At 46.4% G+C, this 69,433-nt stretch overlaps 25 non-coding genes and 3 pseudogenes across 25 annotated transcripts; 17 read left to right on the forward strand and 11 right to left on the reverse strand.

Moving 5' to 3' along the window:
* Positions 1-10,258: 10,258 nt before the first annotated feature.
* LOC135034456 (U1 spliceosomal RNA) lies at positions 10,259-10,422 on the forward strand. Its single transcript, XR_010229669.1, has one exon. It is a non-coding gene; the product is annotated as a U1 spliceosomal RNA (small nuclear RNA).
* Positions 10,423-10,564: 142 nt separating this feature from the next.
* Positions 10,565-10,727, forward strand: LOC135034462 (U1 spliceosomal RNA). The gene has a single exon (XR_010229674.1). It is a non-coding gene; the product is annotated as a U1 spliceosomal RNA (small nuclear RNA).
* A 670-nt stretch (positions 10,728-11,397) lies between these two features.
* LOC135034446 (U1 spliceosomal RNA) lies at positions 11,398-11,561 on the forward strand. Its single transcript, XR_010229659.1, has one exon. It is a non-coding gene; the product is annotated as a U1 spliceosomal RNA (small nuclear RNA).
* Positions 11,562-11,713: 152 nt separating this feature from the next.
* On the forward strand, positions 11,714-11,876 carry LOC135034465 (U1 spliceosomal RNA). The gene has a single exon (XR_010229677.1). It is a non-coding gene; the product is annotated as a U1 spliceosomal RNA (small nuclear RNA).
* A 671-nt stretch (positions 11,877-12,547) lies between these two features.
* Positions 12,548-12,711, forward strand: LOC135034449 (U1 spliceosomal RNA). Its single transcript, XR_010229662.1, has one exon. It is a non-coding gene; the product is annotated as a U1 spliceosomal RNA (small nuclear RNA).
* A 152-nt stretch (positions 12,712-12,863) lies between these two features.
* LOC135034470 (U1 spliceosomal RNA) lies at positions 12,864-13,026 on the forward strand. Its single transcript, XR_010229679.1, has one exon. It is a non-coding gene; the product is annotated as a U1 spliceosomal RNA (small nuclear RNA).
* Positions 13,027-15,646: 2,620 nt separating this feature from the next.
* Positions 15,647-15,810, forward strand: LOC135034441 (U1 spliceosomal RNA). Its single transcript, XR_010229654.1, has one exon. It is a non-coding gene; the product is annotated as a U1 spliceosomal RNA (small nuclear RNA).
* A 152-nt stretch (positions 15,811-15,962) lies between these two features.
* LOC135034469 (U1 spliceosomal RNA) lies at positions 15,963-16,125 on the forward strand. Its single transcript, XR_010229678.1, has one exon. It is a non-coding gene; the product is annotated as a U1 spliceosomal RNA (small nuclear RNA).
* A 661-nt stretch (positions 16,126-16,786) lies between these two features.
* On the forward strand, positions 16,787-16,950 carry LOC135034447 (U1 spliceosomal RNA). Its single transcript, XR_010229660.1, has one exon. It is a non-coding gene; the product is annotated as a U1 spliceosomal RNA (small nuclear RNA).
* A 152-nt stretch (positions 16,951-17,102) lies between these two features.
* Positions 17,103-17,265, forward strand: LOC135034464 (U1 spliceosomal RNA). The gene has a single exon (XR_010229676.1). It is a non-coding gene; the product is annotated as a U1 spliceosomal RNA (small nuclear RNA).
* Positions 17,266-17,936: 671 nt separating this feature from the next.
* On the forward strand, positions 17,937-18,100 carry LOC135034450 (U1 spliceosomal RNA). Its single transcript, XR_010229663.1, has one exon. It is a non-coding gene; the product is annotated as a U1 spliceosomal RNA (small nuclear RNA).
* A 152-nt stretch (positions 18,101-18,252) lies between these two features.
* Positions 18,253-18,415, forward strand: LOC135034471 (U1 spliceosomal RNA). The gene has a single exon (XR_010229680.1). It is a non-coding gene; the product is annotated as a U1 spliceosomal RNA (small nuclear RNA).
* A 670-nt stretch (positions 18,416-19,085) lies between these two features.
* Positions 19,086-19,249, forward strand: LOC135034454 (U1 spliceosomal RNA). Its single transcript, XR_010229667.1, has one exon. It is a non-coding gene; the product is annotated as a U1 spliceosomal RNA (small nuclear RNA).
* Positions 19,250-19,401: 152 nt separating this feature from the next.
* On the forward strand, positions 19,402-19,543 carry LOC135034467 (U1 spliceosomal RNA; annotated as a pseudogene).
* A 695-nt stretch (positions 19,544-20,238) lies between these two features.
* On the forward strand, positions 20,239-20,402 carry LOC135034452 (U1 spliceosomal RNA). Its single transcript, XR_010229665.1, has one exon. It is a non-coding gene; the product is annotated as a U1 spliceosomal RNA (small nuclear RNA).
* Positions 20,403-20,554: 152 nt separating this feature from the next.
* On the forward strand, positions 20,555-20,717 carry LOC135034459 (U1 spliceosomal RNA). Its single transcript, XR_010229671.1, has one exon. It is a non-coding gene; the product is annotated as a U1 spliceosomal RNA (small nuclear RNA).
* A 670-nt stretch (positions 20,718-21,387) lies between these two features.
* On the forward strand, positions 21,388-21,551 carry LOC135034444 (U1 spliceosomal RNA). The gene has a single exon (XR_010229657.1). It is a non-coding gene; the product is annotated as a U1 spliceosomal RNA (small nuclear RNA).
* Positions 21,552-23,626: 2,075 nt separating this feature from the next.
* Positions 23,627-23,789, reverse strand: LOC135034460 (U1 spliceosomal RNA). The gene has a single exon (XR_010229672.1). It is a non-coding gene; the product is annotated as a U1 spliceosomal RNA (small nuclear RNA).
* A 152-nt stretch (positions 23,790-23,941) lies between these two features.
* LOC135034451 (U1 spliceosomal RNA) lies at positions 23,942-24,105 on the reverse strand. Its single transcript, XR_010229664.1, has one exon. It is a non-coding gene; the product is annotated as a U1 spliceosomal RNA (small nuclear RNA).
* Positions 24,106-24,800: 695 nt separating this feature from the next.
* LOC135034468 (U1 spliceosomal RNA) lies at positions 24,801-24,942 on the reverse strand (annotated as a pseudogene).
* A 152-nt stretch (positions 24,943-25,094) lies between these two features.
* On the reverse strand, positions 25,095-25,258 carry LOC135034445 (U1 spliceosomal RNA). The gene has a single exon (XR_010229658.1). It is a non-coding gene; the product is annotated as a U1 spliceosomal RNA (small nuclear RNA).
* Positions 25,259-25,929: 671 nt separating this feature from the next.
* On the reverse strand, positions 25,930-26,092 carry LOC135034461 (U1 spliceosomal RNA). Its single transcript, XR_010229673.1, has one exon. It is a non-coding gene; the product is annotated as a U1 spliceosomal RNA (small nuclear RNA).
* A 152-nt stretch (positions 26,093-26,244) lies between these two features.
* On the reverse strand, positions 26,245-26,465 carry LOC135034458 (U1 spliceosomal RNA; annotated as a pseudogene).
* Positions 26,466-26,617: 152 nt separating this feature from the next.
* Positions 26,618-26,781, reverse strand: LOC135034443 (U1 spliceosomal RNA). The gene has a single exon (XR_010229656.1). It is a non-coding gene; the product is annotated as a U1 spliceosomal RNA (small nuclear RNA).
* A 661-nt stretch (positions 26,782-27,442) lies between these two features.
* On the reverse strand, positions 27,443-27,605 carry LOC135034463 (U1 spliceosomal RNA). Its single transcript, XR_010229675.1, has one exon. It is a non-coding gene; the product is annotated as a U1 spliceosomal RNA (small nuclear RNA).
* A 152-nt stretch (positions 27,606-27,757) lies between these two features.
* Positions 27,758-27,921, reverse strand: LOC135034442 (U1 spliceosomal RNA). Its single transcript, XR_010229655.1, has one exon. It is a non-coding gene; the product is annotated as a U1 spliceosomal RNA (small nuclear RNA).
* Positions 27,922-30,545: 2,624 nt separating this feature from the next.
* LOC135034455 (U1 spliceosomal RNA) lies at positions 30,546-30,709 on the reverse strand. The gene has a single exon (XR_010229668.1). It is a non-coding gene; the product is annotated as a U1 spliceosomal RNA (small nuclear RNA).
* Positions 30,710-48,035: 17,326 nt separating this feature from the next.
* Positions 48,036-48,202, reverse strand: LOC135034448 (U1 spliceosomal RNA). Its single transcript, XR_010229661.1, has one exon. It is a non-coding gene; the product is annotated as a U1 spliceosomal RNA (small nuclear RNA).
* Between the last annotated feature and the right edge of the window lie 21,231 nt (positions 48,203-69,433).

Raw genomic sequence — 69,433 nt, forward strand, 5'->3', positions numbered from 1 at the left:
CCCAGGGTCAATAAAATAGTATCCTTGTCTAGGCTATCCATCCCCTCAGATAAGGCATTTGTCCATGCCGCTACAGCACTACACACCCAGGTCGACGCAATTGCCGGTCTGAGTAAGGTACCTGAATGTGTATAAATGGACTTCAGGGTAATCTCCTGTTTGCGGTCAGCACACTCTTTGAGGGTAGCCGTATCCTGGGACGGGAGGGCTACCTTCTTGGATAAGCGTGTTAATGCTTTGTCCACCCTAGGGGAGGATTCCAATCGTAACCTATCCGTTGATGGGAAAGGATACGCCATAAGAATCCTTTTGGAAATCTGCAGTCTTTTATCTGGAGATTTCCAAGCTTTTTTACATAACTCGTTCAGCTCGTGTGAGGGGGGAAAGGTTACCTCAGGCTTCTTTCCCTTGTACATATGTACCCTCTTGTCAGCGACAGGGGGTTACTCTGTGATGTGCAAAACATCTTTTATTGCCATAATCATAAATCGAATGGATTTTGCCAATTTTGGCTGTAACTTTGCATCATCGTAATCGACACTGGAGTCAGAATCCGTGTCGGTATCTGTGTCAACAAACTGGGATAGTGGGCGCTTATGAGACCCTGACAGTCCCTGCAACATAGGATCAGGCATGGGTTGAGACCCTGACTGTCCCAAAGCTTCTGCCTTGTCTAATCTTTTGTGCAATGAGTTTACACTAGCATTTAAAACATTCCACATATCCATCCAATCAGCTGTCGGCAGAGAAACCACATTCATTTGCTCCCGCTCCTCTCTAATATAGCCTTCTTCCTCAGACATGTCGACACACGTGTACCGACACACCACACACACAGGGAATGCTTTTTCTGAAGACAGTTTCCCCACAAGGCCCTTTGGAGAGACAGAGAGGGAGTATGCCAGCACACACCCCAGCGCTATATAACCCAGGAATAAAACAGTAACTTAATGTTTGCCCAGTAGTGCTGCTGTATGTAATTTGCGAATTATGTGCCCCCCCCCCTCTTTTCAACCCTCTTGTCTAACGTGGTATAAGCAGGGTAGAGTCCGGGGAGCTTCCTCTCAGCGGTGCTGTGGAGAAAAAAAGGCGCTGGTGAGTGCTAAGGGAGAAGCCCCGCCCCCTCGGAGGCGGGCTTCTGTCCCGCTTAAACTGTAAAATTGGTGGGGGCTCATACATTTATACAGTGCCCAGCTGTATATATGTTATATTTTTGCGAAAGAGGTTTATATTGCTGCCCAGGGCGCCCCCCCTGCGCCCTGCACCCTTACAGTGACCGGAGTATGTGAGGTGTATGGGAGCAAAGGCACACAGTGCTGTGCGTTACCTCAGTGAAGATCATGAAGTCTTCTGCAGCCTCTGAAGTCTTCTTTTCTTCTCATACTCACCCGGCTTCTATCTTCCGGCTCTGCGAGGGGGACGGCGGCGCGGCTCTGGGACGGATGGCGAGGGTGAGATCCTGCGTACCAATCCCTCTGGAGCTAATGGTGTCCAGTAGCCTAAGAAGCAGGACCTTGCAACTCAGAGAGTAGGGCTGCTTCTCTCCCCTCAGTCCCTCGATGAGGGAGTCTGTTGCCAGCAGTGCTCCCTGAAAATTAAAAACCTAACAAAATACTTTCTGTCAGAAAGCTCAGGAGAGCTCCTGAAAAGCACCCAGTCTCCACTGGGCACAGTATCAAACTGAGGTCTGGAGGAGGGGCATAGAGGGAGGAGCCAGTGCACACCCAGAACTAAAGTCTTTCTTAAAGTGCCCATGTCTCCTGCGGAGCCCGTCTATCCCCATGGTCCTTACGGAGTCCCCAGCATCCTCTAGGACGTTAGAGAAAATAGGATTTTAATATCTACTGGTAAATCCTTTTCTCTTATTCCGTAGAGGATGCTGGGCACCCGTCCCAGTGCGTACTGTGTCTGCAGTTATTAAATGGCCCTTAACTCCAGAACATTTATGTGGAGACAACTTTCCTGACTTGACCATCTTCCTTGGATGTTTTCCCCCTGTGTGACTGCTCCCCAGCCTCGGAGGGTTGCATCCGTGGTCCCTAGGATCCCGTCCTGGATCCCAAACCATCGCCCCTCTAGGTGGTGAGAACTGTGCAGCCACCAATGGAGTGAGATTCTGGTCTTGGAAGACAGGATTATCCTCCGGTGCATGTGTAGGTGGGATCCGGACCACTTGTCCAACAGGTCCCACTGGAACACTCTGGCATGGAGCCTGCCAAACTGAATGGCCTCGTAGGCCGCAACCATCTTCCCCAGCAACCGAATGCATTGATGGATTAACACTCTTGCTGGTTTCAGAATTTGTTTGACCAGACTCTGGATCTCCAGAGCCATTCCACTAGAAGAAAACCTCTTCTGTGTCCAGTATCACTCCCAAAAACAACAACCGCGTCATTAGGACCAACTGCGATTTTGGCAAGTTTAGGAGCCAACCATGTTGTTAAAGAACTGTCAGGGAGAGTAGATGTTTTGCACCAACTGGTACCGGGATCGCGTCCTTTATCAGGAGATCATCCAAGTACGGGATAATTGTGACTCCTTGCTTGCGAAGGAGAACCATCATTTCCGCCATCACCCTGGTGAAAATCCTCGGAGCCGTGGACAGACCAAACGGCAACGTCTGAAATTGGTAATGACAATCCTGAATTGCAAACCTCAGGTAGCTTGATGCAGTGGCTAAATGGGAACATGTAAGTAGGCATCCTTTATGTCTACCAAAACCATGAAATCTCCTTTATCCCCCGGACTGGAGATCACTACCCTGAGAGATTCCATCTTGAAATTGAATTTCTTTAGGTAGAAATTAAGGGATTTCAGATTTAAGATTGGTCTGACTGAGCTGTCCGGCTTCGGGACCACGAAGAGGCTTGAATAAAAACCTTCTCCCTGCTGACTAAGGCTGATTTGAACAATTGGTGAGGGGGAACTTCTTGAAACCCCAGTTTGTACCCTTGGGACACTATTTGTAAAACCCACGAGTCCAGGTCCGAATGAATCCAGAACTGACTGAAGAGTTTTAGACGTGCCCCCCAGTGGCGGAACTAGCGAGCAGTGGGCCCATGTGCGACAAAATGGCTTGGGCCCCCCCCCCCATCCCATCCCATCCAAGTCCACCCCCTCACCCCTGGAGAGGATCTGGTGAGGGGGGCCTGCTCAGGGAAGTGGATACCTAGCAACAGTGCCGCAACTAGACATTTTAGCAGTGTGTGCAAGAAACGGCATTGGAGCCCCACCCCTGCATGCAAAACAGGGGCAGTGCGCGCCGTAGGCGCGCGCAAAAAAACATAGTGGCGTGGCTTCGTGGTTAAGGGGTGTGGCCACAAAATAATACCAATTCATAAAACGGTGCACAGTAGTCTCCATTATTCAAATTACGCCGCACAGTAGCACCACTACACCAGGTAGAGACCCTTTTACACCTTACGGCGGACAGATTCCTCTTTTTACACATTACAGCAGACAGCGTCCTCTTTTTACACATTACAGCAGACAGCGTCCCCTTTTTACACATTACGGCAGACAGCATCCCCCTTTTTTACACAACGGCAGACAGCGTGCCCTTGTTACACATAGCGGCAGACAGCGTACATTTTTTTCACATAACGGCAGACAGCCTGCCCTTGTTAAACATAGCGGCAGACAGCGTACACTTTTTACACATAACGGCAGACAGCCTGCCCTTGTTAAACATAGCGGCAGACAGCGTACACTTTTTTCACATAACAGCAGTCAGCCTGCCCTTGTTATACATAATGGCAGACATCGTACACTTTTTACACATTACAGCAGACAGCTTGCCCTTGTTACACATTACAGCAGACAGCTTGCCCTTGTTACACATTATGGCAGACAGCGTGCCCTTGTTACACATTACAGCAGACAGCATCCCCCTTGTTACACATTACGGCAGGCAGATTCCCCCTTGTTACACATTGCGGCAAGCAGATTCCCCCTTTTTACACATTGCGGCAAGCAGCTTCCCCCTTTTTACACATTGCGGCAGGCAGATTCCCCCTTTTTACACATTGCGGCAGGCAGTCCCCCTTTTTACACATAGCTGCAGGCAGATTCCCCCTTTTTACACATAGCGGCAGGCAGATTCCCCCTTTTTACACATTGCGGCAGGCAGTCCCCCTTTTTACACATAGCTGCAGGCAGATTCCCCCTTTTAACACATAGCTGCAGGCAGATTCCCCCCTTTTACACATAGCTGCAGGCAGATTCCCCCTTTTTACACAAAAAGCGGCAGGCAGATTCCCCCTTTTTACACATAGCGGCAGGCAGATTCCCCCTTTTTACACATAGCGGCAGGCAGATTCCCCCTTTTTACACATAGCGGCAGGCAGTCCCAACAAAGAAAGAAAGAGAAGAAAGAAAGAAAGAAAGAAAGAAAGAAAGAAAGAAAGAAAGAAAGAAAGAAAGAAAGAAAGAAAGAAAGAAAGAAAGAAGAATTATACTTACCCTCTCCGCTGGCTCAGGCTCCTCGTGCAGCTTGACGATTCCCGGGCAGTAGAGAAGGAGGAGAAGGGAGGTGGAGGAGGGAGCCGCAGCAGCGCTGTGTTATTGGTGGAGGCGCTGCTGCTGCTGCCCCTCTGCTTCACTATAGGCTGTTCTCGGAAGACAGCCTATAGTGAAGCAGAGGGGCAGCAGCAGCAGCGCCTCCACCAGTAACAAAGCGCTGCTGCGGCTCCTTCCTTCACCTCCCTCCTCCTCCTCCTCCCCCCCGTGCCGCTGCTCCTCTCATCTCCAAGCGACCCTCCTCCCTCTTCGTGTGTTACAGAGGCGGCAGCGTGTCTGGTGCTGCGGCTGCTGCCCGTAGTGCCCTGGCCTGATCTGTTCGTTACGACGGGCGGGCGGCGGGAGTCGCAGGACGCAGACCCGACGGGAGCGCTGGTGTGCGGCTGCGGCATGATACAATGAGTCATTGTGACTCATTGTAATGCCGGCGGCTGTGGGCCCTTGAGTGCGGCGGGGCCCCAGTGCAATGCACTGCCTGCCCTGCCAGTAGTTCCGCCCCTGGTGCCCCCCACTGGTGTGGGCTCCTGCAAGAGAGCCCCAGCGTCATGCAGTGGATTTGGCAGAAGCAGAGGACTCTGCTCCTGCGGTCTTGAAGAGGCTTCTTGGAGTCAGCATCAGCATTCCCTTGGTGAATCCACAATGCCCTCCTATCCGAGACTGCCATGAAATTGGCCCGTGAGCACTTGTGCCCGGTGTAGGATTTTTAAATATGTGTAGTTTACTGTATGCAAGGGTTTAAAACCTTTTAGGAACTGAGATCTAAGGTGTATTACATGTAGTTTAAAAAAAACAAAAAAGGTTTATTTTATGGCAGTAGTTTCCAAACTGGGGTTCTTGCACTGGTAGCATAGTTTGGTGGTCCAGGACCAATTAAAATTATTTATACTTTATTAAATTGGCAAAACCATTCCCTCACAACATAACTGAACCTGAGAATGACATGCTATAAACACAATTTACTTAATTTTATATTTTTTTCTGAATTTCTCAATAAAAAAAACTTTGGCCTAGGGGTGCCGTGAAACAAATTTTGATACTATTTATTTATATAGTGCTCTTTCTCCAACAGGACTCAAGGCGCTTGAGATATGGCTTCTGGAACTGAACACAGGATTCTAAATGTGGCTGTACCAAGGACCTATACAGTGGCATTACAGGTTGAGTATCCCTTATCCAAAATGCTTGGGACCAGAGGAATTTTGGATATCGGATTTTTCTGTATTTTGGAATAATTGCATACCATAACGAGATATTATGGTGATGGGACCTAAATCTAAGCACAGAATGCATTTATGTTTCATATATACCATATACACACAGCCTGAAGGTCATTTTAGCCAATATTTTTTATAACTTTGTGCATTAAACAAAGTGTGTGTACATTCACAGAATTCATTTATGTGTCATATACACCTTATACACACAGTCTGAAGTTCATTTAATACAATATTTTTAATAACTTTGAGTATTAAACAAAGTTTGTGTACACTGAGCCATCAAAAAACAAAGGTTTCACTATCTCAGTCTCACTCAAAAAAGTCCGTATTTCGGAATATTCCGTATTTCGGAATATTTGGATATGGGATACTCAACCTGTATTACTTTTTTCTGCTACTGGTTCTTTACCTATGCAAACAAGCATCTGACTTGCCTTTCCTATTGCTTTGTTACATTGCTCACCTGAAATAGTAATACTTAGATAGCTTTCCTCTTGCCATTATAATGCCCTTAATATTATAGTTAGCCTTTGTATTTTTGAGACGTGTATGATTTTGCATTTTTTGGCATTAAATGTTGCCATGTTCTTGACCATTCCTCTAGTGCAGGGGCGGAACTGCCAGAGACAACGGAGTCAGTTGCCGCCGGGCTCCAGCCCTAAAGGGGCTTCCTCCATTGCCCTCCGGCTTTTACGTGCCCTTCCTACTAAATAGACAAAGGCGCTACCAGCAGGGTCTCGCAGTTTGTACATTCCATGCCGTAACACCCTTCTTTCCACCTTTTTAAAGACCCAGCCCAGCAGCCTCGCCGCTGCCACCACCGCTAGCTGCAGCACTGCCAGCGGTGGGGTGCCCCTGCTTCTTCTCACACCACAGATAGCTGGGCAGCACTGCAACTGCCTGCCTGATTGCTCCGCCCCCTTCCGGCTCCCAAGCACCTCTGCTGCCCAGTGATCCAGGAGCCTGCTGCTAGGAAGAAGTGGCCGAGCTTCAGCAAGCGAGTCTGGACACTGGCGGAGGAAGCCATGATAACCAGATAATGGGGAGTGGAGAGCCAGTTCCAAGGTAATACTTTATACAGCTGGTTGAGATCCTGGTCGGTGGATATGGATTCCAAGAAAACCCTGGAGGTGCTTCCTTTCAAGGGAGACACTCTCTTTGGAGAAGACCTCAATAAGATTGTAGCTGATCTGGCTACTGCTAAAACAGCTTGCTTACCTAGTATGACTCCTACCACGCAGAAGGCTAAAAGTACTTTCCCTTGGCCCTTTCATCCTCAAGGTAAAGCGTACCCAAGGTCAGGCATACCCAAAGCAAGCTCATGCTTCCAGACCTGACAAGCCCAGACTGAAGCAAGCCTGGGCTGCCCATCAGCCTGCTTCCAAAACGGACAAGCCTGCCGCATGACGGTGCAGGCCTCCCTCTGGGGGATCCCAGGGTGGGGGGCCCGACTTCTAGGTTTGGCATAATTCTAAGCTAGAGAATTCTGTTTGGAGCTCACCTTGTACTTTGTGAAGAAATAATCAGCATTGTGGCTGAGCAGATACATGTAGTGTGTGGCTGCAAACTGCATGGATCTGCTGCGTTGTAATGCTGATACTTTTTTTTTCAAAGTACCAATAGCTTCATATAATGTTCACAATTTTTATGCAGGATCAAATAGCTCAATAGGTAGGGTGTTTGATTAGAATTCAACAGGTTATAGGTTTGAATCCTGGGTATGGTAGTTATAGGTTTGAATCCTGGGTATGGTATAGTTGTTCTGACTGCCGGCATCCTATCACCTGGGATATCATACTAAATAAATGGAGTTGATCAATTTTTTTTTATTTTTTTTTTAAACTAGGGACAATTTCCAGATACTTTTCTTTATAACTGAGATTGCCCCCTGGAACTTCACATCAGTTGACAACTATGCATGAGTGGGCAGTGCTTGCTCTGGATGTGCCGTCATAAAAGAAAGCACAACTGACAGTTATCCTGGGCGTACACTACACAATTATCTGTCAGGCTATCTATCCAGTCTGGATGGATGGAATGAAAATCTGGTAATGTATAGAAGCAAATGTCAATTAACCATTTGCTCCCAAACACTAGAAAAGTGGTCAAAAATGGTCATTACACAAATTGGTTAAACCCAAAATTTAACCAATTTGTTTGAGGGACCATTTTTGTCCATTTTCTAGTGTTTGAGAGTAAATCGTTGATGGTCATTTGCTCACATAGATAACCGGATTTCTATTCCAACCAGCCAGTGTTGGAGATATGGTCTGCCAGATTACATAATGCATACCAGAGCCATAACTAGACTTTTTGGTGCCCTGTGACAGATAATTATATGCCCCCCCCCCCCTCCCCATTTTTGCAATATGGACAAAAGGCGCATGCCTTGTGGGGAAGGGGCATAACAAGATTGGACTCAGAGAAAGCACATGAGATATGAAGATATATCTAGTATACTTGACACTCAATGGTTTGTGGTATTGCCGGGGTGCCCTCCTTAAATGCATATACAGTCACACATGGCGTGTTTGTGCAAATGGCATATCAGCAGTCAGCACTAACTGGTGACATGCCATTTGTACAAGTAAGCCATGTGTGACTAATATATAAACATACTTTATTAAATAACACCTCAAACTATCATACCCAGGATTCAAACCTATAACCTGTTGAATTCTAATCAAATACCCTACCCATTGAGCTACTTGATCCTGCATCTATTCTAACCTCCAAAAACAGATTCAGTTGCATTTTCCAGCGTGTTTTGTTTGCGCCTTTGCAAATGTCTTACATCGACAAACTTATTTAGTACTATTTTGCAAATAGGGTTACATTGTTGCAACATTGTGTTCCCTAATTGCTTGATTTTTTTAAATGCAACAATTGATAAAGACACCTGATAATTGCTCTGTGGAGTCTTATTTTGTGTCTACTTCTTATCTACATTTAATTCCCTACCTCTAATCAAGGCATTTTTAAATGCTGGGGGCTGCCAGGACGTGAGGCCTACCTAGACTTTAGATCTGAATTTGAATGTACTTGTGAACTAACTTAATTTCCTACTTCTAAATTCATTCCTAAATTCACTACTTACATGAATCCTGTAGTTGGGCATTTTGGGACTTCGATTGTGGGCATTGTTTTGTGTCCAGACCAGCAGCAGGTGGTGTGCATTTGCTGGAAAGGCATCGAAGACCTCCGATATGCTGCATCTCCTGATGTGTGTCTCTCTCAAGTGGCTGTCAGCAAATGCCTGCTAGATACCCCATTCCAAGCTGATTGTGACATCACGGAACATGCATCATAGAACAGGCATGCTAGAACATGGGTCTTCAACCTGCGACCCTCCAGCTGCTGTGGAACTACACATCCCAGCATGCCCTGCCTCAGTTTTAGCATACCTTAATAGCAAAACTGTGGCAGGGCATGCTGGGATGTGTAGTTTCACAGCAGCTGGAGGGCCACAGGATGAAGACCCATGTGCTAGAGCCAAGCCGCAGGTACATTGAATGCTAGCAAGCTGAATGTTTAAATCATTTTTGTTCCGCAGCATTCCAATGCGGAAGATTCCATGGAACCAGAGATTATTCCATTGAGAAGGACATGCTGCCTGGATGACTGCACTGTGCAAATTAAGTCACGGAGCCAGTTGGCTTGTGGGTGGCTCTGGTCACTGGGTGGTTGGGTGGGTCGTGTGTCGGAGGTGGAGCACATGCAAATGATTGTGTATCATCCAGCTAGTGAGAGAGAAAACTCATGCAGGAGTGTGCCTGCTTGTCAGTAGGTTATGCACCTTTCCAGACGTCAAATCTACATGGAGCAGCTGGAGAGGACAAGAGCAGGTTTGCAAAATATAGACAGAAGAGCTCTCCAGCCTAGTTTGCTGTCTGTTTCCACTTCTCTTTTCTTGAGCCGCTCCCTTCTATGCCCTTGCGCACTATCCTGACTTCTCCCGTCTGCTTACTTTGTGCCTTCCAATGCACAATGCAAACTACAGGTAGTGCTGCAGGGCCCACACCCTTTTACTTGCCTTACAGAGCAGCTCTGGAGCTGTTACAGTGCCCAGCTGCTGCAAGAAATCAGCTTGAATGCTTCAGGGGCTGGGGCATAGCCAACATGAGCCCCACACCGAAGGAGGGTGGAGGTGTTTAATGCGAACTAGAGGTCATCCAAGCGCCGCAAAAGGCCGCCATGCCCTGCACGCCCCTTTTCTCTTTTCATATGCAGACGAGGGTTAAAGCCAACTTTGACCCACTGCTTGGATGGCATTACCATATGCAAATCAATCTGCTGCAGGCCTTCCCCCAGGAATGCTTGCACTAGTTGTTGCATTTGGTTTGTTGTTTGGGGGTGCTTCAGTATTAGGCAGCCTTCTGCCCTCCCATGTTCATCTGAAAATATGTGTTCTCCCTGCAGTTGTTGTCCCCAGATGAGAGTTCCCTTGTGCTGCCTCAGTTGAATCTCCTTTACTTGACAGAGATGTGCCTGAGCAGCGGCCCTCTCCAGCCCTATCCCAAATCATACTTATCGTGCATAGGAGATACCATGGTCATGAAGATTGTTATCCCAGGGTGAGGTTCATTCATTGCATTCTTGGTATGCTGACCCCTGTGATTTCCCCAAATGTGGGAAACTTGACTGCATTATTTGTAGTAGTGGGGGACTGTGTTTGTGCTTTCCTCTGGTAAAAGTCAGATTTCTTTGTCTCATTTCTTCCTCTAGCCTTGTTCTTCTTTCGAGAGTTCCCTTGTGCTGCCTCAGTTGGATCTCCTTCACTTGACAGGGGGGTGCCCGAGCAGCGACCCTCCCCAGCTCTAGCCCAACTCCTACTTACCTGCCAGGTGAGATACTATGATCATGTAGGTGCTTCTCCCAGGGCAAGGCTCACCCATTGCACTCTGGGTGTGCTGCTCCTGCGATTTCCCCAAATGTGGGACACTTGACTGCATAATTTGTGTTTCCCCTGGTCGGCTCTCGTATAATTCAGATCTCTTTGTCTCAGGTCTCTCTCCAGCCTAGTTTGCTGTCTGTTTCCACTTCTCTTTTCTTGAGCCGCTCCCTTCTATGCCCTTGCGCACTATTCTGACCTCTCCTGTCTGCTTACTTTGTGCCTTCCAATGCACAATGCAAACTACAGGTAGTGCTGCAGGGCCCACACCCTTTTACATGCTTTACAGAGCAGCTCTGGAGCTGTTACAGTGCCCAGCTGCTGCAAGAAATCAGCTTGAATGCTTCAGGGGCTGGGGCATAGCCAACATGAGCCCCACACCGAAGGAGGGTGGAGATGTTTAATGCGAATTAGGGGTCATCCAAGCGCCGCAAAAGGCCGCCATGCCCTGCACATCCCTTTTTTCTTTTCATATGCAGACGAGGGTTGAAGCCAACTTTGACCCACTGCTTGGATGACATCACCATATGCAAATCCATCTGCTGCAGGCCTTCCCCAGGAATGCTTGCACTAGTTGTTGCATTTGGTTTGTTGTTTGGGGGTGCTTCAGTATTAGGCAGCCTTCTGCCCTCCCATGTTCATCTGAAAATATGTGTTCTCCCTGCAGTTGTTGTCCCCAGATGAGAGTTCCCTTGTGCTGCCTCAGTTGAATCGCCTTTACTTGACAGAGATGTGCCTGAGCAGCGGCCCTCCCCAGCCCTATCCCAAATCATACTTATTTTGCATAGGAGATACCATGGTCATGAAGATTGTTCTCCCAGGGTGAGGTTCATTCATTGCATTCTGGGTATGCTGACCCCTGTGATTTCCCCAAATGTTGGAAACTCGACTGCATTATTTGTGGTAGTGGGGAACTGTGTTTGTGCTTTCCTCTGGTCAGCTCTGGTAAAAGACAGATTTCTTTGTCTCAGATCTTCCTCTAGCCTTGTTCTTCTTTCGAGAGTTCCCTTGTGCTGCCTCAGTTGGATCTCCTTCACTTGACAGGGGGGTGCCCGAGCAGCGACCCTCCCCAGCTCTAGCCCAACTCCTACTTACCTGCCAGGTGAGATACTATGATCATGTAGGTGCTTCTCCCAGGGCAAGGCTCACCCATCGCACTCTGGGTGTGCTGCTCCTGTGATTTCCCCAAATGCGGGAAACTTGACTGCATAATTTGTGTTTCCCCTGGTCGGCTCTCGTATAATTCAGATGTCTTTGTCTCAGGTCTCTCTCCAGCCTAGTTTGCTGTCTGTTTCCACTTCTCTTTTCTTGAGCCGCTCCCTTCTATGCCCTTGCGCACTATCCTGACTTCTCCCGTCTGCTTACTTTTTGCCTTCCAACGCACAATGCGAACTACAGGTAGTGCTGCAGGGCCCACACCCTTTTACTTGCCTTACAGAGCAGCTCTGGAGCTGTTACAGTGCCCAGCTGCTGCAAGAAATCAGCTTGAATGCTTCAGGGGCTGGGGCATAGCCAACATGAGCCCCACACCGAAGGAGGGTGGAGGTGTTTAATGCGAACTAGGGGTCATCCAAGCGCCGCAAAAGGCCGCCATGCCCTGCATGCCAATTTTCTCTTTTCATATGCAGACGAGGGTTGAAGCCAACTTTGACCCACTGCTTGGATGACATCACCATATGCAAATCCATCTGCTGCAGGCCTTCCCCCAGGAATGCTTGCACTAGTTGTTGCATTTGGTTTGTTGTTTGGGGGTGCTTCAGTATTAGGCAGCCGTCTGCCCTCCCATGTTCATCTGAAAATATGTGTACCTCCTGCAGTTGTTGTCCCCAGATGAGAGTTCCCTTGTGCTGCCTCAGTTGAATCTCCTTTACTTGACAGAGATGTGCCTGAGCAGCGGCCCTCCCCAGCCCTATCCCAAATCATACTTATTTTGCATAGGAGATACCATGGTCATGAAGATTGTTCTCCCAGGGTGAGGTTCATTCATTGCATTCTGGGTATGCTGACCCCTGTTATTTCCCCAAATGTGGTAAACTTGACAGCATTATTTGTGGTAGTGGGGGACTGTGTTTGTGCTTTCCTCTGGTCAGCTCTGGTAAAAGTCAGATTTCTTTGTCTCAGATCTTCCTCTAGCCTTGTTCTTCTTTCGAGAGTTCCCTTGTGCTGCCTCAGTTGGATCTCCTTCACTTGACAGGGGGGTGCCCGAGCAGCGACCCTCCCCAGCTCTAGCCCAACTCCTTCTTACCTGCTAGGTAAGATACTATGATCATGAAGGTGCTTCTCCCAGGGCAAGGCTCACCAATTGCACTCTGGGTGTGCTGCTCCTGCGATTTCCCCAAATGTGGGAAACTTGACTGCATAATTTGTGTTTCCCCTGGTCGGCTCTCGTATAATTCAGATCTCTTTGTCTCATGTCTGTCTCCAGCCTAGTTTGCTGTCTGTTTACACTTCTCTTTTCTTGAGCCACTCCCTTCTATGCCCTTGCGCACTATCTTGACTTCTCCCGTCTGCTTACTTTGTGCCTTCCAACGCACAATGCGAACTACAGGTAGTGCTGCAGGGCCCACACCCTTTTAGTTGCCTTACAGAGCAGCTCTGGAGCTATTACAGTGCCCAGCTGCTGCAAGTAATCAGCTTGAATGCTTCAGGGGCTGGGGCATAGCCAACATGAGCCCCACACCGAAGTAGGGTGGAGGTGTTTAATGCGAACTAGGGGTCATCCAAGCGCCGCAAAAGGCCGCCATGCCCTGCACGCCCCTTTTCTCTTTTCATATGCAGACGAGGGTTGAAGCCAACTTTGACCCACTGCTTGGATGACATCACCATATGCAAATCCATCTGCTGCAGGCCTTCCCCCAGGAATGCTTGTACTAGTTGTTGCATTTGGTTTGTTGTTTGGGGGTGCTTCAGTATTAGGCAGCCTTCTGCCCTCCCATGTTCATCTGAAAATATGTGTTCTCCCTGCAGTTGTTGTCCCCAGATGAGAGTTCCCTTGTGCTGCCTCAGTTGAATCTCCTTTACTTGACAAGGGAGGCATTTTGGATTTTTTCTTTGGGTACCCTTACACCTGATGGTCTGAATGAGAGCATCGAACTGAACAACATTGGCAGTCTCTGAAGATTTTATCTATTGATTTACCTAATATATTATTTATTGAATATCCATTTATTGTATGTTTAATAAATAAACAAAATTATTAGAAGTAGCTATTTTGGAAACAGCTTTCCTCTTAGGATGAAACTGTATAATCCTGTTGTGTGTATTCCTTTAAAGTTCCTTAGTAAAATCCACTAGTAATGATGAACATCAGATTTCTTCCTCCATCCTCTTTTTACACTTTCTCTTGGTTCTATATATATATTTTTTTTCTATTTTTATTTTTTTCCCCTCCTTCTCCCAAAAGGCCACCCTCCCTCCCCCCCCCTCCCTGTTTTAAATTTTAAAATCTTTAAATATTTAAATCTTCGAATCCTTAAATTGTCTGTTTAATATTTATTTTTTCTTCAATTCTTTTTGTTGTTTAAACAGCAATGTAATTATTCCAGGGGTTAAAATAATGAAATATAGAAATAATATTAACAAAAATTAAAGGTAAAAATGAATTGATAGAATGATCCCATTAAAAGTAAATAAATAATTTGGATGTTAAGCTGAGCAGGTTGGATTCGAACATGGGACTAGTTGCATAGAGTGCAGGTGATGTTTCCCCTGCGCCACAAGAACTGCTTTAGTAGTGGCATGGATTTATGTTACCCTAAAAGGTTTTATATAAGTAAATGGGGATCCTTAGTGCTGAGTCTCTGAATTATGTATATGTGATTATAGATATGAGGTATTGATTGAAAGATTATAGGTTAATCTGTATATGGATTATATATTTTCTGTTATTTTTTAAACCACCTTGTTGCTTATTTTATTATTATTTTTAATCACCATGTTGCTTATTTTTATATTATGAAATGCCTTTATATGTGCAATTGCAATTAGAAAGTTGTTCCATATGTGAGTCATTACATGTATGCATCCAATTAGTACATGTATGTATCCAATCAACTAATTAGTAATACTATTGGTCCGGTGCATTTTTAAAAGAGCCTGCTAGGCTGCTGATGTATCCTCTGACGAAACCGCTCTTGGATAACAGCGGAGAAACGCGTAAGGAAGGTGATTACCGGACACTCTGATTGCTGAGATATAAGCCCGTTCATGAACGAGCTACATCACGGCGGACGTCTGATGTAAAGACAGCGGTGAAGGGGAAAAAGCAATTTGAGACCGAGCAAAAGGAGGTCTCTACCCCACGGCAGGGAGAAATATCCCGACCGCGAGTGCCAATAAGATCCAGCCACGGTTAACGGGGGTCGTAGCATACCGCTGTGTTTCACCAACCATCACAGCGCTCTCCCCCTGTTTTCTTTCATTACTCACGTGAGTTACATATGAACTTTAACTGCAGTAAATAAGAGGCGTTGGTTACAACTGTTGCTGTTCATCCACAAGAAGGAATTTAATGTATCAATTACAATTGGAAAGTAACGATTAAATTACAACAGCTGTATCCAGGAGGATTTTTTGGACACTTTAATAAACATTCCGTTGTCATCAAGGGCAATATGAAATAGATCCTGATTACATTTAGATATGGATAGTGGTGCCTATATATGTTGACTCCATTGTAATTTATTGAATGTGTGTTTCTTCTGTCTATATATATTTTTTAAAAATAAAGAGCTTGTATATTTTATTTTTTGCGCTCCCTTGATAACAAGTGTGATTATCTTTAAAATTTGGTTTATTATTGGTAGAACAGTACTACCTATGGGAGCAGCATTTTATAATATATGGTGAAAATTAATAGATGTATAAAGATTAAATAAGCAACAAATTGGTGAAATAGATAAGTTTTGATAGGAGCGCTGGGTTCTATATATATATATTGACATTTGGTTATATATATGTATAGACTTTATAAATTCTTGACAGAGATGTGCCTGAGCCCTCCCCAGCCCTATCCCAAATCATACTTATTTTGCATAGGAGATACCATGGTCATGAAGATTGTTCTCCCAGGGTGAGGTTCATTCATTGCATTCTGGGTATGCTGACCCCTGTGATTTCCCCAAATGTGGGAAACTCGACTGCATTATTTGTGGTAGTGGGGGACTGTGTTTGTGCTTTCCTCTGGTCAGCTCTGGTAAAAGTCAGATTTATTTGTCTCAGATCTTCCTCTAGCCTTGTTCTTCTTTCGAGAGTTTCCATGTGCTGCCTCAGTTGGATCTCCTTCACTTGACAGGGGGGTGCCCGAGCAGCGACCCTCCCCAGCTCTAGCCCAACTCCTACTTACCTGCCAGGTGAGATATTATGATCATGAAGGTGCTTCTCCTAGGGCAAGGCTCACCCATTGCACTCTGGGTGTGCTGCTTCTGCGGTTTCCCCAAATGTTGGACACTTGACTACATAATTTGTGTTTCCCCTGGTCGGCTCTCGTATAATTCAGATCTCTTTGTCTCAGGTCTCTCTCCAGCCTAGTTTGCTGTCTGTTTCCACTTCTCTTTTCTTGAGTTGCTCCCTTCTATGCCCTTGCTCACTGTCCTGACTTCTCCCGTCTGCTTACTTTGTGCCTTCCAACGCATAATGCAAACTACAGGTAGTGCTGCAGGGCCCACACCCTTTTACTTGCCTTACAGAGCAGCTCTGGAGCTGTTACAGTGCCCAGCTGCTGCAAGAAATCAGCTTGAATGCTTCAGGGGCTGGGGCATAGCCCCACACCGAAGGTGGGTGGAGGTGTTTAATGCGAACTAGGGGTCATCCAAGTGCCGCAAAAGGCCGCCATGCCCTGCACGCCCCTTTTCTCTTTTCATATGTAGACGAGGGTTGAAGCCAACTTTGACCCACTGCTTGGATGACATCACCATATGCAAATCCATCTGCTGCAGGCCTTCCCCCAGGAATGCTTGCACTAGTTGTTGCATTTGGTTTGTTGTTTGGGGGTGCTTCAGTATTAGGCAGCCTTCTGCCCTACCATGTTCATCTGAAAATATGTGTTCTCCCTGCAGTTGTTGTCCCCAGATGAGAGTTCCCTTGTGCTGCCTCAGTTGAATCTCCTTTACATGACAGAGATGTGCCTGAGCAGCAGCCCTCCCCAGCCCTATCCAAAGTCATACTTATTTTGCATAGGAGATACCATGGTCATGAAGATTGTTCTCCCAGGGTGAGGTTCATTCATTGCATTCTGGGTATGCTGACCCCTGTGATTTCCACAAATGTGGGGAACTCGACTGCATTATTTGTGGTAGTGGGGGACTGTGTTTGTTCTTTCCTCTGGTCAGCTCTGGTAAAAGTCAGATTTCTTTGTCTCAGATCTTCCTCTAGCCTTGTTCTTCTATCGAGAGTTTCCTTGTGCTGCCTCAGTTGGATCTACTTCACTTGACAGGGGGGTGCCCGAGCAGCGACCCTCCCCAGCTCTAGCCCAACTCCTACTTACCTGCCAGGTGAGATACTATGATCATGAAGGTGCTTCTCCCAGGGCAAGGCTCACCCATTGCACTCTGGGTGTGCTACTCCTGCGGTTTCCCCAAATGTTGGACACTTGACTGCATAATTTGTGTTTCACCTGGTCGGCTCTCGTATAATTCAGATCTCTTTGTCTCAGGTCACTCTCCAGCCTAATTTGCAGTCTGTTTCCACTTCTCTTCTCTTGAGTTGCTCCCTTCTATGCCCTTGCGCACTATCCTGACTTCTCCCGTCTGCTTACTTTGTGCCTTCCAACGCACAATGCAAACTACAGGTAGTGCTGCAGGGCCCACACCCTTTTACTTGCCTTACAGAGCAGCTCTGGAGCTGTTACAGTGCCCAGCTGCTGCAAGAAATCAGCTTAAATGCTTCAGGGGCTGAGGCATAGCCATCATGAGCCCCACACCGAAGGAGGGTGGAGGTGTTTAATGCGAACTAGGGGTCATCCAAGCACCGCAAAAGGCCGCCATGCCCTGCATGCCAATTTTCTCTTTTCATATGCAGACGAGGGTTGAAGCCAACTTTGACCCACTGCTTGGATGACATCACCATATGCAAATCCATCTGCTGCAGGCCTTCCCCCAGGAATGCTTGCACTAGTTGTTGCATTTGGTTTGTTGTTTGGGGGTGCTTTAGTATTAGGCAGCCTTCTGCCCTCCCATGTTCATCTGAAAATATGTGTACCTCCTGCAGTTGTTGTCCCCAGATGAGAGTTCCCTTGTGCTGCCTCAGTTGAATCTCCTTTACTTGACAGAGATGTGCCTGAGCAGCGGCCCTCCCCAGCCCTATCCCAAATCATACTTATTTTGCATAGGAGATACCATGGTCATGAAGATTGTTCTCCCAGGGTGAGGTTCATTCATTGCATTCTGGGTATGCTGACCCCTGTTATTTCCCCAAATGTGGTAAACTTGACAGCATTATTTGTGGTAGTGGGGGACTGTGTTTGTGCTTTCCTCTGGTCAGCTCTGGTAAAAGTCAGATTTCTTTGTCTCAGATCTTCCTCTAGCCTTGTTCTTCTTTCGAGAGTTCCCTTGTGCTGCCTCAGTTGGATCTCCTTCACTTGACAGGGGGGTGCCCGAGCAGCGACCCTCCCCAGCTCTAGCCCAACTCCTTCTTACCTGCTAGGTAAGATACTATGATCATGAAGGTGCTTCTCCCAGGGCAAGGCTCACCAATTGCACTCTGGGTGTGCTGCTCCTGCGATTTCCCCAAATGTGGGAAACTTGACTGCATAATTTGTGTTTCCCCTGGTCGGCTCTCGTATAATTCAGATCTCTTTGTCTCATGTCTCTCTCCAGCCTAGTTTGCTGTCTGTTTAAACTTCTTTTTTCTTGAGCCGCTCCCTTCTATGCCCTTGCGCACTATCCTGACTTCTCCCGTCTGCTTAATTTGTGCCTTCCAACGCACAATGCGAACTACAGGTAGTGCTGCAGGGCCCACGCCCTTTTACTTGCCTTACAGAGCAGCTCTGGAGCTGTTACAGTGCCTAGCTGCTGCAAGAAATCAGCTTGAATGCTTCAGGGGCTGGGGCATAGCCAACATGAGCCCCACACCGAAGGAGGGTGGAGGTGTTTAATGCGAACTAGGGGTCATCCAATTGCCGCAAAAGGCCGCCATGCCCTGCACGCCCCTTTTCTCTTTTCATATGCAGACGAGGGTTGAAGCCAACTTTGACCCACTGCTTGGATGACATCACCATATGCAAATCCATCTGCTGCAGCCTTCCCCCAGGAATGCTTGCACTAGTTGTTGCATTTGGTTTGTTGTTTGGGGGTGCTTCAGTATTAGGCAGCCTTCTGCCCTCCCATGTTCATCTGAAAATATGTGTTCTCCCTGCAGTTGTTGTCCCCAGATGAGAGTTCCCTTGTGCTGCCTCAGTTGAATCTCCTTTACTTGACAGAGATGTGCCTGAGCAGCGGCCCTCCCCAGCCCTATCCCAAATCATACTTATTTTGCATAGGCGATATCATGGTCATGAAGATTGTTCTCTCAGGGTGAGGTTCATTCATTGCATTCTGGGTATGCTGACCCCTGTGATTTCCCTAAATGTGGGAAACTCGACTGCATTATTTGTGGTAGTGGGGGACTGTGTTTGTTCTTTCCTCTGGTCAGCTCTGGTAAAAGTCAGATTTCTTTTTTTCAGATTTTCCTCTAGCCTTGTTCTTCTTTCGAGAGTTCCCTTGTGCTGCTTCAGTTGGATCTCCTTCACTTGACAGGGGGGTGCCCGAGCAGCGACCCTCCCCAGCTCTAGCCCAACTCCTACTTACCTGCCAGGTGAGATACTATGATCATGAAGTTGCTTCTCCCTGGGCAAGGATCACCCATTGCACTCTGGGTGTGCTGCCCCTGTGATTTCCCCAAATGTGGGAAACTTGACTGCGTAATTTGTGTTTCCCCTGGTCGGCTCTCATATAATTCAGATCTCTTTGTCTCAGGTCTCTCTCCAGCCTAGTTTGCTGTCTGTTTCCACTTCTTTTTTCTTGAGCCCCTCCCTTCTATACCCTTGTGCACTATCCTGACTTCTCCTCCCGTCTGCTTACTTTGTGCCTTACAATGCACAATGCAAACTACAGGTAGTGCTGCAGGGCCCACACCCTTTTACTTGCCTTACAGAGCAGCTCTGGAGCTGTTACAGTGCCCAGCTGCTGCAAGAAATCAGCTTGAATGCTTCAGGGGCTGGGGCATGGCCAACATGAGCCCCACATAGAAGGAGGGTGGAGGTATTTAATGCGAACTAGGGGTCATCCAAGCGCTGCAAAAGGCCGCCATGCCCTGCATACCCCTTTTCTCTTTTCATATGCAGATGAGGGTTCCAGCCAACTTTGGCCCACTGCTTGGATGACATCACCGTATGCAAATCCGTCTTCTGCAGACCTTCCCCCAGGAATGCTTGTACTAGTTGTTGCATTTGGTTTGTTGTTTGGGGGTGCTTCAGTATTAGGCAGCCTTCTGCCCTCCCATGTTCATCTGAAAATATGTGTTCTCCCTGCAGTTGTTGTCCCCAGATGAGAGTTCCCTTGTGCTGCCTCAGTTGAATCTCCTTTACTTGACAGAGATGTGCCTGAGCAGCGGCCCTCCCCAGCCCTATCCCAAATCATACTTATTTTGCATAGGAGATACCATGGTCATGAAGATTGTTCTCCCAGGGTGAGGTTCATTCATTGCATTCTGGGTATGCTGACCCCTGTGATTTCCCCAAATGTGGGAAACTTGACTGCATTATTTGTGGTAGTGAGTGACTGTGTTTGTGCTTTCCTCTGGTCAGCTCTGGTAAAAGTCAGATTTCTTTGTCTCAGATCTTCCTCTAGCCTTGTTCTTCTTTCGAGAGTTTCCTTGTGCTGCCTCAGTTGGATCTCCTTCACTTGACAGGGGGGTGCCCGAGCAGCGACCCTCCCCAGCTCTAGCCCAACTCCTACTTACCTGCCAGGTGAGATACTATGATCATGAAGGTGCTTCTCCCAGGGCAAGGCTCACCCATTGCACTCTGGGTGTGCTGCTCCTGCGATTTCCCCAAATGTGGGAAACTTGACTGCAGAATTTGTGTTTCCCCTGGTCGGCTCTCGTATAATTCAGATCTCTTTGTCTCAGGTCTCTCTCCAGCCTAGTTTGCTGTCTGTTTCCACTTCTCTTTTCTTGAGCCGCTCCCTTCTATGCCCTTGCGCACTATCCTGTCTTCTCCCGTCTGCTTACTTTTTGCCTTCCAACGCACAATGCGAACTACAGGTAGTGCTGCAGGTCCCACACCCTTTTATTTGCCTTACAGAGCAGCTCTGGAGCTGTTACAGTGCCAACTGCTGCAAGAAATCAGCTTGAATGCTTCAGGGGCTGGGGCATAGCCAACATGAGCCCCACACCGAAGGAGGGTGGAGGTGTTTAATGTGAGCTAGAGGTCATCCAAGCGCAGCAAAAGGCTGCCATGCCCTGCACGCCCCTTTTCTCTTTTCATATGCAGACGAGGGTTGAAGCCAACTTTGACCCACTGCTTGGATGACATCACCATATGCAAATCCATCTGCTGCAGGCCTTCCCCCAGGAATGCTTGCACTAGTTGTTGCATTTTGTTTGTTGTTTGGGGGTGCTTCAGTATTAGGTAGCCTTCTGCCCTCCCATGTTCATCTGAAAATATGTGTTCTCCCTGCAGTTGTTGTCCCCAGATGAGAGTTCCCTTGTGCTGCCTCAGTTGAATCTCCTTTACTTGACAGAGATGTGCCTGAGCAGCGGCCCTCCCCAGCCCTATCCCAAATCATACTTATTTTGCATAGGAGATACCATGGTCATGAAGATTGTTCTCCCAGGGTGAGGTTCATTCATTGCATTCTGGGTATGCTGACCCCTGTGATTTCCACAAATGTGGGAAACTCGACTGCATTATTTGTGGTAGTGGGGGACTGTGTTTGTGCTTTCCTCTGGTCAGCTCTGGTGAAAGTCAGATTTCTTTGTCTCAGATTTTCCTCTAGCCTTGTTCTTCTTTCGAGAGTTCCCTTGTGCTGCCTCAGTTGGATCTCCTTCACTTGACAGGGGGCTGCCCGAGCAGCGACCCTCCCCAGCTCTAGCACATGTAAGTTTGTTTTTATTTTACTACATTGTGGTTTGTGGCTCTATACCATGTAATGCATGTCTTTTAACAGTAGTCAAGTCTTCCAATGTGCTTGTTAGTGAAACCCAATACATAGCTTTATTTTATTTTGTTTCTTCAAATATTGAATGCATATGTCTTTTAACTTTTTTTTTCAATATATAAACATTTTTATTATAAGATTTTCAATGACACAAGTACATCCAAGTTGCAGATTATGGGTTGTGAAGGACAAATCAACCATATAAACAATTTAAGCAATTTAAATTGCATGCAGGTAGTAGAATATCAAACTCCTTGGATGAGAGTTGGTCGTAATAAACTAGGATAGAAAAGAATAAAGTAGAAAATAAGATTTTAAACCTACCGGTAAATCTTTTTCTCGTAGTCCGTAGAGGGTGCTGGGGACTCCGTAAGGACCATGGGGATAGACGGGCTCCGCAGGAGACATGGGCACTTTAAGAAAGACTTTAGTTCTGGGTGTGCACTGGCTCCTCCCTCTATGCGCCTCTATGCCACAGTTAGAGAAACTGTGCCCAGAGGAGACTGACAGTATGAGGAAAGGATTTTGTTAATCCAGGGCAAGATTCATACCAGCCACACCAATCACACCGTATAACTTGTGATAAACTACCCAGTTATGAGTACGAAAAAACAACATACTGTAGCATCAGTGCAGGACCGATGCAACTATAACATAACCCTTATTGAAGCAATAACTATATACAAGTATTGCAGAAGTAGTCCGCACTTGGGACGGGCGCCCAGCATCCTCTACGGACTACGAGAAAAAGATTTACCGGTAGGTTTAAAATCTTATTTTCTCTAACGTCCTAGAGGATGCTGGGGACTCCGTAAGGACCATGGGGATTATACCAAAGCTCCAAAACGGGCGGGAGAGTGCGGATGACTCTGCAGCACCGATTGAGCAAACATGAGTTCCTCCTCAGCCAGGGTATCAAACTTATAGTATTTTGAAAAGGTGTTTGAACCTGACCAAGTAGCAGCTCGACACAGCTGTAGTGCCGAGACCCCTCGGGCAGCCGCCCAAGAAGAGCCCACTTTCCTCGTGGAATGGGCCTAGACCGATTTCGGTAACTGCAATCCAGCCATAGAATGCGCTTGCTGAATCGTGTTACAAATCCAGCGAGCAATAGCCTGCTTTGAAGCAGGGGCACCAATCTTGTTGGTTGCATACAGGACAAACAGCGCTTCAGTTTTCCTGACTCTAGCCGTCCTGGCCACGTAAATTTTCAAAGCCCTGACCACATCAAGTAACTCTGAATCCTCCAAGTCACGCGTAGCAAAAGGCACCACAATAGATTGGTTCATATGAAAAGATGAGACCACTTTTGGTAGGAATTGAGGATGGGTCCGCAATTCCGCTCTATCCACATGGAACACCAAATATGGGCTTTTATGTGACAAAGCCGCTAATTCCGACACTCGCCTAGCCGAAGCCAAGGCTAATAACATGACCACCTTCCACGTGAGATATGTTAACTCCACCGTTTTAAGGCTGCTAAAAACTGCTAGCGAGCAATCAACTCAGAATGACCCCCATAGTGTATTGCAAGAAAATATCTGTAAATCCAATGGTACCGTAAGTGCGGTATATACTCGCACTTCTTTGCGGTGCGAGAACATCTCCCCTAAGTGAAGTCAGCCCTATGAATAGAGTTTGTGTGATCCCTGTGCAGCAGTCACAGAAAGGGTTCATCTCTGCAGTTTGTCACTCAAATTACATTGTTGCATTTTTTCTAGAAGTGGATCTGAGAGCTGTTACCCGCAGACCAGCTACAATAATTATCCTGGGATAGTGCGCAAGGGCATAGAAGGGAGCGGCTCAAGAAAAGAGAAGTGGAAACAGACAGCAAACTAGGCTGGAGAGAGACCTGAGACAAAGAGATCTGAATTATACGAGAGCCGACCAGGGGAAACACAAATTATGCAGTCAAGTTTCCCACATTTGGGGAAATCGCAGGAGCAGCACACCCAGAGTGCAATGGGTGAGCCTTGCCCTGGGAGAAGCACCTTCATGATAATAGTATCTCACCTGGCAGGTAAGTAGGAGTTGGGCTAGAGCTGGGGAGGGTCGCTGCTCGGGCACCCCCCTGTCAAGTGAAGGAGATCCAACTGAGGCAGCACATGGAAACTCTCGAAAGAAGAACAAGGCTAGAGGAAGATCTGAGACAAAGAAATCTGACTTTTACCAGAGCTGACCAGAGGAAAGCACAAACACAGTCACTCACTACCACAAATAATGCAGTCAAGTTTCCCACGTTTGGGGAAATCACAGGGGTCAGCATACCCAGAATGCAATGAATGAACCTCACCCTGGGAGAACAATCTTCATGACCATGGTATCTCCTATGCAAAATAAGTATGATTTGGGATAGGGCTGGGGAGGGCCGCTGCTCAGGCACATCTCTGTCAAGTAAAGGAGATTCAACTGAGGCAGCACAAGGGAACTCTCATCTGGGGACAACAACTGCAGGGAGAACACATATTTTCAGATGAACATGGGAGGGCAGAAGGCTGCCTAATACTGAAGCACCCCCAAACAACAAACCAAATGCAACAACTAGTACAAGCATTCCTGGGGGAAGGTCTGCAGAAGACGGATTTGCATACGGTGATGTCATCCAAGCAGTGGGCCAAAGTTGGCTGGAACCCTCATCTGCATATGAAAAGAGAAAAGGGGTATGCAGGGCATGGCGGCCTTTTGCGGCGCTTGGATGACCCCTAGTTCGCATTAAATACCCCCACCCTCCTTCTGTGTGGGGCTCATGTTGGCCATGCCCCAGCCCCTGAAGCATTCAAGCTGATTTCTTGCAGCAGCTGGGCACTGTAACAGCTCCAGAGCTGCTCTGTAAGGCAAGTAAAAGGGTGTGGGCCCTGCAGCACTACCTGTAGTTTGCATTGTGCATTGTAAGGCACAAAGTAAGCAGACGGGAGGAGAAGTCAGGATAGTGCACAAGGGTATAGAAGGGAGGGGCTCAAGAAAAAAGAAGTGGAAACAGACAGCAAACTAGGCTGGAGAGAGACATGAGACAAAGAGATCTGAATTATATGAGAGCCGACCAGGGGAAACACAAATTACGCAGTCAAGTTTCCCACATTTGGGGAAATCACAGGGGCAGCACACCCAGAGTGCAATGGGTGATCCTTGCCCAGGGAGAAGCAACTTCATGATCATAGTATCTCACCTGGCAGGTAAGTAGGAGTTGGGCTAGAGCTGGGGAGGGTCGCTGCTCGGGCAGCCCCCTGTCAAGTGAAGGAGATCCAACTGAGGCAGCACAAGGGAACTCTCGAAAGAAGAACAAGGTTAGAGGAAAATCTGAGACAAAGAAATCTGACTTTTACCAGAGCTGACCAGAGGAAAGCACAAACACAGTCCCCCACTATCACAAATAATGCAGTCGAGTTTCCCACATTTGTGGAAATCACAGGGGTCAGCATACCCAGAATGCAATGAATGAACCTCACCCTGGGAGAACAATCTTCATGACCATGATATCTCCTATGCAAAATAAGTATGATTTGGGATAGGGCTGGGGAGGGCCGCTGCTCAGGCACATCTCTGTCAAGTAAAGGAGATTCAACTGAGGCAGCACAAGGGAACTCTCATCTGGGGACAACAACTGCAGGGAGAACACATATTTTCAGATGAACATGGGAGGGCAGAAGGCTACCTAATACTGAAGCACCCCAAAACAACAAACAAAATGCAACAACTAGTGCAGGCATTCCTGGGGGGAGGCCTGCAGCAGATGGATTTGCATATGGTGATGTCATCCAAGCAGTGGGTCAAAGTTGGCTTCAACCCTCGTCTGCATATGAAAAGAGAAAAGGGGCGTGCAGGGCATGGCAGCCTTTTGCGGCGCTTGGATGACCCCTAGCTCGCATTAAACACCTCCACCCTCCTTCAGTGTGGGGCTCATGTTGGCTATGCCCCAGCCCCTGAAGCATTCAAGCTGATTTCTTGCAGCAGCTGGGCACTGTAACAGCTCCACAGCTGCTCTGTAAGGCAAATAAAAGGGTGTGGGACCTGCAGCACTACCTGTAGTTCGCATTGTGCGTTGGAAGGCAAAAAGTAAGCAGACGGGAGAAGTCAGGATAGTGCGCAAGGGCATAGAAGGGAGCGGCTCAAGAAAAGAGAAGTGGAAACAGACAGCAAACTAGGCTGGAGAGAGACCTGAGACAAAGAGATCTGAATTATACGAGAGCCGACCAGGGGAAACACAAATTATGCAGTCAAGTTTCCCACATTTGGGGAAATCGCAGGAGCAGCACACCCAGAGTGCAATGGGTGAGCCTTGCCCTGGGAGAAGCACCTTCATGATCATAGTATCTTACCTGGCAGGTAAGTAGGAGTTGGGCTAGAGCTGGGGAGGGTCGCTGCTCGGGCACCCCCCTGTCAAGTGAAGGAGATCCAACTGAGGCAGCACAAGGAAACTCTCGAAAGAAGAACAAGGCTAGAGGAAGATCTGAGACAAAGAAATCTGACTTTTACCAGAGCTGACCAGAGGAAAGCACAAACACAGTCACTCACTACCACAAATAATGCAGTCAAGTTTCCCACATTTGGGGAAATCAGAGCCGACCAGGGGAAACACAAATTATGCAGTCAAGTTTCCCACATTTGGGGAAATCGCAGGAGCAGCACACCCAGAGTGCAATGGGTGAGACTTGCCCTGGGAGAAGCACCTTCATGATCATAGTATCTCACCTGGCAGGTAAGTAGGATTTGGGATAGAGCTGGGGAGGGTCGCTGCTCGGGCACCCCCCTGTCAAGTGAAGTAGATCCAACTGAGGCAGCACAAGGAAACTCTCGATAGAAGAACAAGGCTAGAGGAAGATCTGAGACAAATAAATCTGACTTTTACCAGAGCTGACCAGAGGAAAGAACAAACACAGTCCCCCACTACCACAAATAATGCAGTCGAGTTTCCCACATTTGGGGAAATCATAGGGGTCAGCATACCCAGAATGCAATGAATGAACCTCACCCTGGGAGAACAATCTTCATGACCATGGTATCTCCTATGCAAAATAAGTATGACTTGGGATAGGGCTGGGGAGGGCCGCTGCTCAGGCACATCTCTGTCAAGTAAAGGAGATTCAACTGAGGCAGCACAAGGGAACTCTCATCTGGGGAAAACAACTGCAGGGAGAACACATATTTTCAGATGAACATGGGAGGGCAGAAGGCTGCCTAATACTGAAGCACCCCCAAACAACAAACCAAATGCAACAACTAGTGCAAGCATTCCTGGGGGAAGGCCTGCAGCAGATGGATTTGCATATGGTGATGTCATCCAAGCAGTGGGTCAAAGTTGGCTTCAACCCTCGTCTGCATATGAAAAGAGAAAAGGGGCGTGCAGGGCATGGCGGCCTTTTGCGGCGCTTGGATGACCCCTAGTTCGCATTAAACACCTCCACCCTCCTTCGGTGTGGGGCTATGCCCCAGCCCCTGAAGCATTCAAGCTGATTTCTTGCAGCAGCTGGGCACTGTAACAGCTCCAGAGCTGCTCTGTAAGGCAAGTAAAAGGGTGTGGGCCCTGCAGCACTACCTGTAGTTTGCATTGTGCGTTGGAAGGCACAAAGTAAGCAGACGGGAGAAGTCAGGATAGTGCGCAAGGGCATAGAAGGGAGCAACTCAAGAAAAGAGAAGTGGAAACAGACAGCAAACTAGGCTGGAGAGAGACCTGAGACAAAGAGATCTGAATTATACGAGAGCCGACCAGGGGAAACACAAATTATGCAGTCAAGTGTCCAACATTTGGGGAAACCGCAGGAGCAGCACACCCAGAGTGCAATGGGTGAGCCTTGCCCTGGGAGAAGCACCTTCATGATCATAGTATCTCACCTGGCAGGTAAGTAGGAGTTGGGCTAGAGCTGGGGAGGGTCGCTGCTCGGGCACCCCCCTGTCAAGTGAAGGAGATCCAACTGAGGCAGCACATGGAAACTCTCGAAAGAAGAACAAGGCTAGAGGAAGATCTGAGACAAATAAATCTGACTTTTACCAGAGCTGACCAGAGGAAAGCACAAACACAGTCCCCCACTACCACAAATAATGCAGTCGAGTTTCCCACATTTGGGGAAATCACAGGGGTCAGCATACCCAGAATGCAATGAATGAACCTCACCCTGGGAGAACAATCTTCATGACCATGGTATCTCCTATGCAAAATAAGTATGATTTGGGATAGGGCTGGGGAGGGCCGCTGCTCAGGCACATCTCTGTCAAGAATTTATAAAGTCTATACATATATATAACCAAATGTCAATATATATATATAGAACCCAGCGCTCCTATCAAAACGTATCTATTTCACCAATTTGTTGCTTATTTAATCTTTATACATCTATTAATTTTCACCATATATTATAAAATGCTGCTCCCATAGGTAGTACTGTTCTACCAATAATAAACCAAATTTTAAAGATAATCACACTTGTTATCAAGGGAGCGCAAAAAATAAAATATACAAGCTCTTTATTTTTAAAAAATATATATAGACAGAAGAAACCCACATTCAATAAAATACAATGGAGTCAACATATATAGGCACCACTATCCATATCTAAATGTAATCAGGATCTATTTCATATTGCCCTTGATGACAACGGAATGTTTATTAAAGTGTCCAAAAAATCCTCCTGGATACAGCTGTTGTAATTTAATCGTTACTTTCCAATTGTAATTGATACATTAAATTCCTTCTTGTGGATGAACAGCAACAGTTGTAACCAACGCCTCTTATTAACTGCAGTTAAAGTTCATATGTAACTCACGTGAGTAATGAAAGAAAACAGGGGGAGAGCGCTGTGATGGTTGGTGAAACACAGCGGTATGCTACGACCCCCGTTAACCGTGGCTGGATCTTATTGGCACTCGCGGTCGGGATATTTCTCCCTGCCGTGGGGTAGAGACCTCCTTTTGCTCGGTCTCAAATTGCTTTTTCCCCTTCACCGCTGTCTTTACATCAGACGTCCGCCGTGATGTAGCTCGTTCATGAACGGGCTTATATCTCAGCAATCAGAGTGTCCGGTAATCACCTTACTTACGCGTTTCTCCGCTGTTATCCAAGAGCGGTTTCGTCAGAGGATACATCAGCAGCCTAGCAGGCTCTTTTTAAAATGCACCGGACCAATAGCATTACTAATTAGTTGATTGGATACATACATGTACTAATTGGATGCATACATGTAATGACTCACATATGGAACAACTTTCTAATTGCAATTGCACATATAAAGGCATTTCATAATATAAAAATAAGCAACATGGTGATTAAAAATAATAATAAAATAAGCAACAAGGTGGTTTAAAAAATAACAGAACATATATAATCTATATACAGATTAACCTATAATCTTTCAATCAATACCTCATATCTATAATCACATATACATAATTCAGAGACTCAGCACTAAGGATCCCCATTTACTTATATAAAACCTTTTAGGGTAACATAAATCCATGCCACTACTAAAGCAGTTCTTGTGGCGCAGGGGAAACATCACCTGCACTCTATGCAGCTAGTCCCATGTTCGAATCCAACCTGCTCAGCTTAACATCCATATTATTTATTTACTTTTAATGGGATCATTCTATCAATTCATTTTTACCTTTAATTTTTGTTAATATTATTTCTATATTTCATTATTTTAACCCCTGGAATAACTACATTGCTGTTTAAACAACAAAAAGAATTGAAGAAAAAATAAATATTAAACAGACAATTTAAGGATTCGAAGATTTAAATATTTAAAGATTTTAAAATTTAAAACAGGGAGGGGGGGGGGGAGGGAGGGGGGCCTTTTGGGAGAAGGAGGGGAAAAAAATAAAAATAGAAAAATATATATATATAGAACCAAGAGAAAGTGTAAAAAGAGGATGGAGGAAGAAATCTGATGTTCATCATTACTAGTGGATTTTACTAAAGAACTTTAAAGGAACACACACAACAGGATTATACAGTTTCATCCTAAGAGGAAAGCTGTTTCCAAAATAGCTACTTCTAATAATTTTGTTTATTTATTAAACATACAATAAATGGATATTCAATAAATAATATATTAGGTAAATCAATAGAAAAAATCTTCAGAGACTGCCAATGTTGTTCAGTTCGATGCTCTCATTCAGACCATCAGGTGTAAGGGTACCCAAAGAAAAAATCCAAAATGCCTCCCTTGTCAAGTAAAGGAGATTCAACTGAGGCAGCACAAGGGAACTCTCATCTGGGGACAACAACTGCAGGGAGAACACATATTTTCAGATAAACATGGGAGGGCAGAAGGCTGCCTAATACTGAAGCACCCCCAAACAACAAACCAAATGCAACAACTAGTACAAGCATTCCTGGGGGAAGGCCTGCAGCAGATGGATTTGCATATGGTGATGTCATCCAAGCAGTGGGTCAAAGTTGGCTTCAACCCTCGTCTGCATATGAAAAGAGAAAAGGGGCGTGCAGGGCATGGCGGCCTTTTGCGGCGCTTGGATGACCCCTAGTTCGCATTAAACACCTCCACCCTACTTCGGTGTGGGGCTCATGTTGGCTATGCCCCAGCCCCTGAAGCATTCAAGCTTTGCATTGTACCTGGGTGATCCTTGTCCTGGGAGAAGCAACTTCATGATCATAGTATCTCACCTGGCAGGTAAGTAGGAGTTGGGCTAGAGCTGGGGAGGGTCGCTGCTCGGGCACCCCCCTGTCAAGTGAAGTAGATCCAACTGAGGCAGCACAAGGAAACTCTCGATAGAAGAACAAGGCTAGAGGAAGATCTGAGACAAATAAATCTGACTTTTACCAGAGCTGACCAGAGGAAAGAACAAACACAGTCCCCCACTACCACAAATAATGCAGTCGAGTTTCCCACATTTGTGGAAATCACAGGGGTCAGCATACCCAGAATGCAATCAATGAACCTCACCCTGGGAGAACAATCTTCATGACCATGGTATCTCCTATGCAAAATAAGTATGACTTGGGATAGGGCTGGGGAGGGCCGCTGCTCAGGCACATCTCTGTCATGTAAAGGAGATTCAACTGAGGCAGCACAAGGGAACTCTCATCTGGGGACAACAACTGCAGGGAGAACACATATTTTCAGATGAACATGGGAGGGCAGAAGGCTGCCTAATACTGAAGCACCCCCAAACAACAAACCAAATGCAACAACTAGTGCAAGCATTCCTGGGGGAAGGCCTGCAGCAGATGGATCCAATAACAGCTCCAGAGTTGCTCTACAAGACAAGTAAAAGGGTGTGAGCCCTGCAGCACCACCTGTACTTTGCATACACACATATAGGACAGCATCTCTTATATGCCCCAGGGTCAATAAAATAGTATCCTTATCTAGGGTATCCATCCCCTCAGATAAGGTATCCGTCCATGCTGCTACAGCACTACACACCCAGGCCGACGCAATTGCCGGTCTGAGTAAGGTACCCGAATGTGTATAAATGGACTTCAGGGTTATCTCCTGTTTGCGGTCAGCAGACTCTTTGAGGGTAGCCGTATCCTGGGACGGGAGGGCTACCTTCTTGGATAAGCGTGTTAATGCTTTGTCCACCCTAGGGGAGGATTCCCATCTTAACCTATCCATTGATGGGAAAGGATACGCCATAAGAATCCTTTTGGAAATCTGCAGTCTTTTATCTTGAGATTCCCAGGCTTTTTCACATAACTCGTTCAGCTCGTGTGAGGGGGGAAAGGTTACCTCAGGCTTCTTTCCCTTGTACTTATGTACCCTCTTGTCAGGGACAGGGGGTTCCTCTGTGATGTGCAAAACATCTTTTATTGCCATAATCCTATATCGAATGGATTTTGCCAATTTTGGCTGTAACTTTGCATCATCGTAATCGACACTGGAGTCAGAATCCGTGTCAGTATCTGTGTCAACAATCTGGGATAGTGGGCGCTTATGAGACCCTGACAGTCCCTGCGACATAGGATCAGGCATGGGTTGAGACCCTGACTGTCCCAAAGCTTCAGCCTTGTCTAATCTTTTGTGCACTGAGTTTACACTAGCATTTAAAACATTCCACATATCCATCCAATCAGCTGTCGCAGAGACACCACATTAATTTGCTCCCGCTCCTCTCTAATATAGCCTTCTTCCTCAGACATGTCGACACACGTGTACCGACACACCACACACACAGGGAATGCTTTTTCTGAAAACAGTTTCCCCACAAGGCCCTTTGGAGAGACAGAGAGAGAGAGTATGCCAGCACACACCCCAGCGCTATATAACCCAGGAATAACACAGTAACTTAATGTTTGCCCAGTAGTGCTGCTGTATGTAATTTGCGCCGAATTATGTGCCCCCCCCCCTCTTTTCAACCCTCTTGTCTACCGTGGTTTCAGCAGGCGAGAGTCTGGGGAGCTGCCTCAGCGGTGCTGTGGAGAAAAAATGGCGCTGGTGAGTGCTGAGGGAGAAGCCCCGCCCCCTCGGCGGCGGGCTTCTGTCCCGCTTAAACTGTAAAATTGGCGGGGGCTCATACATATATACAGTGCTCAGCTGTATATATGTTATATTTTTGGCAAAAAGAGGTTTATATTGCTGCCCAGGGCGCCCTGCACCCTTACAGTGACCAGAGTATGTGAGGTGTATGGGAGCAATGGCGCACAGCTGCAGTGCTGTGCATTACTTCAGTGAAGATCATGAAGTCTTCTGCCACCGCTGAAGTCTCTTTTCTTCTCATACTCACCCGGCTTCTATCTTCCGGCTCTGCGAGGGGGACGGCGGCGCGGCTCTGGGACGGACGGCGAGGGTGAGATCCTGCGTACCAATCCCGCTGGAGCTAATGGTGTCCAGTAGCCTAAGAAGCAGGACCTTGCAACTCAGAGAGTAGGGCTGCTTCTCTCCCCTCAGTCCCTCGATGCAGGGAGTCTGTTGCCAGCAGTGCTCCCTGAAAATTAAAAACCTAACAAAATACTTTCTGTCAGAAAGCTCAGGAGAGCTCCTGAAAAGCACACAGTTTCCACTGGGCACAGTATCAAACTGAGGTATGGAGGAGGGGCATAGAGGGAGGAGCCACTGCACACCAAGAACTAAAGTCTTTCTTAAAGTGCCCATGTCTCCTGCGGAGCCCGTCTATCCCCATGGTCCTTACAGAGTCCCCAGCATCCTCTAGGACGTTAGAGAAAATAGGATTTTAATACCTACCGGTAAATCCTTTTCTCTTAGTCCGTAGAGGATGCAGGGCACCCGTCCCAGTGCGTACTGTGTCTGCAGTTATTAAATGGCCCTTAACTCCAGAACATTTATGTGGAGACAACTTTCCCGACTTGACCATCTTCCTTGGATGTTTTCCCCCTGTGTGACTGCTCCCCAGCCTCGGAGGGTTGCATCCGTGGTCCCTAGGATCCAGTCCTGGATCCCGAACCATCGCCCCTCTAGGAGGTGAGAACTGTGCAGCCGCCAATGGAGTGATATTCTGGTCTTGGAAGATAGGATTATCCTCCGGTGCATGTGTAGGTGGGATCCGGACCACTTGTCCAACAGGTCCCACTGGAACACTCTAGCATGGAACCTGCCAAACTGAATGGCCTCGTAGGCCGCAACCATCTTCCACAGCAACCGAATGCATTGATGGATTAACACTCTTGCTGGTTTCAGAATTTGTTTGACCAGACTCTGGATCTCCATAGCCTTTCCACTGGAAGAAAACCTCTTCTGTGTCCAGTATCACTCCCAAAAACAACAACCGCGTCATTGGGACCAACTGCGATTTTGGCAAGTTTAGGAGCCAACCATGTTGTTGAAGAACTGTCAGGGAGAGTGCAATGTTTTGCAACAACTGGTCCCTGGATCTCGCCTTTATCAAGAGATCATCCAAGTACGGGATAATTGTGACTCCTTGCTTGCGAAGGAGAACCATCATTTCCGCCATCACCCTGGTGAAAATCCTCGGAGCCGTGGAGAGACCAAACGGCAACGTCTGAAATTGGTAATGACAATACTGAATTGCAAACCTCAGGTAGCTTGATGCAGTGGCTAAACGGAACATGTAAGTAGGCATCCTTATGTCTACCAAAACCATGAAATCTCCTTCCTCCGGACTGGAGATCCCTACCCTGAGAGATTCCATCTTGAAATTGAATTTCTTTAGGTAGAAATTGAGGGATTTCAGATTTCAGATTGGTCTGACTGAGCCTTCCGGCTTCGGGACCACGAAGAGGCTTGAATAAAAGCCTTCTCCCTGCTGACTAAGGCCGATTTGAACAATCGGTGAGGGGGAACGTCTTGAAACCCCAGTTTGTACCCTTGGGACACTATTTGTAAAACCCACGAGTCCAGGTCCAAATTATTCCAGAACTGACTGAAGTGTTTTAGACGTGCCCCCACTGGTGTGGGCTCCTGCAAGAGAGCCCCAGCGTCATGCAGTGGATTTGGCAGAAGCAGAGGACGATCTCTGCTCCTGCGATCTTGAAGAGGCTACAGACCTCTTCCCTCTTCTCCTTCCTCTACCTGCAAAGAAAGGGGAATCTTAACTTCTTGCATATCTATTGGGCCAAAATGACTGCGTTAGATAATGATGCGTCTTCATCCGTTGAGAGGGAACATAGGGCAAGAAGGTTGACTTACCTGCGGGAGCTGCCGAGATCAAATTAACTAGGCCGTCGCCAAACAAGGCTTCACCTTCATAGGGAAGAGACTCCCTTTCTTCTTGGAGTCAGCATCAGCATTCCCTTGGTGAATCCACAATGCCCTCCTATCCGAGACTGCCATGAAATTGGCCCGTGAACTCAAGAGTCCTATATCCCTTGCAGTCGTAAGTATGCTGCAGTGTCCTTGATATGATCCAACGTAAGGAGCATCCCATGTCTCCAGGATATCTATATCGGATGACAAGGTATTCGACCAATTCTTGAATACTACTACTCACCCATGCGCATGTAATGGCAGGTCTAAGTAATGTACCCGTGGTTACATAACTAGAAATAATGTAGCTTCCTGCATACGATCCGCTGGATTTGTGACAGGGCCCCATGCAGAACAGGGGGTGATTCCCACTTTATTCTGTCCGCGGCAGGAAATGAATAAACAACCGGAAACCTTTTGGGGATTTGAAACCATCTTGTCGAGCTGGCCCAGACTTTCTCAAACAGAGATGGAGGAACGTTACATCAGCTTTCATTATATATCTATATATATACATACATATAGACCCCTTTGTCAGGAACAGCAGGGTCCTCAGTGATGTTAATATGTCCTTAATATCCACAATCATGTACTGAATGCTCCTTGCCAATATTGGATCTAATCAGGAAATATTATGGTCGACATAGGAATCAGTATCCGAGTCAGTATCAGTGTGTAGTAACTGGGCAAAATAACATTTTTGCGGGGCCTGAGGGAAAAGAAGCATAGCCATGAACATCACATCTTTTCTCTACGTCTGTGTCTGGGACACAGATTTATCCAACCTCACTCTGATATTACTGAAACTTTCACCCAGTCAGTTATTGGTGGTGCCAACAGGGCCACCATCATATGTCTGCATTCCTAATATAGTTTCCTCTTGGGAAAAACATTCAGCCACCGACATGTTGACACACATGTACCAAGTACCCACAGACACATCGGCTTATGGGGGATAGACCTACAGTAAATCTGTCAGAGGGACAGATGGGATTTTTCAGCTCACAACCCAGCGTCAAAAGTACACAGTCTGGGAAATAATAAACTCTATAGTGATAGACTTGTAACGCTCTATAGATGTGCTGGTGAGGTGAGGAAGAAGCCCCGCCGCTGTAATGGCACGCTTCTGTCCCGCTCAGAAACAAATAATTAATTACGCTGGTGGGGTAAGGACAGTGCCCAGGCACTAATGTCCACTTTTGCCAGCCTTTTGTGAGGAATTTATGCTGCCCAGGGTGTCGCCCCCCCCCCAACGCCCTGCACCCTGCAGTGCCTGTGTTTGTGTGGGAGCATGGCGCACAGCATTCCGCTCGCTGCGTGGTACCTCAGAATGCCATCTGTTCTTCTGCTACTCGCCTGTCTTCTGACTTCTGGCTCTGTAAGGGGGTGATGGCAGGCTACGGGAGTGGGCATCTAGGCGTACCCAGCGATCAGCACCCTCAGGAGCTAATGGTGTCCTGTCAGCCAGAAGTAGAGCCATTGAACTCACTAGAAGTTGGTCATACTTCTCTCCCCTAAGTCCCACGAAGCAGGGAGACTGTTGCCAGCAGCCTCCCTGAAAATAAGAAAAACTAACATAAGTCTTTTCAGAGAAACTCAGTAGAGCTCCCCTGTAGTGCATCCAGTCTCACTGGGCACAATTCTAAAACTGGAGTCTGGAGGAGGGGCATAGAGGGAGGAGACAGTTCACACCCTTTGAAAGTCTTAAAGTGCCCATGTCTCCTGCGGATCCCGTCTATACCCCATGGTTCTTAATGTGATCCCAGCATCCTCTAGGACGTATGAGAAAACAAATAACGCACACACGAGGAGAGAACAAAGGAAGGGGGGGGGGGGGGTAAGGTAAGGTAGTAAAGGCATATTGGATAAACTACAACCTTATACATATTCATTAATGTACCAGTAGTTAGAAGTAGAAGAGCTCTAACAGAAACCACAAAGCTTATCTAAAGCCACACCACACTGGATATGCCCAATCTCATTTGATCTTTGAAGCAAAGCAGTATTGGACTTTGTTACTACCAAGCAGTCTCCCATCCATGTATTATCAGATTCTTTAGGTGTTTTTAAACTACCAACACCCTTTTCTTGGTACATTTAATTTTTACATGTATTCTTTTATGTACCAGAAGTTAGAAGTAGAAAAGCTCTAACAGAAACCACCAACTCATCTACAGCCACAGCACACTGGATTTGCCCAATCTCTCCTGATCATGGAAGCTGAGCAGTGTTGGTCCTGGTTTTAGTACTTGGATGGGAGACCACCAGGAAATACCAGGAGCTGTGTGTATTTTTACAATACCAACACCGTTCTCTTGATGCATTCCATTTTGAAACATTGGGGCAGATCTATTAAGCCTGGTGAACTGATAAAGTGCAAGGTGATAAAGTACCAGCCAGTCAGCTCCTAACTGTCATTTTTCAAACCCAGCCTGTGACATGGCAATTAGGAGCTGATTGGCTGGTACTTTATCACCATGCAAATTATCATTCCACCAGGTTTAATAAATCGGCCGCTTATTCATTTATGTACTAGTAGTTAGAAGTAGAAGAACTCTAACAGAAACCACTAAGCTCATCTACAGCCACACCACACTGTATATGCCCAATATCACCTGATCTTAGGCCTGGTTTGTTCTTGGATGTGAGACCACCTGGGAATACCAGGTGCTGTAGGTAGTTTTATACTACCAACACCGTTCTCTTGATGCATTCTATTTTGAAACTTATTCATTGATGTAGAAGTTAGAAACAGTAAAAATCATCTACAGCCGCATCACACTGGATATGTCCAATCTCATCTGATGTTGGAAGCTAAGCAGTGTTGTGCCTGGTTAGTTTTTGGATTTCAGGTCCTGCCTTCTGGTTTGGCAACGGCACCTCGGAAATTCACCAAGGTCATGGCCGTGATGACGACCCTTCACCATCGGTGGACCAGGGAGGAATCTCTCCTCCCGATAAACATTCTGGAATTGCGGGCAGTGTTCAATTCATTGATACTGGCCCTGCCTCTAGTACAGAACAGGCCTGTTCAAGTACAATCGGACAACGCCACCACGGTAGTGTACACAAATCATCAAGTCGGCACTCGAAACTGCATGGCAAAGCTGGAAGTATAAAAAAATCCTCAGTTGGGTAGAACGTCATCTGCCAGCAATATCGGCAGTGTTCATTCCCGGAGTCCTCAACTGGGAAGCAGATTTCCTCAGTCGTCAGGACGTTCACGCTGGAGAGTGGAGAGGCTGCAGCAGAAATATCTGCACTGGTGTCAGTAGGTGACTGAGGCAGGGATGACTGGGAGATAGTGGGTGACTGAAGCATGTATGAGTGGGATATAGTGGGTGACTGAAGCCGGGGTGACTGGGAGATAGTGGGTGACTGATGCAGGGGTGACAGTGATAGTGGGTGACTTAGGCAGGGGTGACAGGGAGATAGTTGGTTACTGAGGGAGGGGTGATAGGAAGGGGTTGGGTAAGTATGGGAAGAAAGTGGGTGACAGGGATAATAAATGAATAAGGCAGGGATGATAGGGAGATAGTGGATGACTGTGGCAGGGGTGACAGGGACAGTGAGAGACTGAGGCAGGGGTCGCAGGTATAGTGGTTGACTGAGGCAGCGGTGACTGGGAGATAGTGGGTAACTGAGGCAGGGGTGACAGGGAAAGTGTGCGACTCAGGCAGGGGTGATAGGGAGATAGTGGGCAGCATATCTCTGCCTCACTGCAGCAGCACATTCCTGCTTCACTGACAGCAGCACATCCCTGCAACGTTGACAGCAACACATCCCTGCAACATTGACGGCAGCACATCCCTGCCTCATTGACGGCAGCACATCCCTGCCTCACTTATAGCAGCACATCCCTGCCTCGCTGACAGCAGCACATCACTGCCTCGCTGACAGCAGCACATCACTGCTTCACTGACAGCAGCACATCACTGCTTCACTGACAGCAGAACATCCCTGCCTCACTGGCAGCAGCACATCCCTGCTTTACTGACAGCTGTATATAGGGCCTAATTAAGACCTGATCCCTGCTGTGCATATTCACACAACAGGAGATCAGGTCTGAAGTGCGTGTGTGCTGGTGCCACAGTGCACCGGCACATGCCAGAGATGCGATCAGCATCTCTGCCCAGTGAGCGCCTCTGCCTGATTGACAGGTAGAGGCGGTCACTGGGCAGGAGGAGTCGGGCCAGCGGCGTTGTGCCGCCATTTTGGGGGCACAGTCAGGACAACGCAGACATGACCGGACCGTATGGGGGCGGGGCCGTGACGGCTGTGTGACCCGGACAGCAACAGGCCTTATTTACTAAAATCTCAGATAAATTTTATGGCATTTATGTGCAGTCTAGTTTGCACAGTTGATAGAGTGTTGATCTTGCACTATCAATGTAAGCCTCACATAGGTTTGATACACATGTAAGTTTGTTTTTATTTTACTACATTGTGGTTTGTGGCTCTATACCATGTAATGCATGTCTTTTAACAGTAGTCAAGTCTTCCAATGTGCTTGTTAGTGAAACCCAATACATAGCTTTATTTTATTTTGTTTCTTCAAATATTACATAGTAACATAGTAACATAGTATCTGAGGTTGAAAAAAGACAATTGTCCATCGAGTTCAACCTATTTGTGGTGTCCTATGCATGATGATTTTACTAAAATGTCTGACTGATGCTGCTGTCAGCCATTGCATTTTATCCCTATTTATAGTAATTATAATGCATGACTATGCACCATACCCCTGGATATCCTTATCCAATAGGAATTTATCTAACCCATTCTTAAAGGTGTTGACAGATTCCGCCATTACAACTCCCTCGGGCAGGGAATTCCAAACACGTATTGTCCTTACCGTGAAAAAGCCTTTACGCTGTATTGTGCGGAATCTCCTCTCCTCTAACCTGAGCGAGTGTCCACGAGTCCTCTGTGTTGATCTAACCAGAAACAGGTCCCACGCAAGCTCTGTGTATTGTCCCCTTATATATTTGTAGATGTTGATCATATCCCCTCTTAGTCTCCGCTTTTCCAATGTAAACATGCCTAGTCTTTCAAGCCTTTCCTTGTATGCCATCATCTCCATGCCCTTAATTAGTTTGGTCGCCCTCCTCTGTACCTTTTCAAGCTCCAGGATATCCTTTTTGTAGTACGGTGCCCAGAACTGTACACAGTATTCAAGGTGTGGCCTCACTAGTGATTTATATAACGGGAGTATAATACTCTCGTCCCTAGCATCAATACCCCGTTTTATGCATGCTAATATCTTATTAGCCTTCTTTGCTGCAGTCCTACTTTGGGTACTACTGCTTAGCTTGCTATCTATGAGGACACCTAAGTCCTTTTCCAGTACAGAATCCCCTAATTTTACCCCATTTAGTAGGTAGGCATATGTCTTATAACTTTTTTTTTCAATATATAAACATTTTTATTATAAGATTTTCAATGACACAAGTACATCCAAGTTGCAGATTATGGATTGTGAAGGACAAATCAACCATATAAACAATTTAAGCAATTTAAATTGCATGCAGGTAGTAGAATATCAAACTCCTTGGATGAAAGTTGGTCGTAATAAACTAGGATAGAAAAGAATAAAGTAGAAAATAAGATTTTAAACCTACCGGTAAATCTTTTTCTCGTAGTCCGTAGAGGATGCTGGGGACTCCGTAAGGACCATGGGGATAGACGGGCTCCGCAGGAGACATGGGCACTTTAAGAAAGACTTTAGTTCTGGGTGTGCACTGGCTCCTCCCTCTATGCCCCTCTATGCCACAGTTAGAGAAACTGTGCCCAGAGGAGACTGACAGTATGAGGAAAGGATTTTGTTAATCCAGGGCAAGATTCATACCAGCCACACCAATCACACCGTATAACTTGTGATAAACTACCCAGTTATGAGTACGAAAAAACAACATACTGTAGCATCAGTGCAGGATTGATGCAACTCTAACATAACCCTTATTGAAGCAATAACTATATACAAGTATTGCAGAAGTAGTCCGCACTTGGGACGGTCACCCAGCATCCTCTACGGACTACGAGAAAAAGATTTACCGGTAGGTTTAAAATCTTATTTTCTCTAACATCCTAGAGGATGCTGGGGACTCCGTAAGGACCATGGGGATTATACCAAAGCTCCAAAACGGGCGGGAGAGTGCGGATGACTCTGCAGCACCGATTGAGCAAACATGAGTTCCTCCTCAGCCAGGGTATCAAACTTATAGTATTTTGAAAAGGTGTTTGAACCTGACCAAGTAGCAGCTCGACACAGCTGTAGTGCCGAGACCCCTCGGGCAGCCGCCCAAGAAGAGCCCACTTTCCTCGTGGAATGGGCCTAGACCGATTTCGGTAACTGCAATCCAGCCATAGAATGCGCTTGCTGAATCGTGTTACAAATCCAGCGAGCAATAGCCTGCTTTGAAGCAGGGGCACCAATCTTGTTGGTTGCATACAGGACAAACAGCGCTTCAGTTTTCCTGACTCTAGCCGTCCTGGCCACGTAAATTTTCAAAGCCCTGACCACATCAAGTAACTCGGAATCCTCCAAGTCACGCGTAGCCAAAGGCACCACAATAGGTTGGTTCATGTGAAAAGATGAGACCACTTTTGGTAGGAATTGAAAACGGGTCCGCAATTCCGCTCTATCCACATGGTACACCAAATATGGGCTTTTATGTGACAAAGCCGCTAATTCCGACACTCGCCTAGCCGAAGCCAAGGCTAATAACATGACCACCTTCCATGTGAGATATTTTAACTCCACCGTTTTAAGTGGTTCAAACCAGTGTGATTTTAGAAAACTTAACACCACGTTAAGGTCCCAAGGTGCCACCGGAGGCACAAAAGGAGGCTGAATATGCAGCACTCCTTTTACAAAAGTCTGAACTTCTGGAAGAGAAACCAATTCTTTTTGAAAGAAAATGGATAAGGCCGAAATCTGGACCTTAATAGAGCCTAATTTTAGGCCCAAATTCACTCCAGTTTGTAGGAAGTGAAGGAAACGGCCCAGATGGAATTCTTCCGTAGGAGCATTCCTGGCCTCACACCAAGAAACATAATTTCACCATATACGGTGTAATGTTTTGACGTTACATCCTTCCTAGCCTTTATCAGCGTAGGGATGACCTCAACCGGAATGCCTTTCACTGCTAGGATCCGGCATTCAACCGCCATGCCGTCAAACGCAGCCGCGGTAAGTCTTGGAACAGACAGGGCCCCTGATGCAACAGGTCCTGTCTTAGAGGAAGAGGCCACGGATCTTCTGTGAGCATTTCCTGCAGATCCGGATACCAGGTCCTCCGTGGCCAATCTGGAACAATGAGGATTGTTCTCACTCCTCTTTGTCTTATTATCCTTAACACCTTGGGTATGAGAGGAAGAGGAGGAAATACATAGACCGGCCGGAACACCCACGGTGTCACTAGGGTGTCTACAGCTACTGCCTGAGGGTCTCTTGACCTTGCGCAATACCTCTGTAGCTTTTTGTTGAGCCGGGACGCCATCATGTCTATCTGTGGCAGTTCCCACCGACTTGTAATCTGTGCAAAGACTTCCTGATGAAGTCCCCACTCTCCCGGATGTAGGTCGTGTCTGCTGAGGAAGTCTGCTTCCCAGTTGTCCACTCCCAGAATGAACACTGCTGACAGTGCGCTTGCGTGATTCTCCACCCAGCGAAGAATTCTGGTGGCTTGTGCCATCGCCACTCTGCTCCTTGTGCCGCCTTGGCGGTTTACATGAGCCACTGCGGTGACGTTGTCTGACTGGATCAGAACCGGTTGGTCGCGAAGTAAGGTCTCCGCTTGACGTAGGGCATTGTATATGGCCCCTAGTTTCAGGATGTTGATGTGAAGACAAGTCTCTTGACTTGACCAAAGACCTTGGATATTTCTTCCCTGTGTGACTGCTCCCCAACCTTGGAGGCTTGCCTCTGTGGTCACCAGGATCCAGTCCTGAATGCCGAATCTGCGTCACTCGAGAAGGTGAGCACTCTGCAGCCACCACAGGAGTGATACCCTGACCCTGGGGGACAGGGTGATCAACCAATGCATCTGCAAATGTGACCCAGACCACTTGTCCAGTAGGTCCCATTGGAAAGTCCTCGCATGGAACCTGCCGAATGGAATGGCTTCGTATGATGCCACCATCTTTCCCAGGACTCGAGTGCAGTGATGCACTGATACAAGTTTTGGTTTCAATAGGTTCCTGACAAGAGTCATGAGTTCCTGGGCCTTTCCTATCGGGAGATAAACTCTCTTCTGGTCTGTGTCCAGAATCATGCCCAAGAAAGACAGACGAGTCGTAGAAACCAACTGCGACTTTGGGATATTGAAAATCCAGCCGTGTTGCTGTAACACTTTCAGTGAAAGTGATACGCTGTTCAGCAACTGCTCTCTTGATCTCGCTTTTATGAGATCGCTCAAGTACGGGATAATTGTGACACCTCGCAGGAGAACCATCATTTCCGCCATTACCTTGGTGAAAATTCTCTGGGCCGTGGAGAGACCAAACAGCAACGTCTGAAATTGGCAATGACAATCCTGTACCGCAAATCTGAGGTACGCCTGATGAGATGGATAAATGGGGACATGAAGGTATGCATCCTGTACACAAATGCGGACAACAGGTGTCAAGCCGTGTGTTGCCTTTGTCAAGCTGTAATAAGTAGGGGTAAGGACGTTAACCACCTCAGAACATCCTCCCTTATACGTCACCTGCAGCGCATTAATCATAAGTCAGTGACAAGTTCAAAAACTTTGGATGACAGCGGAAGCAGTCCACTGACCACTAAATCCCTTCCTCTTGTAACCAAGCTCCTGCAAACCACACCACCAACTCCCTCAGTGTCAATTTCCTCCTTAGACAGGAAAGCCAATAGTCCTGCAGGCCATGTCACTGGCAAGTCTGACGAGTCCTCTCCTGCCTGGGATTCCTCCGATGCATCCTTGAGTGTAACGCCTACTGCTGCTGGCGCTGCTGTTGTTGCTGCTGGGAGTCAATCGTCATCCCAGAGGGGAAGTCGGAAGACCACTTGTACTACTTCCAGTAGGCAATTGACTGTCCAACAGTCCTTTGCGAGGAAGATGAAATATCACAGCAGTCATCCTGCTGCAAAGCGGATAACTCAGGTCTTGTCAGCCTGGGTGGTGAGAAACGTGGTTCCGGTATCCATCGTTAATTCAGAGGCAACTAGAGACTTGATTGAGGTACTGTGTCCCCGGTACCAAATGCCATCTAGGTTCCATTTCTCTAGGCAGGCGATACCGAAAATGTACACAGACCTCAGAAAAAGAGTCACCAGTGTCCTAAAAAATGCAGTTGTACTCAAGGTCCACTAGTCCACATGTCCGTGGTTAAGTGGAGCAGGGCAGACTCAGGACTATATGACTGTGACAGCCCACTGGGTAGATGTATTGCCTCCCGCAGCAAGAACAGCAGCGGCGGCACCAGTAGCAGCATCTCGCAAATGCCAACTCGTTCCTAGGCAGACTACGCTTTGTATCACCGCTTTCCATAAGAGGCACACAGCTGACAACCTCTTACGGAAACTGAGGAACATCATCGCAGAATGGCTTACCCCAATTGGACTCTCCTGGGGATTTGTGACATCGGACAATGCCACCAATATTGTGCGTGCATTACATCTGGGCAAATTCCAGCACGTCCCATGTTTTGCACATACATTGAATTTGGTGGTGCAGAATTATTTAAAAAAACGACAGGGGCGTGCAAGAGATGCTGTCGGTGGCCCGAAGAATTGCGGGCCACTTTCTGCATTCAGCCACCGCGTGCCGAAGACTGGAGCACCACCAAACATTCCTGCACCTGCCCTGCCATCCTCTGAAGCAAGAGGTGGTAACGAGGTGGAATTCAACCCTCTATATGCTTCAGAGGATGGAGGAGCAGCAAAAGGCCATTCAAGCCTATACATCTACCCACGATATAGACAAAGGAGGGGGAATGCACCTGACTCAAGCGCAGTGGAGAATGATTTCAACGTTGTGTAAGGTTCTGCAACCCTTTGAACTTGCCACACGTGAAGTCAGTTCAGACACTGCCAGGCTTTTGCAGAAGAAGCTGGAGACATTGAAGGAGGAGCTAAAACAGAGCGATTCCGCTAGGCATGTGGGACTTGTGGATGGAGCCCTTAATTCGCTTAACCAGGATTCAATCTGTTGAAATCAGAGCAATACATTTCGGCCACCGTGCTCGATCCTAGATTTAAAACCTACATTGTATCTCTCTTTCCGGCAGACACAAGTCTGCAGAGGTTCAAAGACCTGCTGGTGAGAAAATTGTCAAGTCAAGCGGAACGTGACCCGTCAACAGCTCCTCCTTCACATTCTCCCGCAACTGGGGGTGCAAGGAAAAGGCTAAGAATTCCGAGCCCACCCGCTGGCGGTGATGCAGGGCAGTTTGGAGTGAGTGCTGACATCTGGTCCGGACTGAAGGACCTGGCAACGATTACTGACATGTCGTCTACTGTCACTACATATGATTCTGTCACCTTTGAAAGAATGGTGGAGGATTATATGAGTGACCGCATCCAGGTAGGCACGTCAGACAGTCCGTATGTATACTGGCAGGAAAAAGAGGCAATTTGGAGGCCCTTGCACAAACTGGCTTTATTCTACCTAAGTTGCCCTCCCTCCAGTGTGTACTTCAAAAGAGTGTTTAGTGCAGCCGCTCACCTTGTCAGCAATCGGCGTACGAGGTTACTTCCAGAAAATGTGGAGAAGATGATGATCATCAAAATGAATTATAATCAATTCCTCCGTGGAGACATTTACCAGCAATTGCCTCCAGAAAGTACACAGGGATCTGAGATGGTGGATTCCAGTGGGGACGAATTAATAATATGTGAGGGGGGCGATGTACACAGTGAAAGGGGTGAGGAATCGGAGGATGATGAGGTGGACATCTTGCCTCTGTAGAGCCAGTTTGTGCAAGGAGAGATTGATTGCTTCTTTTTTGGTGGGGACCCAAACCAACCAGTCATTTCAGTCAGCCGTGTGGCAGACCCTGTTGCTGAAATGATGGGTTCGTCAATGTTTTTCTTTTCAATCTAAGCCCCTGCAGTTTTCTGTAAGAATCTGCTTCGCTATGATGATCAACAAGTCACAAGGGCAAACACTCAGGGCTGGAGGTGTAGATCTTAGGACCAGCTGCTACAAGCATGGCAAAGGTGTCACTATCATTGGTGACACCCAGAGAGGCAGCGAGGGAGATTGTAATGCAGTGCGCGCAGATAAGCAGCGCAATGGTAAAAAAGAGGCATGGTCTCATAGGTAGGGGTGTGGCCTGTTTTCCTGAATCTCCATTTTGTTGCTCCGGGTATCCCGGGGGTTGAGTGCTGCACCCGGGGACTAGTGTGTGAGTGGTGCTGGCTCCTGCACAGTGACAGAAACTGGGTGTTGCACGTAATGTTACAGTGAAACACCCATATTCTGTCACTGAAGAGGAGCCGGCACTTTGGTGTCACCCCCCTTGGCGGGTGACACTCGGGTGTGGGCCGCAACCCCGTTGTGATGCCACTGACCCATGGGAAGCTTTACGTGGCTTACCCATGTGTTAGTAGCCCCAAGCATCTTTTGTGTTAGTCCCTGAAGAAAAACTTCAAATATTTACAAATACATTTTGTAATCAATGGGCCTAATTCAGTAAGGATTGCAAATTCTGCTAAGTAACAGAATTTGCAATCCTTTGGTTCGCATGCTGGGGCCACCCAGCATGCCGCCTCCCTTCTTGACCACGCTGAAATTGCAGTCTCAGTGCAGTTCAGCGTGATCATAAAAAATGGGTTAGCCTCCTGTTGGTGCAGACTGTATGTGTGCGCAGGAAGCCGCCACCATTTTTGTGATCGCAGCTGCTGCATGTGATGTCATGCAGCAGCTCTGACCACGCCTCCTGTTTCTCCGTTGCCGACCCCATTTTGTAGCCCTGCCCATGCACCGCTCCATCTCCGACTTGGAAATGGATTGTTGCTGCCCCTTCCCCCCAGCACCGATTGACAGTCAGAAGCGATCGCATTATCTGCGGGGTGCCGCAGAAAATGCAGGCGCATGCGTATGCTCTTAGCAATTTTTGCAGTTGGATTGCTTATTGCGATTGCAATCCAACCTGAATCAGGCTCTATTACCTATCACAATGCACTGCGGGTAGTACAAAATGGGGTTAATATAAGAGAAAACCCCCCCAGAGCTGTGCTCCTTAACTGTCCCTGGTGGCTAGTGGAGCGGCTGCCCAGTAATCAGTGTCCACGCCAGTGCGCACATGGCCCACCCCCTACAGCCACGCTGGATCACGGTATAGTGTGGGCACAGAAGTCCCTTACCTCCCTTTCATCAGCGGCCTCGTGATCCCGGAGGGCGGTGTGTGTGTGACTGACCTTAGGAAGAAACCGGAGCCTCCGCTGCAGTGACCCAGCAACCAGGGCACGGGAGTATACTGCGCCGCTGGGAGTGATGGAGCTGCAGTAAAGATGTCTATTAGACCTAACCTGCTGCAGCCCTTGTAGATTCTTATAAAAAAAAGTTCTTCTTTTCTTGTCAAAATTAATAGCTAAGAATAGGCTGCCTGAGGCAGCCCCCTGTTAAGTGGCCTGCTACTGAAGGCACCAACTACAAACTGAGCTCCCTGTTCATGGAAGCGAGGTTATAGAGCAGGGGGCGCTGAGCATCTTGGGAACAGTCAAAAGCTTTGAGCCTGTTGGTGCCTCAGATCAAGATCCTACTCTACACCCCAATGTGAATCCTTGTGGAGTCCAGTGTACCCCACAGAAGAAATGAATGTGTCACACCCATTGGCAGCAACATTAGAATAGCTGCTGATGGGCACAATTGAGAAAGGAAGGGGGGAAAACATTTGAATCCAGCACATATATGTAATTTGAATATGTAATTTGTACCTTCCTACTTTAAAATGTAATGGATGAACCTCACCCTGTGAGAACTATCTTCATGATCAAGAGATCTCATACGCAAGAAAAGCATGTGTTGGGATAGGGCTGTGGAGGGCGGCTGCTCGAGCACACCCCCGTCAAGTTAAGGAGATTCAACTGAGGAAGCACAAGGGAACTCTTGTCTGGGGACAACAACTGCAGGGAGACCACATCTTTTCAGATGAAAATGAGAGGGCGGAAGGCTGCCTAATACTGAAGCACCCTCAAACATCAAACCATATGCAACAACTAGTACAAGCATTCCTGGGGAAAGGTCTGCAGCAGACGGATTTGCATACGGTGATGTCATCCAAGCAGTGGGCCAAAGTTGGCTGGAACCCTCATCTGCATATGAAAAGAGAAAAGGGGCGCTTGGATGACCCCTAGTTCGCATTGAACACCCCCCACCCTCCTTTGGTGTGGGGCTCATGTTGGCCATGCCCCAGCCCCTGAAGCATTCAAGCTGATTTCTTGCAGCAGCTGGGCACTGTAACAGCTCCAGAGCTGCTCTGTAATGCAAATAAAAGGGTGTGGGCCCTGCAACACCACCTGTAGTTCGCATTGTGCGTTGGAAGGCACAAAGTAAGCAGACGGGAGAAGTCAGGATAGTGCGCAAGGGCATAGAATGGAGGGGCTCAAGAAAAGAGAAGTGGAAACAGACAGCAAACTAGGCGGGAGAGAGACCTGAGACAATGAGATCTAAATTATACCAGAGCCAACCAGGGGAAAGCACAAATGCAGTCCCCCCCCCCTACCACAAATTATGCAGTCGAGATTCCCACATTTGGGGAAATCACAGAGGTCAGCATACCCAGAATGCAATGAATGAACCTCACCCTGGGAAAACAATCTTCATGACCATGGTATCACCTAAGCAAAATAAGTATGATTTGAGATAGGGCTGGGGAGGGCCGCTGCTCAGGCACACCTCCGTCAAGTAAAGGAGATTCAACTGAGGCAGCACAAGGGAACTCTCATCTGGGGACAACAACTGCAGGGAGAACACATTTTCAGACGAATGTGTGAGGGCAGAAGGCTGCCTAATACTGAAGCACCCCCCAAACAACAAACCAAATGCAACAACTAGTGCAAGCATTCCTGGGGGAAGGCCTGCAGCAGATGGATTCGCATATGGTGATGTCATCCAAGCAATGGGTATAGTTGGCTGCAACCCTCGTCTGCATATGAAAAGAGAAAATGGTCACGCAGGGCATGGCGGCCTTTGTGGGGTTGCGCTTGGATGACCCCTAGATCGCTTTATACACCCCCATCAGTGTGGGGCTCATGTTGGCCATGCCCCAGCCCCTGAAGCATTCAAGCTGATTTCTTGCAGCAGCTGGACCCAGTAACAGCTCCAGAGTTGCTCTACAAGACAAGTAACAGGGTGTGAGCCATGCAGCACCACCTGTAGTTTGCATACACACATATATAGGACAGCATCTCTTATATGCCCCAGGGGCAATAAAATAGTATCCTTATCTAGAGTATCCGTCCATGCCGCTACAGCACTACACATACACACCCAGGCCGACGCAATTGCCGGTCTGAGTAAGGTACCTGAATGTGTATAAATGGACTTCAGGGTAATCTCCTGTTTGCGGTCAGCAGACTCTTTGAGGGTAGCCGTATCCTGGGACGGGAGGGCTAACTTCTTGGATAAGCGTGTTAATGCTTTGTCCACCCAAGGGGAGGATTCCCATCGTAACCTATCCGTTGATGGGAAAGGATACGCCATAAGAATCCTTTTGGAAATCTGCAGGAGATTCCCAAGCTTTTTCACATAACTCGTTCAGCTCGTGTGAGGGGAAAAGGTTACCTCAGGCTTCTTTCCCTTGTACATATGTACCCTCTTGTCAGGGATAGGGGGCTCCTCTGTGATGTGCAAAACATCTTTTATTGCCATAATCATATATCAAATGTATTTTGCCAATTTTGGCTGTAACTTTGCATCATCGTAATCGACACTGGAGTCAGAATCCGTGTCGGTATCTGTGTCAACAATCTGGATAGTGGGCACTTATGAGACCCTGACAGTCCCTGCGACATAGGATCAGGCATGGGTTGAGACCCTGACTGTCCCAAAGCTTCAGCCTTGTCTAATCTTTTGTGCAATGAGTTTACACTAGCATTTAAAACATTCCACATATCCATCCAATCAGGTGTCGGCGGAGACACCACATCCATTTGCTCCCGCTCCTCTCTAATATAGCCTTCTTCCTCAGACATGTCGACACACGCGTACCGACACACCACACACACAGGGAATGCTTTTACTGAAGACATTTCCCCCACAAGGCCCTTTGGCAGAGCTGGCCCTAACCAATATGATGCCCTAGGCAAGATTTTGCCTGGTGCCCCCTAGCACCACCGCTGGTTCCGCCTCTGACCTTGCACCTCTTTCCCAGCACCATCAACCCTCACCCATAACAGTACTTATTTTGGTGTTTGTACCCCCTATATTTTAAACAGGAACAGTTCGCACATTTGGCGCACAGTCCAAAAAGGGGTGTGTTTTTGCTGGCAATGGGCATGTCCTCACAATAGTACCCCCAATTAAAATTCCGCCACACAGTACTGCAATTTTATTCACATTTGATCACGCGATAGTGTCCATAATTCACATTACATCCCACAGTAGTATTACTTTACCTTATAAACGTTACTTCTCACAGTAGTGCTCCTTATTCACATTACATCACACTGAATTGCTCCTTATTTACATTACACCACACCCTATTGCTCTTTATTCACATTAGACGACACAGTAAATGCCCTTTCTATACGCAACGCTACATATTAGAGCACCTTATACACATAATGCCACACATTAGTAATGCATTTATACACATAATTCCACACAGTAATGCCCCTTACACATATGAGACACATCACTAATGTCCTTATAAACATAATGCGTCTTACACATTATGACAACCTTTATTAATGCCCTTTTACACATAATGGCCCTCATTCCGAGTTGTTAGCTCGCAAGCTGCTTTTAGCAGCATTGCACACGTTAAGCCGCCGCCTACTGGGAGTGAATCTTAGCTTATCAAAATTGCGAACGAAAGATTAGCAGAATTGCGAATAGACACTTCTTAGCAGTTTCTGAGTAGCTCCAGACTTACTCGACAACTGTGATCAGTTCAGTCAGTTTCGTTCCTGGTTTGACGTCACAAACACACCCAGCGTTCGCCCAGACACTCCCCCGTTTCTTCAGACACTCCCGCGTTTTACCCAGAAACGGCAGCGTTTTTTCACACACACCCATAAAACGGCCAGTTTCCGCCCAGAAACACCCACTTCCTGTCAATCACACTACGATCAGCAGAACAAAGAAAAAACCTCGTAATGCCGTGAGTAAAATACCTAACTGCATAGCAAATTTACTTTGCGCAGTCGCAGAGCGAACATTGCGCATGCGCAATTAGCGGAAAATCGCTGCGATGTGAAGAAAATTACCGAGCGAACAACTCGGAATGACCACCCTTGCGCATGCGCAATTAGCGGAAAATCGCTGCGATGCGAAGAAAATTACCGAGCGAACAACTCGAAATGACCACCAATGTCCCTTACACATATGCCGCACATTATTAATGCCCTTATACACATAATGACACACATAGTGCCCCTTACCCATATGTTGCACATTATTAATGCATTTTTACATGACACACATAATGCTCCTTACTCATATTCCGAACACTACTGCACAATCAACCCACTCACATGCACACAGCACTCACACTGCCACTAACACTGTGACCTCTGCCTCTGCTTGGATACAGATGTGTCCTCATAAATCTTGCCTCAATGCTAACGTTGGGGCACCTTTTTTTTATTAAAATGCATCTTATTTGCATTGCTATGTTGTTAGGATGCACACGCAGCTTCTGCCGATTAAAATGATATGCAGCACGCCTATATACTGTGTGAGACTGTGGCTGTATCTGCATATGAAATGCTACACACAGAATATAGGCATGCCGCATATCATTTTAATCAGCAGAAGTTGCTGATGCCCCTAGGCATATCAAATGCCCTAGGCAATTGCCTAGTTTGCCTATGCCTATGGCCGGCTCTGCCCTTTGGAGAGACAGAGAGAGAGAGTATGCCAGCACATACCCCAGCGCTATATAACCCAGGAATAGCACAGTAACTTAATGTTTGCACAGTAGCGCTGCTGTAAGTAATTTGCGCCAAATTATGTGCCCCCCCCTCTCTTTTCAACCCTCTTGTCTACCGTGGTATAAGCAGGGGAGAGTCCGGGGAGCTTCCTCTCAGCGGTGCTGTGGAGAAAAAATGGCGTTGGTGAGTGCTGAGGGAGAAGCCCCGCCCCCTCGGCGGCGGGCTTCTGTCCTGCTTAAACTGTACAATTGGCGGGGGCTCATACATATATACTGTGCCCAGCTGTATATATGTTATATTTCTGCCAAAAAGAGGTTTATATTGCAGCCCAGGGCGCCCCCCCTGCGCCCTGCACCCTTACAGTGACCGGAGTATGTGAGGTGTATGGGAGCAATGGCGCACAGCTGCAGTGCTGTGCGTTACCTCAATGAAGATCATGAAGTCCTCTGCCGCCTCTGAAGTCTTCTTTTCTTCTCATACTCACCCGGCTTCTATCTTCCGGCTCTGCGAGGGGGACGGCGGCGCGGCTCTGGGACGGACGGCGAGGGTGAGATCCTGCATACCAATCCCTTTGGAGCTAATCCCTTTGGAGCTAATGGTGTCCAGTAGCTTAAGAAGCAGGACCTTGCAACTCGGAGAGTAGGGCTGCTTCTCTCCCCTCAGTCCCTCGATGCAGGGAGTCTGTTGCCAGCAGTGCTCCCTGAAAATTAAGAAACCTAACAAAATACTTTCTGTCAGAAAGCTCAGGAGAGCTCCTGAAAAGCACCCAGTCTCCACTGGGCACAGTATCAAACTGAGGTATGGAGGAGGGGCATAGAGGGAGGAGCCAGTGCACACCCAGAACTAAAGTCTTTCTTAAAGTGCCCATGTCTCCTGCGGAGCCGTCTATCCCCATGGTCCTTACGGAGTCCCCAGCATCCTCTAGGACGTTAGAGAAAATAGGATTTTAATACCTACAGGTAAATCCTTTTCTCTTATTCCGTAGAGGATGCTGGGCACCCGTCCCAGTGCGTACTGTGTCTGCAGTTATTAAATGGCCCTTAACTCCAGAACATTTATGTGGAGACAACTTTCCCGACTTGACCATCTTCCTTGGACGTTTTCCCCCTGTGTGACTGCTCCCCAGCCTCGGAGGGTTGCATCCATGGTCCCTAGGATCCAGTCCTGGATCCCGAACCTTCGCCCCTCTAGGAGGTGAGAACTGTGCAGCCACCAATGGAGTGAGATTCTGGTCTTGGAAGACAGGATTATCCTCCGGTGCGTGTGTAGGTGGGATCCGGACCACCTGTCCAACAGGTCCCACTGGAACACTCTGGCATGGAACCAGCCAAACTGAATGGGCTCGTAGGCCGCAACCATCTTACCCAGCAACCAAATGCATTGATGGATTAACACTCTTGCTGGTTTCAGAATTTGTTTGACCAGACTCTGGATCTCCAGAGCCTTTCCACTGGAAGAAAACCTCTTCTGTGTCCAGTATCACTCCCAAAAACAACAACCGCGTCATTGGGACCAACTGCGATTTTGGCAAGTTTAGGAGCCAACTATGTTGTTGAAGAACTGTCAGGGAGAGTGCAATGTTTTGCACTAACTGGTCCCTGGATTTCGCCTTTATCAAAAGATCATCCAAGTACGGGATAATTGTTACTCCTTGCTTGCGATCACCCTGGTGAAAATCCTCAGAGCCGTGGACAGACCAAACGGCAATGTCTGAAATTGGTAATGACAATACTGAATTGCAAACCTCAGGTAGCTTGATGCAGAGGCTAAATGGGAACATGTAAGTAGGCATCCTTTATGTCTACCAAAACCATGAAATCTCCTTCCTCTGGACTGGAGATCACTGCACTGAGAGATTCCATCTTGAAATTTAATTTCCTTAGGTAGAAATTGAGGGATTTCAGATTTCAGATTGGTCTGACTGAGCTGTCCGGCTTAGGGACCACGAAGAGGCTTGAATAAAAACCTTCTCCCTGCTGACTAAAGCCGATTTGAACAATCGGTGAGGGGGAACGTCTTGAAACCCCAGTTTGTACCCTTGGGACACTATTTGTAAAACACACGAGTCCATGTCCGAATGAATCCAGAACTGACTGAAGAGTTTTAGACGTGCCCCCACTGGTGCGGGCTCCTGCAAGAGAGCCCCAGCGTCATGCGGTGGATTTGGCAGAAGCAGAGGATGATCTCTGCTCCTGCGATCTTGAAGAGGATGCAGACCTCTTCCCTCTTCTCCTTCCTCTACCTGCAAAGAAAGGGGAATCTTAACTTCTTGCATATCTATTGGGCCGAAATGACTGCATCAGATAATGATGCGTCTTCATCCGTTGGGAGGGAACATAGGGCAAGAAGGTTGACTTACCTGCGGGAGCTGCCGAGATCAAATTAACTAGGCAGTCACCAAACAACGCTTCACCTTCATAGGGAAGGGACTCCCTTTCTTCTTGGAGTCAGCATCAGCATTCTCTTGGTGAATCCACAATGCCCTCCTATCCGAGACTGCCATGAAATTGGCCCGTGAACTCAAGAGTCCTATATCCCTTGCAGTCTCACGTAAGTATGCTGCAGTGTCCTTGATATGATACAACGTAAGGAGTATCCCATCTCTCCAAGGTATCTATATCGGATGACAAGGTATTCGACCAATTCTTGAATACTACTACTCACCCATGCACATGTAATGGCAGGTCTAAGTAATGTACCCTTGGTTACATAACTAGAAATAATGTAGCTTCCTGCATACGATCCGCTGGATTTGTGACAGGGCCCCGTGCAGAACAGGGGGTGACTCCCACTTTATTCTGTCCGCGGCGGGAAATTAATAAACAACCAGAATCCTTTTGGGGATTTGAAACCATCTTGTCGAGCTGGCCCAGACTTTCTCAAACAGAGATGGAGGAACGTTACATCAGCTTTCATTATATATCTATATATACATACATATAGACCCCTTTCTCAGGAACAGCAGGGTCTTCAGTGATTTTAATATGTCCTTAATATCCACAATCATGTACTGAATGCTCCTTGCCAATATTGGATCTAATCAGGAAACATTATGGTCGACATAGGAATCAGTATCCGTGTCAGTATCAGTGTGTAGTAACTGGGCAAAATAACATTTTTGCGACCCCGCGGGGCCTGAGGGAAAAGAAACATAGCCAAGAACATCACATCTATTCTCTACGTCTGTGTCTGGGACACAGATTTATCCAACCTTACTCTGATATTACTGAAACTTTTACCCAGTCAGTTATTGGTGGTGCCAACAGGGCCACCATCATATGTCTGCATTCCTAATATAGTTTCCTCTTGGGAAAAACATTCAGCCATCGACATGTTGACACACATGTACCAAGTACCCACAGACACATCGGCTTATGGGGGACAGACCGTCAGTAAATCTGTCAGAGGGACACAGAGGATTTTTCAGCTCACAATCCAGCGCCAAAAGTACACAGTCTGGGAAATAATAAACTCTATAGTGATAGACTTGTAATGCTCTAAAGATGTTCTGGTGAGGTGAGGAAGAAGCCCCGCTACTGTAATGGCGCGTATCTGTCCTGCTCAGAAATAATTAATTACGCTAGCGGGGTAAGGACAGTGCCCAGGCACTAATGTCCACTTTTTCCAGCCTTTTGTGAGGAATTTATGCTGCCCAGGGTGCCCCCCCCCTGTGCCCTGCACCCTGCAGTGCCTGTGTTTGTGTGGGAGCATGGCGCGCAGCGTTCCGCTCGCTGCTCGGTACCTCAGAATGCCATCACTGGAGAAGAAGTCTTCTGTTCTTCTGCTACTCACCTGTCTTCTGGCTCTGTAAGGGGGTGACGGCAGGCTGCGGGAGTGTGCATCTAGGCGTACCCAGCGATCAGCACCCTCAGGAGCTAATGGTGTCCTGTCAGCCTGAAGCAGAGCTATTGAACTCACTAGAAGTTGGTCATACTTCTCTCCCCTAAGTCCCACGAAGCAGGGAGACTGTTGCCAGCAGCCTCCCTGAAAATAAAAAAAACTAACAAGTCTTTTCAGAGAAACTCAGTAGAGCTCCCCTGTAGTGCATCCAGTATCACTGCGCACAATACTAAAACTGGAGTCTGGAGGAGGGGCATAGAGGGAGGAGACAGTTCACACCCTTTGAAAGTCTTAAAGTGCCCATGTCTCCTGCGGATCCAGTCTATACCCCAAGGTTCTTAATGTGACCCCAGCATCATCTAGGACGTATGAGAAAACAAATAACGCACACATGAGGAGGAGAGAACTAAGGAAGCTATAAGGAGAAGAGGGGAGGGGGGGTTGAAAGGTAAGGTAGTAAAGGCATATTGGATAAACTACAACCTTATACATATTCATTAATGTACCAGTAGTTAGAAGTAGAAGAGCTCTAACAGAAACCACAAAGCTTATCTAAAGCCACACCACACTGGATATGCCCAATCTCATTTGATTTTTGAAGCAAAGCAGTATTGGACTTTGTTAATACATGGATGGGAGACTGCTTGGTAGTATCAGATTCTTTAGGTGTTTTTAAACTACCAACACCATTTTCTTGGTACATTTAATTTTTACATGTATTCTTTTATGTACCAGAAGTTAGAAGTAGAAGAGCTGTAATAAAAACCACCAGCTCATCTACAGCCACAGCACACTGGATTTGCCCAATCTCTCCTGATCATGGAAGCTGAGCAGTGTTGGTCCTGGTTTTAGTACTTGGATGGGAGACCACCAGGAAATACCAGGAGCTGTGTGTATTTTTACAATACTAACACCGTTCTCTTGATGCATTCCATTTTGAAACATTGGGGCAGATCTATTAAGCCTGGTGAACTGATAAAGTGCAAGGTGATAAAGTACCAGCCAGTCAGCTCCTAACTGTCATTTTTCAAACCCAGCCTGTGACATGGCAATTAGGAGCTGATTGGCTGGTACTTTATCACCATGCAAATTATCATTTCACCAGGTTTAATAAATCGTCCGCTTACTCATTTATGTACGAGTAGTTAGAAGTAGAAGAACTCTAACAGAAACCACTAAGCTCATCTACAGCCACACCACACTGTATATGCCCAATATCACCTGATTTTAGGCCTGGTATGTTCTTGGATGTGAGACCACCTGGGAATACCAGGTGCTGTAGGTAGTTTTATACTACCAACACCGTTCTCTTGATGCATTCTATTTTGAAACTTATTCATTGATGTACCAGTAGTTAGAAGTAGAAGTTAGAAACAGCAAAAATCATCTACAGCCGCATCACACTGGATATGTCCAATCTCATCTGATGTTGGAAGCTAAGCAGTGTTGTGCCTGGTTAGTTTTTGGATTTCAGGTCCTGCCTTCTGGTTTGGCCACGGCACCTCGGAAATTCACCAAGGTCATGGCCGTGATGACGACCCTTCACCATCGGTGGACCAGGGAGGAATCTCTCCTCCCGATAAACATTCTGGAATTGCAGGCAGTGTTCAATTCATTGACACTGGCCCTGCCTCTAGTACAGAACAGGCCTGTTCAAGTACAATCGGACAACGCCACCACGGTAGTGTACACAAATCATCAAGGCGGCACTCGAAATTGCATAGCAAAGCTGGAAGTATCAAAAATCCTCAGTTGGGTAGAACGTCATCTGCCAGCAATATCGGCAGTGTTCATTCCCGGAGTCCTCAACTGGGAAGCGGATTTCCTCAGTCGTCAGGACGTTCACGCTGGAGAGTGGAGAGGCCGCAGCAGAAATGTCTGCACTGGTGTCAGTAGGTGACTGAGGCAGGGATGACTGGGAGATAGTGGGTGACTGAAGCATGTATGAGTGGGAGATAGTGGGTGACTGAGGCCGGGGTGACAGAGATAGTGGGTGACTAAAGCAGGGGTGACTGGTATAGTGGGTGACTGAGGCAGGGGTCGCAGGTATAGTGGTTAACTGAGGCAGCGGTGACTGGGAGATAGTGGGTAACTGGGGCAGGGGTGACAGGGAAAGTGTGTGACTCAGGCAGGGGTGATAGGGAGATAGTGGGCAGCAGATCACTGCCTTGCTGACAGCAGCACATCCCTGCTTCACTGACAGCAGCACATCCCTGCCTCACTTATAGCAGCACATCCCTGCCTTACTGACAGCAGCAGATCACTGCCTCACTGACAGCAGCAGATCACTGCTTCACTGACAGCAGCACATCCCTGCCTCACTGGCAGCAGCAGATCCCTGCCTCACTGGCAGCAGCAGATCCCTGCCTCACTGGCAGCAGCAGATCCCTGCCTTACTGACAGCTGTATATAGGGCCTAATTCAGACCTGATCTCTGCTGTGCATATTCACACAACAGGAGATCAGGTCTGAAGTGTGTGTGTGTGCTGGTGCCGCAGTGCACCGGCACATGCCAGAGATGCGATCAGCATCTCTGCCCAGTGAGCGCCTCTGCCAACACATACTTATCTTGCATATGAGATCTCTTGATCATAAAGATAGTTCTCACAGGGTGAGGTTCATCCATTACATTTTAAAGTAGGAAGGTACAAATTACATATTCAAATTACATATATGTGCTGGATTCAAATGTTTTCCCCCCTTCCTTTCTCAATTGTGCCCATCAGCAGCTATTCTAATGTTCTCTTATTCCGTAGAGGATGCTGGGCACCCGTCCCAGTGCGTACTGTGTCTGCAGTTATTAAATGGCCCTTAACTCCAGAACATTTATGTGGAGACAACTTTCCCGACTTGACCATCTTCCTTGGACGTTTTCCCCCTGTGTGACTGCTCCCCAGCCTCGGAGGGTTGCATCCATGGTCCCTAGGATCCAGTCCTGGATCCCGAACCTTCGCCCCTCTAGGAGGTGAGAACTGTGCAGCCACCAATGGAGTGAGATTCTGGTCTTGGAAGACAGGATTATCCTCCGGTGCGTGTGTAGGTGGGATCCGGACCACTTGTCCAACAGGTCCCACTGGAACACTCTGTCATGGAACCAGCCAAACTGAATGGGCTCGTAGGCCGCAACCATCTTACCCAGCAACCAAATGCATTGATGGATTAACACTCTTGCTGGTTTCAGAATTTGTTTGACCAGACTCTGGATCTCCAGAGCCTTTCCACTGGAAGAAAACCTCTTCTGTGTCCAGTATCACTCCCAAAAACAACAACCGCGTCATTGGGACCAACTGCGATTTTGGCAAGTTTAGGAGCCAACTATGTTGTTGAAGAACTGTCAGGGAGAGTGCAATGTTTTGCACTAACTGGTCCCTGGATTTCGCCTTTATCAAAAGATCATCCAAGTACGGGATAATTGTTACTCCTTGCTTGCGATCACCCTGGTGAAAATCCTCAGAGCCGTGGACAGACCAAACGGCAATGTCTGAAATTGGTAATGGCAATACTGAATTGCAAACCTCAGGTAGCTTGATGCAGAGGCTAAATGGGAACATGTAAGTAGGCATCCTTTATGTCTACCAAAACCATGAAATCTCCTTCCTCCGGACTGGAGATCACTGCACTGAGAGATTCCATCTTGAAATTTAATTTCCTTAGGTAGAAATTGAGGGATTTCAGATTTCAGATTGGTCTGACTGAGCTGTCCGGCTTAGGGACCACGAAGAGGCTTGAATAAAAACCTTCTCCCTGCTGACTAAAGCCGATTTGAACAATCGGTGAGGGGGAACGTCTTGAAACCCCAGTTTGTACCCTTGGGACACTATTTGTAAAACACACGAGTCCATGTCCGAATGAATCCAGAACTGACTGAAGAGTTTTAGACGTGCCCCCACTGGTGCGGGCTCCTGCAAGAGAGCCCCAGCGTCATGCGGTGGATTTGGCAGAAGCAGAGGATGATCTCTGCTCCTGCGATCTTGAAGAGGATGCAGACCTCTTCCCTCTTCTCCTTCCTCTACCTGCAAAGAAAGGGGAATCTTAACTTCTTGCATATCTATTGGGCCGAAATGACTGCATCAGATAATGATGCGTCTTCATCCGTTGGGAGGGAACATAGGGCAAGAAGGTTGACTTACCTGCGGGAGCTGCCGAGATCAAATTAACTAGGCAGTCACCAAACAACGCTTCACCTTCATAGGGAAGGGACTCCCTTTCTTCTTGGAGTCAGCATCAGCATTCTCTTGGTGAATCCACAATGCCCTCCTATCCGAGACTGCCATGAAATTGGCCCGTGAACTCAAGAGTCCTATATCCCTTGCAGTCTCACGTAAGTATGCTGCAGTGTCCTTGATATGATACAACGTAAGGAGTATCCCATCTCTCCAAGGTATCTATATCGGATGACAAGGTATTCGACCAATTCTTGAATACTACTACTCACCCATGCACATGTAATGGCAGGTCTAAGTAATGTACCCTTGGTTACATAACTAGAAATAATGTAGCTTCCTGCATACGATCCGCTGGATTTGTGACAGGGCCCCGTGCAGAACAGGGGGTGACTCCCACTTTATTCTGTCCGCGGCGGGAAATGAATAAACAACCAGAATCCTTTTGGGGATTTGAAACCATCTTGTCGAGCTGGCCCAGACTTTCTCAAACAGAGATGGAGGAACGTTACATCAGCTTTCATTTTATATCTATATATACATACATATAGACCCCTTTCTCAGGAACAGCAGGGTCTTCAGTGATTTTAATATGTCCTTAATATCCACAATCATGTACTGAATGCTCCTTGCCAATATTGGATCTAATCAGGAAACATTATGGTCGACATAGGAATCAGTATCCGTGTCAGTATCAGTGTGTAGTAACTGGGCAAAATAACATTTTTGCGACCCCGCGGGGCCTGAGGGAAAAGAAACATAGCCAAGAACATCACATCTATTCTCTACGTCTGTGTCTGGGACACAGATTTATCCAACCTTACTCTGATATTACTGAAACTTTTACCCAGTCAGTTATTGGTGGTGCCAACAGGGCCACCATCATATGTCTGCATTCCTAATATAGTTTCCTCTTGGGAAAAACATTCAGCCATCGACATGTTGACACACATGTACCAAGTACCCACAGACACATCGGCTTATGGGGGACAGACCGTCAGTAAATCTGTCAGAGGGACACAGAGGATTTTTCAGCTCACAATCCAGCGCCAAAAGTACACAGTCTGGGAAATAATAAACTCTATAGTGATAGACTTGTAATGCTCTAAAGATGTTCTGGTGAGGTGAGGAAGAAGCCCCGCTACTGTAATGGCGCGTATCTGTCCTGCTCAGAAATAATTAATTACGCTAGCGGGGTAAGGACAGTGCCCAGGCACTAATGTCCACTTTTTCCAGCCTTTTGTGAGGAATTTATGCTGCCCAGGGTGCCCCCCCCCCCTGTGCCCTGCACCCTGCAGTGCCTGTGTTTGTGTGGGAGCATGGCGCGCAGCGTTCCGCTCGCTGCTCGGTACCTCAGAATGCAATCACTGGAGAAGAAGTCTTCTGTTCTTCTGCTACTCACCTGTCTTCTGGCTCTGTAAGGGGGTGACGGCAGGCTGCGGGAGTGTGCATCTAGGCGTACCCAGCGATCAGCACCCTCAGGAGCTAATGGTGTCCTGTCAGCCTGAAGCAGAGCTATTGAACTCACTAGAAGTTGGTCATACTTCTCTCCCCTAAGTCCCACGAAGCAGGGAGACTGTTGCCAGCAGCCTCCCTGAAAATAAAAAAAACTAACAAGTCTTTTCAGAGAAACTCAGTAGAGCTCCCCTGTAGTGCATCCAGTATCACTGCGCACAATACTAAAACTGGAGTCTGGAGGAGGGGCATAGAGGGAGGAGACAGTTCACACCCTTTGAAAGTCTTAAAGTGCCCATGTCTCCTGCGGATCCAGTCTATACCCCAAGGTTCTTAATGTGACCCCAGCATCATCTAGGACGTATGAGAAAACAAATAACGCACACATGAGGAGGAGAGAACTAAGGAAGCTATAAGGAGAAGAGGGGAGGGGGGGTTGAAAGGTAAGGTAGTAAAGGCATATTGGATAAACTACAACCTTATACATATTCATTAATGTACCAGTAGTTAGAAGTAGAAGAGCTCTAACAGAAACCACAAAGCTTATCTAAAGCCACACCACACTGGATATGCCCAATCTCATTTGATTTTTGAAGCAAAGCAGTATTGGACTTTGTTAATACATGGATGGGAGACTGCTTGGTAGTATCAGATTCTTTAGGTGTTTTTAAACTACCAACACCATTTTCTTGGTACATTTAATTTTTACATGTATTCTTTTATGTACCAGAAGTTAGAAGTAGAAGAGCTGTAATAAAAACCACCAGCTCATCTACAGCCACAGCACACTGGATTTGCCCAATCTCTCCTGATCATGGAAGCTGAGCAGTGTTGGTCCTGGTTTTAGTACTTGGATGGGAGACCACCAGGAAATACCAGGAGCTGTGTGTATTTTTACAATACTAACACCGTTCTCTTGATGCATTCCATTTTGAAACATTGGGGCAGATCTATTAAGCCTGGTGAACTGATAAAGTGCAAGGTGATAAAGTACCAGCCAGTCAGCTCCTAACTGTCATTTTTCAAACCCAGCCTGTGACATGGCAATTAGGAGCTGATTGGCTGGTACTTTATCACCATGCAAATTATCATTTCACCAGGTTTAATAAATCGTCCGCTTACTCATTTATGTACGAGTAGTTAGAAGTAGAAGAACTCTAACAGAAACCACTAAGCTCATCTACAGCCACACCACACTGTATATGCCCAATATCACCTGATTTTAGGCCTGGTATGTTCTTGGATGTGAGACCACCTGGGAATACCAGGTGCTGTAGGTAGTTTTATACTACCAACACCGTTCTCTTGATGCATTCTATTTTGAAACTTATTCATTGATGTACCAGTAGTTAGAAGTAGAAGTTAGAAACAGCAAAAATCATCTACAGCCGCATCACACTGGATATGTCCAATCTCATCTGATGTTGGAAGCTAAGCAGTGTTGTGCCTGGTTAGTTTTTGGATTTCAGGTCCTGCCTTCTGGTTTGGCCACGGCACCTCGGAAATTCACCAAGGTCATGGCCGTGATGACGACCCTTCACCATCGGTGGACCAGGGAGGAATCTCTCCTCCCGATAAACATTCTGGAATTGCAGGCAGTGTTCAATTCATTGACACTGGCCCTGCCTCTAGTACAGAACAGGCCTGTTCAAGTACAATCGGACAACGCCACCACGGTAGTGTACACAAATCATCAAGGCGGCACTCGAAATTGCATAGCAAAGCTGGAAGTATCAAAAATCCTCAGTTGGGTAGAACGTCATCTGCCAGCAATATCGGCAGTGTTCATTCCCGGAGTCCTCAACTGGGAAGCGGATTTCCTCAGTCGTCAGGACGTTCACGCTGGAGAGTGGAGAGGCCGCAGCAGAAATGTCTGCACTGGTGTCAGTAGGTGACTGAGGCAGGGATGACTGGGAGATAGTGGGTGACTGAAGCATGTATGAGTGGGAGATAGTGGGTGACTGAGGCCGGGGTGACAGAGATAGTGGGTGACTAAAGCAGGGGTGACTGGTATAGTGGGTGACTGAGGCAGGGGTCGCAGGTATAGTGGTTAACTGAGGCAGCGGTGACTGGGAGATAGTGGGTAACTGGGGCAGGGGTGACAGGGAAAGTGTGTGACTCAGGCAGGGGTGATAGGGAGATAGTGGGCAGCAGATCACTGCCTTGCTGACAGCAGCACATCCCTGCTTCACTGACAGCAGCACATCCCTGCCTCACTTATAGCAGCACATCCCTGCCTTACTGACAGCAGCAGATCACTGCCTCACTGACAGCAGCAGATCACTGCTTCACTGACAGCAGCACATCCCTGCCTCACTGGCAGCAGCAGATCCCTGCCTCACTGGCAGCAGCAGATCCCTGCCTCACTGGCAGCAGCAGATCCCTGCCTTACTGACAGCTGTATATAGGGCCTAATTCAGACCTGATCTCTGCTGTGCATATTCACACAACAGGAGATCAGGTCTGAAGTGTGTGTGTGTGCTGGTGCCGCAGTGCACCGGCACATGCCAGAGATGCGATCAGCATCTCTGCCCAGTGAGCGCCTCTGCCAACACATACTTATCTTGCATATGAGATCTCTTGATCATAAAGATAGTTCTCACAGGGTGAGGTTCATCCATTACATTTTAAAGTAGGAAGGTACAAATTACATATTCAAATTACATATATGTGCTGGATTCAAATGTTTTCCCCCCTTCCTTTCTCAATTGTGCCCATCAGCAGCTATTCTAATGTTGCTGCCAATGGGTGTGACACATTCATTTCTTCTGTGGGGTACACTGGACTCCACAAGGATTCACATTGGGGTGTAGAGTAGGATCTTGATCTGAGGCACCAACAGGCTCAAAGCTTTTGACTGTTCCCAAGATGCTCAGCGCCCCCTGCTCTATAACCTCGCTTCCATGAACAGGGAGCTCAGTTTGTAGTTGGTGCCTTCAGTAGCAGGCCACTTAACAGGGGGCTGCCTCAGGCAGCCTATTCTTAGCTATTAATTTTGACAAGAAAAGAAGAACTTTTTTTATAAGAATCTACAAGGGCTGCAGCAGGCTAGGTCTAATAGACATCTTTACTGCAGCTCAATCACTCCCAGCGGCGCAGTATACTCCCGTGCCCTGGTTGCTGGGTCACTGCAGCGGAGGCTCCGGTTTCTTCCTAAGGTCAGTCACACACACACCGCCCTCCGGGATCACGAGGCCGCTGATGAAAGGGAGGTAAGGGGCTTCTGTGCCCACACTATACCGAGATCCAGCGTGGCTGTAGGGGGCGGGCCGTGTGCGCACTGGCGTGGACACTGATTACTGGGCAGCCGCTCCACTAGCCACCAGGGACAGTTAAGGAGCACAGCTCTGGGGGTTTTTCTCCTATATTAACCCCATTTTGTACTACCTGCAGTGCATTGTGATAGGTAATAGAGCCTGATTCAGGTTGGATTGTAATCGCAAAGAGCTGCGCATTGGAAAATTCAGGGCTATGCCGTGTAGATGATGGCCTAACAGGAGGCTTTAAAATTTTCTTTCTAGTGTCCTTCGTTTGGAATTTTAAAGCCTCCTGTTAGGCCATCATCTACACGGCATAGCCCTGAATTTTCCAATGCGCAGCTCTTTGCAAAAGAGAGATATTGGCAAAGAAAAGCTGTCTTGTACCTTTGCATTTTTCTCCCAAACGAAGGACACTAGAAAGAAAATTTTAAAGCCTCCTGTTAGGCCATCATCTACACGGCATAGCCCTGAATTTTCCAATGCGCAGCTCTTTGCAAAAGAGAGATATTGGCAAGGAAAAGCTGTCTTGTACCATTGGATTTTTCTCCCAAACGAAGGACACTAGAATGAAAATTTTAAAGCCTCCTGTTAGTGCTTCATCTACACGGTATAGCTCTGAATTTTCCAATGCGTAGCTCTTTGCAAAAGAGAGATATTGGCAAGGAAAAGCTGTCTTGTACCTTTGCATTTTTCTCCCAAACAAATGTAGTTTGTTTTTGTCAATTACCATTTTAATAATAGGGTAAAAAAAATTAAGTAGATTTTTGAAAGAAAACAATACTGTCAATATACTATATAAACAAATTAAAATGGTAAAAGTTATTGTACTTTAAGAAAACATAAAAGAGCTAACATATCAATCCCAGTTTTGGATTACTTTAATTAACAAAAAAAATGCATATAGCAGAGGATAGTTTCAATCTGCCTACCTCTGGGTAATGGGCCCAGCATGCTTCCATTGCAGTACTCTGCTGCACATGTAAGTGCAAGAGATCCTAAAGCACTCACTCATCATGGGAAAGTACCAATGTGTTTCTTCGTTGGTTGATGGAAGAAACATCTTAAAAAAACTCTCCAGATTATTGACTTTTTAAAGTTTTTCTAGGAAAAGTTTTAGATGTATGCTTATTAGCCTTTGTCAGTATGTATTTTTCGCGAAGTGTCTCTGTGGCGCAATCGGTTAGTGTGTCCGGCTACTAACCAAAAGGTTGGTGGTTCAATCCCACCCAGGGATGTAATTGACCTTGTTATCAGATTTTGGTGATCTTTAAGTAGACAAGTCAAAATTTCAAACCCCCTGTTATGGTGTAGGGTACCTGGCCTTTTCTGATGTAATCAGAGTTAGATTTGATACAGTGATTTAATAAAAACAGCTAGGAAGCACAATTTAGCAGTGGGTTGCAGAGAAAAAGAAATATGCTGGCAAAAAAAATCCAATTGAGTGATTAAACAGCTCTTCATTTTCTGGCTTTATTTTTATGCTAACAAATTTGTTCTCTGAAAAGTGTCCACAAAGCCAAGTCTCTGATTAACACCTTTGTAGGGATGGTTTTTCACCTATTACTAAATTAAACTTGCTTCATTGGAAAGGCAGCAAGATGCATCCTCATTTCAATGTCTACTGAAATAATACAGGTTGACACCAGGAAACATTAACGCCACTGCATCCTTGCTGCTTTCTCATGTAGAAGTCTGTTTAATGTGAAAACAAGGTGATATCTAATTAGCACACAGGTAAGGAATTAAGAAAATCTTTATTTAAGGGTGAAGATGTTTCTCACAAAATCGTTGCCCCAATGCATCATTGAAATTCAAGCTGGAAAGATGATTTTAATATATCACTTGTACATTTTGTATTGCTCTTCTGGTGACAATGTAGTTTGTTTTTGTCAATTACCCTTTTAATAATAGGGTAAAGAAAATTAAGTGGATTTTTTAAAGAAAACAATACTGTCAATATACTATTAAAACAAATTAAAATGGTAAAAGTTATTGTACTTTAAGTAAAAATAAAAGAGCAAAAATATCAATCCCAGTTTTGATTACTTAAATTAACAAAAAAAATGCATATAGCAAAGGATAGTTTCAATCTGCCTACCTCTGGGTTATGGGCCCAGCATGCTTCCATTGCAGTACTCTGCTGCACATGTAAGTGCAAGAGATCCTGAAGCACTCACTCATCATGGGAAAGTACCAATGTGTTTCTTCATTGGATGATGGAAGAAACATCTTACAAAAACTCTCCAGATTATTGACTTTTTAAAGTTTTTCTAGGAAACGTTCTAGATGTATGCTTATTAGACTTTGTCAGTATGTACTTTTTGCAAAGTGTCTCTGTGGCGCAATCGGTTAGTGTGTCCGATTACTAACCAAAAGGTTAGTGGTTCAATCCCAACCAGGGACGTAATTGACCTTGTTATCAGATTTTGGTGATCTTTAAGTAGACAAGTCAAAATTTCAAACCCCCTGTTATGGTGTAGGGTACCTGGCCTTCTCTGATGTAATCAGAGTTAGATTTGATTCAGTGATTTAATAAAAACAGCTAGGAAGCACAATTTAGCTGTGGGTTGCAGAGAAAAAGAAATATGCTGGCAAAAAAAATCCAATTGAGTGATTAAACAGCTCTTCATTTTCTGGCTTTATTTTTATGCTAACAAATTTGTTCTTTGAAAAGTGTCCACAAAGCCAAGTCTCTGATTAACACCTTTGTAGGGATGATTTTTCACCTATTACTAAATTAAACTTGCTTCATTGGAAAGGCAGCAAGATGCATCCTCATTTCAATGTCTACTGAAATAATACAGGTTGACACCAGGAAACATTAACGCCACTGTATCCTTGCTGCTTTCTCATGTGGAAGTCTGTTTAATGTGAAAACAAGGTGATATCTAATTAGCACACAGGTAAGGAATTAAGAAAATCTTTATTTAAGGGTGAAGATGTTTCTCACAAAATCGTTGCCCCAATGCATCATTGAAATTCAAGCTGGAAAGATGATTTTAATATATCACTTGTACATTTTGTATTGCTCTTCTGGTGACAATGTAGTTTGTTTTTGTCAATTACCATTTTAATAATAGGGTAAAGAAAATTAAGTGGATTTTTGAAAGAAAACAATACTGTCAATATACTATTAAAACAAATTAAAATGGTAAAAGTTATTGTACTTTAAGTAAAAATAAAAGAGCCAAAATATCAATCCCAGTTTTGGATTACTTTAATTAACAAAAAAAAATGCATATAGCAGAGGATAGTTTCAATCTGCCTACCGCTGGGTTATGGGCCCAGCATGCTTCCATTGCTGTACTCTGCTGCACATGTAAGTGCAAGAGATCCTGAAGCACTCACTCATCATGGGAAAGTACCAATGTGTTTCTTCGTTGGTTGATGGAAGAAACATCTTACAAAAACTCTCCAGATTATTGACTTTTTAAAGTTTTTCTAGGAAACGTTTTAGATGAATGCTTATTAGCCTTTGTCAGTATGGACTTTCGCAAAGTGTCTCTGTGGCGCAATCAGTTAGTGTGCATGGCTATTAACCAAAAGGTTGGTGGTTCAATCACACCCAGGGACGTAATTGACCTTGTTATCAGATTTTGGTGATCTTTAAGTAGACAAGTCAAAATTTCAAACCCCCTGTTCTGGTGTAGGGTACCTGGCCTTCTCTGATGTAATCAGAGTTAGATTTGATTCAGTGATTTTATAAAAACAGCTAGGAAGCACAATTTAGCAGTGGGTTGCAGAGAAAAAGAAATATGCTGGCAAAAAAAATCCAATTGAGTGATTAAACAGCTCTTAATTTTCTAGCTTTATTTTTATGCTAACAAATTTGTTCTCTGAAAAGTGTCCACAAAGCCAAGTCTCTGATTAACACCTTTGTAAGGATGGTTTTTAACCTATTACTAAATTAAACTTGCTTCATTGGAAAGGCAGCAAGATGCATCCTCATTTCAATGTCTACTGAAATAATACAGGTTGACACCAGGAAACATTAACGCCACTGCATCCTTGCTGCTTTCTCATGTGGAAGTCTGTTTAATGTGAAAACAAGGTGATATCTAATTAGCACACAGGTAAGGAATTAAGAAAATCTTTATTTAAGGGTGAAAATGTTTCTCACAAAATCGTTGCCCCAATGCATCATTGAAATTCAAGCTGGAAAGATGATTTTAATATATCACTTGTACATTTTGTATTGCTCTTCTGGTGACAATGTAGTTTGTTTTTGTCAATTACCATTTTAATAATAGGGTAAAGAAAATTAAGTGGATTTTTGAAAGAAAACAATACTGTCAATATACTATTAAAACAAATTAAAATGGTAAAAGTTATTGTACTGTAAGTAAAAATAAAAGAGCCAACATATCAATCCCAGTTTTGGATTACTTTAATTAACAAAAAAAATGCATATAGCAGAGGATAGTTTCAATCTGCCTACCTCTGGGTTATGTGCCCAGCATGCTTCCATTGCTGTACTCTGCTGCACATGTAAGTGCAGTAGATCCTGAAGCACTCACTCATCATGGGAAAGTACCAATGTGTTTCTTCGTTGGTTGATGGAAGAAACATCTTACATAAACTCTCCAGATTATTGAATTTTTAAAGTTTTTCTAGGAAACGTTTTAGATGAATGCTTATTAGCCTTTGTCAGTATGTACTTTTGCAAAGTGTCTCTGTGGCGCAATCAGTTAGTGTGTATGGCTATTAACCAAAAGGTTGGTGGTTCAATCCCACCCAGAGACGTAATTGACCTTGTTATCAGATTTTGGTGATCTTTAAGTAGACAAGTCAAAATTTCAAACCCCCTCTTATGGTGTAGGGTACCTGGCCTTCTCTGATGTAATCAGAGTTAGATTTGATTCAGTGATTTTATAAAAACAGCTAGGAAGCACAATTTAGCAGTGGGTTGCAGAGAAAAAGAAATATGCTGGCAAAAAAAATCCAATTGAGTGATTAAACAGCTCTTAATTTTCTAGCTTTATTTTTATGCTAACAAATTTGTTCTCTGAAAAGTGTCCACAAAGCCAAGTCTCTGATTAACACCTTTGTAGGGATGGTTTTTCACCTATTACTAAATTAAATTTGCTTCATTGGAAAGGCAGCAAGATGCATCCTCATTTCAATGTCTACTGAAATAATACGGGTTGACACCAGGAAACATTAACGCCACTGCATCCTTGCTGCTTTCTCATGTGGAAGTCTGTTTAATGTGAAAACAAGGTGATATCTAATTAGCACACAGGTAAGGAATTAAGAAAATCTTTATTTAAGG

The sequence above is a fragment of the Pseudophryne corroboree genome, unplaced genomic scaffold (genome assembly GCF_028390025.1).
Source record: "Pseudophryne corroboree isolate aPseCor3 unplaced genomic scaffold, aPseCor3.hap2 scaffold_583, whole genome shotgun sequence".
NCBI lineage: Eukaryota > Metazoa > Chordata > Amphibia > Anura > Myobatrachidae > Pseudophryne > Pseudophryne corroboree.